This window comes from Notamacropus eugenii, chromosome 2, assembly GCF_028372415.1.
Source record: "Notamacropus eugenii isolate mMacEug1 chromosome 2, mMacEug1.pri_v2, whole genome shotgun sequence".
Classification (NCBI taxonomy): domain Eukaryota; kingdom Metazoa; phylum Chordata; class Mammalia; order Diprotodontia; family Macropodidae; genus Notamacropus; species Notamacropus eugenii.
In genome coordinates this window covers 428,298,134-428,370,222 of record NC_092873.1, presented here as the reverse complement: position 1 = coordinate 428,370,222, position 72,089 = coordinate 428,298,134, and the positions used below count along the sequence as shown (strand labels likewise).

At 40.5% G+C, this 72,089-nt stretch overlaps 2 protein-coding genes across 3 annotated transcripts; one reads left to right on the top strand and one right to left on the bottom strand.

The window, feature by feature from the left end:
- Positions 1 to 25,050: 25,050 nt before the first annotated feature.
- LOC140529339 (uncharacterized) lies at positions 25,051 to 35,503 on the bottom strand. Its single transcript, XM_072647927.1, has 2 exons — positions 31,494 to 35,503; positions 25,051 to 30,903 (listed from the first exon to the last, which is right to left on the bottom strand). Exon 1 carries the CDS (start codon positions 35,073 to 35,075, stop codon positions 34,377 to 34,379), a length of 699 nt encoding a protein of 232 aa, XP_072504028.1. The 5' UTR covers positions 35,076 to 35,503; the 3' UTR covers positions 25,051 to 30,903; positions 31,494 to 34,376.
- Positions 34,513 to 47,193, top strand: SERTAD4 (SERTA domain containing 4). 2 transcript variants are annotated; one of them, XM_072647925.1, is made up of 4 exons: positions 34,513 to 34,639; positions 39,309 to 39,500; positions 40,917 to 41,032; positions 42,574 to 47,193. In XM_072647925.1, the coding sequence occupies exons 2-4, from the start codon at positions 39,326 to 39,328 to the stop codon at positions 43,339 to 43,341; spliced, it is 1,059 nt and encodes a 352-aa protein (XP_072504026.1). In that variant the 5' UTR covers positions 34,513 to 34,639; positions 39,309 to 39,325; the 3' UTR covers positions 43,342 to 47,193. The 2 variants fall into 2 exon arrangements, with proteins under 2 accessions (XP_072504026.1, XP_072504027.1); XM_072647926.1 differs by lacking the exon at positions 34,513 to 34,639 and adding an exon at positions 37,487 to 38,819.
- Positions 47,194 to 72,089: the final 24,896 nt, after the last annotated feature.

Here is a 72,089-nt window from a genome sequence, read left to right as displayed (position 1 = left end):
AGACACTGTGCTGAGAGCTTTACAAATATCTGATTTGATCCTCACAACAGCTGACCATGTAGGGAAACCCAGGAGGCTGAATTTTTGCCAAGTAGAAATCTTTGGTCCTGCTTTAAGGAAGGAGCAGGATGGAATTATGTGCATTATTTGGCTGGTAGGGGTCTCAGTGAATAGAGCACTAGGTCTAGAGTCAGGAAGACCTGAATTCAAATCCATCCTCAGACACTTGGCAACTCACTTAACTCTGTTTGCCTGGGTTTCCTCCTCTGTCAAAAGAGCTGAAGAAGGAAATGGCAAACCATTCCAGTATTCTTTTTTTTTTTTTAAATTAATTAATTTATTTAACTTTTAATATTCATTTTAACAAAATTTTGGGTTCCAAATTTTCTTCCCTTTTGTCCCCTCCCTCCACCCCAAAACACCAAGCATTCTAATTGCCCCTATCACCAGTCTGCTCTCTCTTCTATCATCCCTCTCTGCCCTTGTCTCCATCTTTTCTTTTGTCCTGTAGGGCCAAATAACTTTCTATACCCCTTTACCTGTATTTCTTATTTCCTAGTAGCAAGATCAGTACTCGACAGTTGTTCCTAACACTTTGAGTTCCAACTTCTTTTCCTCCCTCCCTCCCCACCCCTTCCCTTTGGAAGGCAAGCAATTCAGTATAGGCCAAATCTGTGTAGTTTTGCAAATGACTTCCATAATAGTCATGTTGTATAAGACTAACTATATTTCCCTCCATCCTATCCTGCCCCCCATTACATCTATTCTCTCTTTTGATCCTGTCTCTCCCCATGAGTGTCGACCTCAAATTGCTCCCTCCTACCCATGCCCTCCCTTCCATCATCCCCCCCACCCTGCTTATCCCCTTATCCCCCACTTTCCTGTATTGTAAGATAGGTTTTCATACCAAAATGAGTGTGCATTTTATTCCTTCCTTTAGTCGAATGTGATGAGTACACTTCATATTTTTCTCTCACCTTCCCTCTTTTTCCCTCCACTAAAAAGTCTTTTGCTTGCCTCTTTTATGAGAGATAATTTGCCCCATTCCATTTCTCCCTTTCTCCTCCCAATATATTTCTCTCTCACTGCTTGATTTCATTTTTTTAAGATATGATCCCATCTTCTTCAATTCACTCTGTGTACTCTGTCTCTATGTGTGTGTGTGTGTGTGTGCGTGTGCGTGTGCATGTGTGTGTGTGTAATCCCACCCAGTACCCAGATACTGAATAGTTTCAAGAGTTACAAATATTGTCTTTCCATGTAGGAATGTAAACAATTCAACTTTAGTAAGTCCCTTATGACTTCTCTTTGCTGTTTACCTTTTCATGCTTCTCTTCGTTCTTGTGTTTGAAAGTCAAATTTTCTTTTCAGCTCTGGTCTTTTCATCAAGAATGCTTGAAAGTCCTCTATTTCATTGAAAGACCAATTTTTCCCCTGAAGTATTATACTCAGTTTTGCTGGGTAGGTGATTCTTGGTTTTAGTCCTAGTTCCTTTGACTTCTGGAATATCCTATTCCACGCCCTTCAATCCCTTAATGTAGAAGCTGCTAGATCTTGTGTTATCCTGATTGTATTTCCACAATACTTGAATTGTTTCTTTCTAGCTGCTTGCAACATTTTCTCCTTGACCTGGGAACTCTGGAATTTGGCCACAATGTTCCTAGGAGTTTCTCTTTTTGGATCTCTTTCAGGCAGCGATCAGTGGATTCCTTGAATACTTATTTTGCCCTCTGGTTCTAGAATCTCGGGGCAGTTTTCCTTGATAATTTCATGGAAGATGATGTCTAGGCTCTTCTTTTGATCATGGCTTTCAGGTAGCCCCATAATTTTTAAATTGTCTCTCCTGGATCTATTTTCCAGGTCAGTTGTTTTTCCAATGAGATATTTCACATTATCTTCCATTTTTTCATTCTTTTGGTTTTGTTTTGTGATTTCTTGGTTTCTCATAAGGTCATTAGCCTCCATCTGTTCCATTCTAATTTTGAAAGAACTATTTTCTTCAGTGAGCTTTTGACCCTCCTTTTCCATTTGGCTAATTCTGCTTTTGAAAGCATTCTTCTCCTCATTGGCTTTTTGAACCTCTTTTGCCAGTTGAGTTAGCCTATTTTTCAAGGTGTTATTTTCTTCAGCATTTTTTTGGGTCTCCTTTAGCAGGGTGTTTACTTGTTTTTCATGCTTCGCTTGCATGTCTCTCATTTCTCTTCCCAGTTTTTCCTCCACCTCTCTAACTTGATTTTCAAAATCCTTTTTGAGCTCTTCCATGGCCTGAGCCCATTGAGTGGGCTGGGATACAGAAGCCTTGATTTCTGTGTCTTTCCCTGATGGTAAGCATTGTTCTTCCTCATCAGAAAGGAAGGGAAGAAATACCTGTTCACCAAGAAAGTAACCTCTATAGTCTTATTTTTTTTCCCTTTTCTGGGCATTTTCCCAGCCAGTGACTTGACTTCTGAATATTCTCTTCACACCCACTTCTCCTCCAGATTCTCCCAGCCAGCACTTGGGGTCTGAGATTCAAATGCTGCTTCCCAGCCTCAGGGCTTTTGGCGGGGGCAGGGCTGCTATTCAGTGTGAGATTAAGTTCAGGTGCTCAGGTGGGGGCAGGGCTGCCTCCCGGGCTCAGTTCCCTCAGGGGGTTTACAGGGAGACCTTCAACAATGGATCTGGGCTCCTGCCTGCTTGGGGAGCCCTGGTCTGCTGCCGCCTCCGCTGCTGCCTCCTGAGGGGGCCTGAGTTATGGGGGCACCCCACTCCCCTCTCGACCCGACAAAGAGACCGTCTCACCGACCCTTGTCACCTGTGGGTGGAGGGACCTGCTCGGCTGCTGGAGATTCCGTCCCTGAAGCCTGCTGGGATCTACTCCTATCGGTGCCGAACAGCCAAGGCAGGGCTGGGCTCGTCTCTGGGTCCACAGCACGAAGGACCTTTTGTGAGAGGTTTTCTGGGCTCTCTGGAACAGAAATCTCCTCCACTCCGTTGTTCTGTGGCTTCTGCTGCTCCAGAATTTGTTGGGAGTTCTTTTTTACAGATATTTTATGGGCTGTGGGTTCGGAGCTAGTGTATGTGTGTCTTTCTACTCCACCATCTTGGGTCCGCCCAAACCATTCCAGTATTCTTGCCAAGAAAACCTCAAATAGGGTCCTTAAGAGTAGGACAAGTGTGGGATGACCCCCTTAATCAAATTAGAATCCTGACCAAAGGAGTAAAAAGGAAAGGTATTTATTCAGCTTTCTTGAGAAAGGGCATTCTCGCCTGTGCTCAAGATGGTGGTGGCTGAGGAGGGTAAGGGTGTGTCCCGGACAGCAGTTTTTATAGACCCTGATCACAATACCCCCACCCTAACCCCCTTCCTTGTAGCCCATTGGCTGGGCCTTGAGGGTACCATCTATCCACAGAAAATCTACCCCAGTCACAAAGAATAAGTGTACAAGAGTAATTTTTAGAAAAAGAGGGGATATGGGAGTGAGCAACTCCTGCTCAAGGATGTCACATAATGTCTAGGAAAGGAGATAAGGGAGTGAGTAAAGCAGTCTCTGTCAAGGACTATCTCCCAGCACAAAAAGAATTTTAAGAAAAAAAACTACAACAGAATCTCTATTGTTTGGTTTCTCAGTTTCTCAAAGCCTTGTGAAACAAACAGGGCTGACACAAAGGGGCCCCTGAGGGGTCTTCACTAAATATACCTGTTCCACTCAGACACAACTGAACAACAATTTAAATTATTCTGTGGCAGCGGAGACTGGGAAAAGATACCTCTTCCTCCCTCCCCAACCCACCCTCACCCCAACCACTAAGAAGAAGACAGCCATCAGACAAGTGGGGTCAAGGGCAAGCCTCCACTTTCTAGAACAGAAAGTGAATTCATTATGTAGGAGGGTCCTGTAAGAACTGAAAAGAGAAGAAAGAAAGATTTTACTTTTTCTCTTTTTCTCCCTTCCTTTTCAGTCTGAAAGCATTGATATTTAATTTGAAAGGTTTCTGCACTTTTTCAGTAATTTGTTGTTTTCAATAGTACATTAAAGCCAGCTATGTCTCGGTAAGTAAAGATTAAAATATAAATAAAGATTACTCTTAGCAGCTTTGAGTTAGCTATATCTTTAATCGCCTACAGAGAGTGCAAATGGGTGAGGATAGCTTAAAAAATATAAGTAAGTTAGAGGACTAGCCCTGTCCTAATGATCAGACTGCAGTTCTGATCTGAAGGCTCTGAGCTATAATGATTCTTAATAATAGCTCATATTATTAAACTCTGGCAAACAAAGGAATCCACATGGACCTGATCATCATTGCCCTGGGCGAAAATCATGAGCTCAAGCTTTTAGCTTGAGTACCTAGACAAAAACCTTCAGCCTCTGATGTAGAAAGGTACAAGGGTCAAGGGACAAGGTTGGTGATCAAAGGCAAGGTTCATCCCCAAACTGGTCTAGTGGGAGGAAATGGGAGTGTTCTTAGAGGAACTGGCCCAATGCCTTTCATTTTGAGAAAGTACTCCTCTGGCGGGCCAACTTTGCTCCACAGCAACGCCTGCTGGTCATGCTTATTTTCCTAACAAACTAACCCCCTGGCTTTTTAAGATAGTAGGAAACCCAGACATTATTTAAGTGATCATCAATTCCAAATTAGTATAGTTCTAGTTTACGATCTTTTACTATATTCATCATTTTACTCTTATGTTGGTTTAGAAACCAGTTGGCCATAAAGGGAGTTTTGAAGAAAACATATTTCCTACACCAGACAGGAAGGACCTGGTAGAAACTTTGTGTAGGGAGACAAAAAGTTGTGAACTGGTTGATAACCCAGCACAAAAAGACAAAGCCTTTGTGATTGACAAATATACAAAATTAAGGCACGACTCTGGACTTGAAGGAAAAAAGGTAATCAGTTTCCGTTCATTCACCTACTTTTTGTTTTGGCTCAGCTTCATTTGCATATTAACTAAGGAATGGAATGACTTCTTAACCCTAACCTTCACAATGCTTCTGTGGGATGTTTGTTTGTTTGTTTTATGAAGGTCTCTGAAATGAGTTTATGAGGCACAGTATCCCCACCAGCAATTAAAAAGAAGTTATAAGAAATTTCCAACCCAATGTCTAATAGATGTCTGTGAACATGAACTTTGAATTGGGACTAACAACAGCTGAAAAAGAAAACTCAACCTTAGTCTTGGGGTTCTCTTGTTAGGTTTCATTGCTCTTCTTATCTATATGGGGGTAGTGAGGTGGTACAGTGGATAGAGTGCTAGGCCTGGAGTCAGGAAGGCCTAAGTTTAAATAAGGCCTCTGACACAAGCTGAGTGACCCTGGGCAAGTCACTTAACCCTCTTTGCCTCAGTTTCCTCATCTGTAAAATAATCTGGAGAAGGAAATGGAAAACCACTCCAGCAGCTTTACCAAGAACACCCCAAATGGGGTCACAAAATGACTGAACTTTTACTCAGCTTTGGGCTCTTTGGGGAAAGATTAATGTGAATTGGTACTTAGCACCATAGCAGATATCATCTTATGGCCTTAGATTCTAAAAGGAAATTTGACTTAAGATATGTGTAAGGTTTCCAGAAGTAAAATTCTGAGAGTTTAATTACAAATCATCTCAAGGAAAAAAAAAAGAAAAGGAAAAGGTACCTAAAGAGACCAATGTGACCCCCAAGGGTACTTTCAGGCCTAAGAATGACATATTCAGAGAAGGAAAGAGAGACACATAAGGAAGAATATAAAAGTGCCTCTGACCTGGAAGTAGTGTCAGGAAGGTTAGAACCCAAAATGAGCTGAAACTTGGGGGAGGGGGGGAAGATACTAAAGATGATTTTAAAGTATATTTGGTACAAGAAAATAAGGAAAGAGAAGACCTGCTGCTTTGGGTAGATAGCACCATGTTATTGGACAAGAAAGGGAAACAAGTCAATTGCTATTGTACTTCTGTTTTCTCTATCAAGGAATCTTTAGACCAAAAAGGATAGAACCAAGGTTATGAGGAATTCAAAACTAAAATGAGGACACAGTAAAAAATAAGTTTTTTAAAGTAACATCTAGGAGTTTATTCTAAATGAGTTCAAGTCTCCAGACCCAGATAAATTACATCCTTGGGCTCTTAAAAAAGGAGAGAGAGAGAGAGAGAATTTATAAATCTGATTGTTCAAACACTGTTGATAATCTCTGAAAAACTCTGAAGAATGGGAAAAGTACTAGAAAATAGAAGGTTGACAGATGTCCAAATTTGTTATAAAGGGGGAAAAGTCAACTCTTTATAACCAAAGATTATTGTCCCTTCATTTTTCCTCCCCCTAGAATGGATTGTTAAATAGAATTAGAAGGGAAAGAGTGACTATGAAGATGCAGTTCATCTATAACACATTGCACCAAAGAAACCACATTTTCTTTTCTGATAGGGCTGTTAAACGAGTAAATCAGAGGGATGTTATATATGGTACTACATCCTAATTTAATATTTCTTATCTTTGAGGAAAAGATGGAAAACATGTGGTCTAGGTAATAGTATAGTTAGATTTATAAAAGTTTGAATGATTAATGCATCTGTGTATTGGTGTCATTTTGAAGGGAGGTCTCTAGTGTCTAACTGTCCTTGATCCTTTCCAGTATCACTTTAATTGGTGACCTGAGCAGAGATATAGATGGTGTTCATTGATGATGCAAATCTTTGAGGGATTTGCTAACTAATGGATGACAGAATCATGATCCAAAAAGATTTTGACAGGTCAGAATCATGGGCCAAATCCAAAAGATGAAATTTAATATGGGTGAATGTAAGATCTAGTACTTAGGTTTAAAAGACCAACTATACAAGAATAGGATGGAAGAAGTTTGATTAGAAAGCTATTCATATAAAAAAAAAAGATGGTGATTTTTAGTTTACTGTAAACTCAATACAAGCCATCACTTTGATGTGGCTGACAAAAATGCCAATGTGATTTTAGACTTCATTAAACAAAGAATAGGGTTCAGACCAAGTCCCATTCTACTCAGAACTGATCAAACCATGTCTGGAGTATCATATTTAATTCTGGGTGCCACATGTTTAGAGTAATGGGAACAAACTGACATCTGAAACCATATTATATGAGAAACAATTAAAAGAACGGAAGATGTTTATCCTAGAGTATAGACGATTTGGGGAGCCATGATCACTGTCTCTAAACATATAAAGATGCTGTCTTGTTTAAAAGGGATTAGACTCATTATTCTGTGAAGTTTACAGGACAAAACTCTTCAAGGAAAGCTGGGTGAGCATTATTGGGTGTGTTGTATAGAGGGTTTATTTTTCCAGTTTTCATTGGACTTTTCATCCCTGAGATTCTGTGAAGTTACAGGGAGTCAGATTTTAGCCTGATACAGAGCCTTCCAATAAGCTGCTAGAAAATGACATGTATAAATATGACATGCAAAATAAGTAAGCAAAAGATTGTATTAATTCTTCATGGAAAGTGAAGACCAGGTCAAAAAAAAGAAAGGTACCCAGTTCTGAGCTAACTGAAAGGTCAATTGAAAGAACATAAAGGGCTAGGTACGATGGCCCAGGCTTTCAAACCCTGCTATTGGAAGAGCCTGAGGCAAGGGGTTGCCTTGAGTTCAGAAGTTCTGAGCAGTGTTGGACTAAAGCTGATGAGGTGTCCACATAAAGTTCAGCATTGGTAGGTGAGCCCTGGGAAGTTGGGATCACTAGTTTGCCTAAGGGGGAAAGAAGAGATGGAGGGAGGGAAGGAGGAAGGAAGGAAGAAAGGAAGGAAAGAAGGAAGGAAGGAAGAGAAGGAGGGAGAGAAGGAGGGAGGGAAAGAAGGAGGGAGGAAGGAAGGAATGAAAGGAGAAAGGGAAGAATTGAAGGGAATAAGAATTTGTATTGCATCTATTATGTGCTAGGCATGGTGCTGTTTTTTTCCCTTCCTCGTTTGATCCTTCCAATAACCCTGAGAGGCAGGAACCATTATTATTATTATTATCCCCATTTTGCAAATGAAAACACTGAGGCATACATTGGTTAAGTGACATACGCAGGGTCACACAGCTAATAAGTGTCTGAGATCAGATTTGAACTTAGATCTTCCTGACTCCAGGCCTAGCACTCTATCCACCGTACCACCTAGCTATGCCCTTTAGCCACGTAAAACATTACAGAGGAGATCAGCTGCAAAAGGATAGGATATTCTCAAGACTGAAATTCTGATAACACAAAAAGAAATAGTTCTAATTAGTAAGAGAAAAGATGGAGAAGTTGTTTAGAGAGACTAATATAGTTATCCTCACTGTGGCCTCCAATCACTTCTTTCTCTCCCAGTCCATCATCTCCACTTTGCCTTCACTTTCCTTTTTTTCACAGTCTTGGTATTATAGTTAACCAATTCAGGTTTACACTATCATTCTACTCTTGGAATCCTTGCCCTCCTGTGCTATTAGTGTTCATACTTTTTTAAATTTAAATGTGAAATGTACTACCTGTCATATCTGTTCCTCAGGTGTACTGCTAAATAACACTGGAGAAAGTCAAATAAACTTGTTGAATGGCTCCATTACAAATGTCTGTTATCTATGTAGCACCACAACCAGACTGCTCCACCAACTTGTGCCCAGATTTGGAGACTGAGTCACCATAGGATGGCTGCTACCTTTGAGTTCTAGGGATAATCCTGTAGGTGGCTAGTCCTAACTCTGAAACTCATGAGCCCCCACCAATGTGTTTCCCATTAACAATGAGTCAGTAGTCTTTAATTTAGAAAAGGCATTTACCAAAAGAGTATAGCAAGAATAACAACTTTTTTCAAAACACCCGTATAACCTAGGATGCACTCTCCCATAAACATACACTTTGAATATAAGGAAAGTTGACACACTTGTAGGCATACATGTCAGGAACACATGTAGCCAGTGCAACTCATAACTCCTTGTACTGTAAGGCCTTGATTCCCTTCTTTCTCCAGAATCCTCATATTCACTGCTAATCTGATGTCTCTGCTGGATGAATAGCTCAGCTGGGCTTACTCCTCACAGGGCATGTTATCTCTCCTGGATGGGTCTAACCTTCAGGGTTTGTTTCTTAGTGAACAGTATAGTTTCTACCATCTCCAGCTTCAGGTTCAGCTACAATCCTTGCCTGAGGCACTATGATGCTCTTTAAGAAAAAGCAGAAATACTTAACTTAAAATATGCAGGAGTCTTTCCAGTTCTGCTCATTAATGGCCTTGGCTTTGAGGTTCATCACCTCCTAGGGAAAATATGGGAGAATAAAAGTACACCCTCTCCTTTGGACCATACTTCCTTGTTCAAGATTGGGTCCTTCTGGTGAGAGATCTTGCCCTAATTTATGTTGACCATCCAGAACACTTCCCAGAACTTTACCTCTGCAGGGTAGGCCAAAATCAAGTGTTCTAGACTGGGTCTGACTCATGCCAGTTCCCTGATAGTTTGTGTTCAATACTGAAACAAAATATGACTCTCATATTTCATTTAATAGTTAGAAAAATGGGATTTACTGAACCATAGCTGGAGAATATTCAATAAGGTTATTCATTGAGGATCCCTCAAGTTGATTCAGCTGAGAAGACAGAAAAGAGCTGGCACAGAGTTAGAAGACATAGATAGATTGTTGGTTTTTCCACTGAAGGAAATACCCACACCACAAAGGTCACAGATCCAATGAAGTATTGAAGTTTTTACAGGGCAACACTAATAACCCCAATGAACTTCTGTATTCCCTTCCAACTCTAAGATTCTGTGAAATTAAGCTGATATGAAGCCTACATATTATCAGACTTACGTAAGTGGTACAATAGATAGAGTGCTGGAATGGGAAGTCAAGAAGACCTGAGTTCATGTATAGCCTCAGCCTCTTTAGTAGCTATGGGACCTTAGGCAACTCACTTAACCTGTCTGCCTCAGTTTCCTCATCTGGAAAGTGGGACTAATGATAGCACCTACTTCCCAGGATTCTTGTGAGGATGAAATGAGAAACTCTCTGTCAAGTACTTTGCAAACCTTTAAGTTCCCTACGAATGCTAACTATTATTATTATTCAATATAGTAGATATTTTGACATTTGCCTTATTGCTGCTTCCTCTTTGTTGGGGAAGTTAGAGGGACTATCTGATTCCCCTTTGGAATCATAATTCTTAAAACATTACATAAATGTAAGCTACTGTAGCACATCATTCCTGAACCATCAGATTGCAGGTTTGAAGACAGAAGGGACCCCAGAGGTCATCTAATCCATCAAATCTCATTTTACAGAGAAGAAAACTGAAGTCCAGAGAAGTCAAATGACTCTCACAAGGTCACACAGGCAACAAGAGAGTCAGAATTCAAACTCAGTTCCTCTGACTTTAAGTCCATCACTCCACCACACTATATCCCTTACACTCAGGGAAGGTTTACTAGATAACTAAGAAATAAAGCAGAAGATGTCAAATTGTTAACACACACACATACATACAGCCTTATATTTCTCTGAGAAAAAATTTTAAAAGTGAATTTTCTATATTCTGGAGATTTGGGGATGGAATTATCTTTGGGTAAACTCCATGCAGGTACAGATGTTGCCTTTTATTTATACCCCAGTTCTTAACACAATTCTAGGTACCCAGTTAATATTCGGGACTAACTTGTTAGCTCACCGAATGAGGAATTATAAATATTAGCAAGAAAGAAACCAAAGCCACAGTCTCCCCACCTTTATAATCAAATGCCTTATTGATCCCTCTCATTAGTATCTAACTATATGCAATCCCTTGTTACTGGAGAAGACTTGCAATTTATAAGGAGATATGGTACCTGACTGTAAAGCTTTCTTCAGGCAGAGATTTCTAAAAGATTTATTTTTCTCTTGGAGTAAATACCATCATTTTTAATTATTCATAATGTTTCTCCTGTTTCACCATAAGCCTCCGCAGAGGACAGAAGTACATAAGGCTCGTCTGTTACTATAAGAGTGTGAAGTGTGAAAAGAATATATTTTTTTAAATATTTCATTGTCATTCTGGGCAAACAAAATTAAATATGATTTGCAGAGGCTGCAGTCAAAAACAACAAAGGTTTTAAATGATGCAAAAGCATTTACACTGCATGCACCCTGGAGCTCCTGGAAGATAAATGCCTAGAGTTGAAATGGAAAGTGGAAGGATTCCATGTTCCTAACAGCTCTATTAGGTAGGTGAGAATAATGCCAGTTTACCTACCAATGTGACCAGACAACCTTTCACACAAGCATTTGATGCTCAACCACGGTTAGCTTTTACTGTATAAGCTCATTTGGGCAATCTTCCCACCTCTTTTGTTTGGTACTTAATAATTAGCCCAAGAAAGGATAAAATACATTTTCTCCATGACTGTAAAGATGTAAGGAAGAGTGGGGATATTCAGTTAGTCTCATTAATGAAACAACACAGGGTAACTTAAAGGCATGTGTTCAAACATAGCATTTCTACAAAGTATGGATAAGTCACTTAAATTCCTAGGGCTTTCATATCTGTCGTATATTAAACGTGTATAACCAGGATCTGAGAAGAAGCATGATAGCCATGGATAATGAGAAAGCCTTGGAGTCTAAAAGATCTGATTTCAAATCTGGCCTGTGACATTGACTAGCCATGTGCCTATGAGCAAATCTTTTTAAAATCTTTCAGTTCCCCAAGCAACTTCCTAAGACTATAAATTACAGTACTGTTGCTAACTATTGAATGAAATATGAGTGTTGTGTTTTATTTCAGTATCTAACACAAACTATGAGGCAACTGGCATGACTCAGGCCCAGCCCAGAACACTTGGTTTTGGCCTCGCCTGCAGAGGCAAAGTTCTGGGAAATATTCTGGATGGTCAACATAAATTAGGGTAAGATCTCTCACCAAAGGGACCTAATCCTGAACAAGGAAGTACTTATTTGCTTCTGGGAGGGTGGGGGTGGGGGAATCTCCATAGTAGGAGTTCTCAACACAGATAGGTGTGCTTTCTCTCCCCTGCCCTCTCTACCCCCCAAAAGCAAAACAAACCAAAAAAACAAAAACAAAAATCAGAACTAGAAAATTCCAGTCACTCAGTTACATAGTACATATTGCTAATGTAAATGAACCATTCATTCACAGAATGAGCCATTCATAAACAAGTACCTAACCTGGCCCTAGTTCACTGGCACTGCCTTTGTACATTAAATCCAATAAATAAAGAACCGACATTTATATAGCTCTTTACCTATATTATTTCACGTATTGCTCGTAATATTGTGAGGTTAAGTAGTATTACTTTTACATTACAAATGAGGAAAATGAGAGCCTTAAATGACTCATTAGTCACTGGCTTAGTCAATAAGAGTTGGATCTGAGTCTTCAAGGTAGACCTTCTGACTCCAGTTCCTGGGCTTCTCAGTTAGGTCTGCTCTTCTACTTTGCTGGGTCACCAAACCAGTTTTGTTCTGTATGTGCACAGTTGGCCATGGACTTGAGTTTCCTGATTAGGGTAGGCAATATGTTGAGACAAATCAACATGACTGTGGAAGTAACAACAGTGGGAAGGAAGGCATTTGATTAGTGACACTGCTGGGGGAAAGCCTCGATGGAAGGGAGTGTGCCCAGCCTGAGCAAAAATAAAAATACAGTGATAATAGTCACCCTTTTGGGGTGACTAAACATAGTTATAGAGGTCATTGGCTATAACTGCCACTGCCCAAACTCTGTGTGTGTGTGTGTGTGTGTGTGTGTGTGTGTGTGTGTGTATAAGTGAGAATGAAAGAAAGCTGCTTCTTTATCCCTCTTTGCCATAGTATTTAGAACCAGAAGGGACTTTCCGCATCATTTAGTTCAGACCCCTAATTTCACAGAGAAGGAAATCATGGGTCAGAGAGGAAAGGTGATTTTTTTCAAAGTCACACCGGCTGTCAGCGGCAGAAGTGGGACTAGAACCCAGGGGCTCTGAATGGTAGTAGTAGCCAGATAGCTGCCCATATCATGGCAAGTGCCTTGAACACCTCTTGCCAACCACTGCTTTTCTAGTGTGCTGATATTTTCTTTAACCAATAAATTGCATTCAGAAACTTCATGATGAGAGGAAGAAATAACATAAGCAGAATAAGAATATATTATAGAAATCAAATAAGTTTGTAGGCAGATGGAGTAGAGTTAGTATGACAAACCATTAAATACCCACTAAAACCAGATGTCAGATATGCCAGAATACACCTTAAGATGTATACTTGAGAGGCTTGGAGCAGAGGTCAGAAAGGGCAAGGTTTGGGTGAAGGTTAAAGGAGGCAGAGGAGAGGGAATCAATCTTAGGCAACAAAGCAGAGAGGTGGGAGGAGATAAGAAGAAAAGGAAAAGGGAACCTCTGATGGACAGCTCTGAGCTAGGGCAGAGGGAGCTGGAAGTCTTGGAAGAACATGAGTTGGGGCAGACATAGTGATCTCTTCCCAGGATGTCCAAGGCCTCGAGCTCCCAAAGCCTTAACCAGCTTTCCCTGAAGAAGATGTTGGGTGCTGATCAAAGTTGCCCTAAAAGGATGGAATCAGGTTCACTTGTAGGACCTGCTGAGTTGAGTTCACTTGAGTGCTTTTGTATCGGCCGTTTTTTGGCAGTCTGATGAAACCTGTGAACCTCTTCTCTGAGTAATGATCTGCCTATCTTTCAATTAGAAGCTGGAGAAAATAAAGATGTAATACAGTTATCTCTTCCACATAACAACTTTCCCCATCACAGTTTTGATATACTGTGGATCGGTATAAGAAATTTAATGGGAATTTGGGGGGAGTTTTGAGAAAGCCACAGACAACTTGTGAAGGCCAGCAGACACAGGGCTTATGACCAAATACTTAACCCAAATTTTACAATAAGGTACTATAAATGCCGCGTGGAAGAAAAAGAAAAAACTCTTCTCTGATACTAAGGGAAGGTCAAAAATTTTACGTGGATTTTCCAGATCATCTGTGTGTGTGTGTGTGTGTGTGTGTGTGTGTGTGTGTGTGTGTGTGTGTGTGTGTGCCCCTAACTCACCACCCTTACACTCCCCACCTAACAATGTGGAAGGGATAACTGTATTTTTTTCTTTCCAAGTTCCCAGACCTCCTGAAATCTATCCAGGGACTCTAGCTCATTAATGTGAATGTGCTTTTGGTTGATTAGCTTAACAACAATCTATCAGTAAGGGTAAAAATGACTGGTTACCAGGTCCTTCCCTATCCTGACTGGAGAAAGTTGTGAGAAAGCCGGAGGGCATAAGGAGCCTACGCTGTGAGAGTTTGTTTTTTGAGGAGGTTTTTTGTTTGTTTGTTTGTTTTGGATGGGGGAAGGAATAGCTATGGAGTAAGGGTGGAAGGGTGAAGAAGGAAGAAACTGAGGAACGATTTTGAAAATATTACAGCCTTGCTAGGAATTGCCCTGCATTACCTGTAGTCAGGCTAGGAAACGTGAAGCTGTGGGTGGAATTATTTTCATGCACACACCAGCAGCTCTGCTTCACCTGACTTTTGAAGGATTTGTTTGTTTTCTGTTTGTTTTTTATTGACTGATGTTGTATTAAAGGAGCTTCATCTCCAAGGAATTCTTTAACTGAGTTATCGCTGTATGGCACTTGGAGAACAGAAGAACTGCAGTAGTCAAATAGCAGAAAGGAAAGAGCTAATGAAAGAAAAAAACGTCAAAAATTTTGGAGCGATGTCCAGGTGAATTTACTCTCTAGTTTTTTATTCTACCTTCCCCTCTGGCTTATCTACTCAACCCTCCTTTCTCTTCTTTTCTTTGAAAACTAAGTGGCCAATGAAAGAGAGAATTCTCTGTACATGGAAATATTGGAGAAAGAATAAGTAAATGATCTAATTTTCTCTTCTATGAATAATTTAGATCTTGAACTAGTTTAGATTCATCAAGGGCATAACTTCTTCCAAAAACTATCCTTTCAGATGGGGAATATATATATATATATATATATATATATCCACTATCCCTTCCATACCAGGGGACCAAATATTTTGTTTATAATGAGATAATCTGATTTCTGCTAATTTGGGAAAATTTTTCTTTTAAAAACTTTTTAGTTCAGTAAATTTATAATTTATTGTACAAGTCATTGCCTATGGCTTTTAAAGTCTTTCTGCACAGGGGATCTTGATTCCAGCCTCTGTTCTCCCACTAGTAAGTTCTTCATTTGGGAATAGCAGAGTATCAGTCTACATCAACCCCACAGGACTAAGAAGGGAATTTTTCCCTAACTCTTTTCTCTTTGAAAAAAAAATGAAAGTAGTTATATAGGAAAGTTATTTCTTAAATTTGAACATGTATCCAAATCTGGGCTGCAGATTTCTAAAATGTATTATGTCAATAGAATTATATCTGGGTTGCATATATCTAAAATGTATTATATCAGTAAAATGTAGATATAATTATTTAGCCATATCTTGCTATGTTTTGGTGATCTTGTAAGTAAAAGTTCCATGTGTTAGAAGGTCAGTAGGAATCAAAGAATTTCAAAGTTGGATGAGACCTCAAAGGTTGTCTAGTCCAACCCATAACTGAACAGGAACTTCCTCTACAAGATCTCTAATAAGTTCAAGCTTTTGCTTGAAGACCTCTAGGAGGTGAGGTGATAATGTGGTCAGGAATTTAAGACCTTATTTCATACAATAGGAAGCTAGATGGCACGGTGGATAAAGCAATGAACCTAGAGTCAGGAAGACCCGAGTTCAAATCTAGCCTCAGACACTTACTAGCTCTGTGACCTTGGGCAAGTCACTTAACCTATACATGCCTCAATTTCCTCATCTGTAAAATGGGGTTAAAAAATAGCACCTACCTCACAAGGTTGCTGTGAGGATCAAATGAGTTCATACCTATACAGTACTAGCCAACCTTAAAGACCCATATAAATGCTAGCTTTTATTATTATACCTCCATAATAAAATTATTATTGCTTCTGCAGATAGGAAGAGCTATTACTGTATTCACCATTGGATGAGCTGAAAGTGGTCAGACTGAGATATTTCATTTGGGTCTTTTGTTCATATCCTAATTAATTAAAGTCAAGTCAGTGTAATTTTAGGTTTTACGCTTTATTAATAGTTAGAATGAGTGCATTTTGGCATTATTTGGGTACTTATAGCAAGGCAAAAGCAAAAAAGTCAACTGATTTTCATCAAGGGGATGCCATCCCAAGGAAAGCTAAAGGGAGTTTTTAGTAATTAAAGGTCTTGAAAAACTCCAGTACTAGCAAGTCACTAGTTATCCCCCACAGAAATTGTTATGTCTAATTTCATTGGTAATTCAACAAGAAATCATTCAGCAAGAGCTTCTCAAAGAGGCAATAAGAATGATAACAGGTAAATGGCTGAAAAAATGGAGAAGTTAAATAATTTGACATGGATTTGGATATTTAATAGCAAATCAAACCCTACATGTCTTGAAAATTTTTTCAAAAATTTCCACAAGTGTTTTTCCATAACACATTAACATCAAGTTAAGATTTTAGAAGGGGATAGTTGTAATTATCATCATCATTATCAAACGAATGAATGAGTGCCTACTGGATACACGAATGGCACTGTGTGAGACACCATTGGAGGGCAAATGGATTAAACAAAGATGACCACATTTCCTAGACTCGTTGTTTATTTAAGGTACTGCCCTTTTGTTATGCAAACTATCTGGTTACTGATAGGGGCAGATGAAAGAACATTTGGGTAAAAAAATATAATGAAAATCAACTTGTGAAGAAACACTGGCCCAAATAAAATGTTAAGAGACTGAGCCATCTTCTGCCCAAGGTAGGTTCTGCAAAGAGTGTTCTGAGACCCAGATAAAGAATGGAGCCTTTTGTTTTGTTTTATGGTTTCTCCCATTCATTTTAATTCTTCTATGCAACATGCATTTAATAGGAATGTACGTGTAGAACCCACATAAAATTGTACGCCATCTCAGGGAAGGAGTGGGGAGAGAGGAGGGAATGAGGGAGAGGGAGTGGAAAAAAATCTAAGATATATGAAAGTGACTGTCGAACACTGAAAACAAATAAAATAATTCAATTTTAAAAAAAAGAATAGAGTCTCATATGAATGTAGTGAGAGGACTTGTTTGAAGGCAGAGCAGTGGCTAAGGTAACAATGACTTTTAGGCATTGTGGTTCATCATCTGCATGTGACTGTTTTTAGAGTTTTAAGGATTATAACTGACAATTATTTATCAAAGAAATGCCTGGAGACTATGATAAGGACTGCTGGATTCATACTTGGATAAAAAGTAGAGTTTTTGAGTTTTACCTCATAAGGTAAAGACCAGAAAGCTCTGATTTAAGGCATTGGAAGATATGAGAAGCTACCAGGAGAAGGTATTGGAAGAGATAGATAAAAGAAAAAGCAGGAGAGTAAATGAACTCAGGAAGGTCACAAGAAGCCAGGAACAAAAGACATACGCTTCCAGAAGATTTAGTTGATTCTTTAACTGCTTTGTTGCGAATCTGCTATTTGGAAGAGAGTCGTTGACCTTCTGATTGGTTGGAAGAAGCCACTGGAAGCTCTTTGGAAAAGAGCTAAACTCTGCTGCTGTGTGAAGAAATATGAGGATTTATGGATCTCTAGACCTCTCTACAACCTTGGAGAAGGGATATCTCTCAAAGGTACCTGCCTTGTCTTCTTTTATTAAGAAGTAGAAACCGAGGAGGAAAGACCGGCTTTGCTTCTGTTTTTGCTGTGAGCTGTGCTTTGCTGTGGCTTGGTGTAGCAATGTCCTCTACTCTTTGTAGGTCTGAAGAACTTGGAAATTCTCCAACTTTAATAGAGCTATTCGTCACTGCAAGAGCATAAGACTCTCTCAGGATGCTGTCACTACTTCATTGACTCAAGAGCAAAAGAGGAATATTTTTCTTCCTTTGACCAGTAAGAGAACAGTGAGCACCAGAAGCTGAGCAGCTATAATAGAGAAGCAGTTCCGCATGGTACATATTATTTCTGAAAGGACCAAGGATATCAAGGTCTGCAGTCTAAAGTTAGCAATTACCCTGGGCACATGGGTTCCCCACTTATGTGCCTCCCTACTAGATTCCTGTAAGTGTATGCCCCAAGGAAACTCCATGCAGAAAGTTTATGGGCAGATGTGATGTTCTGACTAATTTTTCCTTTTCTCTTCTATTAAGTAAATGTTATGATTAGTCCTGATTTTGCCTTAAGTAAATATATTCTGTTTAAGAAGTCATGGTATCATGATTGATTTTGTATAAATGGGAAGCACAATAAGTAGGAGTAGTCTATTTCCTTCATTAAAGTTACCTCTAGGAGAGAGAGAGAGAGAGAGAGAGAGAGAGAGAGAGAGAGAGAGAGAGAGAGAGAGAGAGAGAGAGAGAGAGAGAGATGAGGAGTGGAGAGAAACATTAAAAGAAAAAGAGAGAGATAACAACCTAACAACCTATATCTGCCAACATAAATGAAGTTTTGGGTGAGCAAAGCCAACCCAGAGATCAAGAGTTGGGATTCTATGCCACACCTAGGCTACTTTATTCTAAGGTGGAGAATACTACCTGGGACATATATCTTATGTAGAATGCTAAAAGGTTTAACAAGATGTGAACACAAATAGAACTGAATAATTTTTATCAAAAGCAAGAGACAATGCATACCATTTCTAGAGAAAGATTTACAAATGCTTTGGCACATAAGACAGAACATGCAGCTCTGGTTTATATTAGATGTCCCAAAGACAGCTCTTAACCTCTGTGACAAAAGCCTGTATGTACTCCATTTTCCAATCTCAAATCTACAGTTTCATTTCAGACCTCTTAGGTTGGATGTCCAAAAGACATTTTAAACTCAATATGTCCAAAACAAAACTCATCACCTTTCCCTCTAAGTCTTCCCCCACCTCCTTCCTTCCTTATTGCTGTCAAAGGGAACATTATCCTGTAGACCCTCAGACTCCCAACCTAGGAGTTGTCCTAGATTCCTTACTCTCTCTCACCCACCATATCTAAGCTGTTGCCAAAGCCTTTGCAATATCTCTTGAATATGCCCCCTTCTCTCCTCCAACACTGCTACCACTCTAGTACTGGCCTTCATCACCTCACACTTGGGTTATTGTAATAGCCTATTCATGGGCCAGCCTGCCTCAAGTCCTTCCCCACTCCAATCCATTCTTCATTCAGTCACTAAAATGATTTTTCTAAAGCACAGGTCAAGTGGTGTCTCACTTCTACTCAATAAACTCCAGTGGCTCCCTGGGGCCTCCAAAATTCTCTGTTTGGCATTCAAAACCCTTAGCTGCCTCCTACCTTCCATTCTTACACTTTACACCCTTCCACATAGTCTTCAATCCAGTGATTCTGACTCCTGGCTGTTCCACAAACACGATATCCTATCTCTTGGTTCTGGGCATTTTCTCTGTTTCCCCATGCCTGGCATGCTCTCCCTCCTATGCTCCAACTACTTAGTTCCCTGGCTTCTTTTAGTTCCCAGTTAAACTCCTGTCTTTTACAAAAAGCTTTCTCCAAACCCCTCATAATTGTAGTGCCTTCCTTTGCTAATTATTTCCCGTTTGTCCTGTATATAACTTGTTTTGTATATATTTGTTTGCATGTTCTCTCCCTCATTAGACTTTAAGTTCCTTGAGAGTGAAGATTATCATTTGCTTCATTTTGTAGCACTAGTATTTATATGCCTGGCATGTAGTAGGTGCTTAATAAATGGTTGTTAATTGAATGAGTGAGTAATTCCCTAGTGACTATTAGTTAAAGTGGAACTGGGAATTGGAACAGTTATCTTGATGTGAGTTCAAGCCAAGAACACTCCCTCAGACCCTTTGCTTGGATTATCTGGATATTTCTGGGAAATATAGGGTTTATTAGTCTGAATTATTATACAGATAATTACTATAATTTTCTACTTTATTTTGCGTGTGTAAGCACTACCTTAGTCATTTAGGGGGAAGAAAAGTTCTCAGCAATGAACTGCACATTTAACCTGAGTAATTTGGTTTAGCTCAACAAATTTTTATTGGGAGTCCAATATTTACAAGACAAAGTTATTTTATAAATGGACAAACAAATCAATAATAAAAATTACATTTGTGTGGTGCTTTATAGTTTGCAGATTGCTTCCAAATAATTATCTCATTTGATCCAAACAACAGGAATCATAGCTCAAATGATATAGTGCTTTAAAGTGTACCATACCTAGTATGTGTTATCTCATCTGACCCTCCCAGCAATCCTTTGGGAGTACATGATGTTATTATTTACAAATGGGGAGAATGAGGCTGAACAAGTGACCTGCCCAGGGTTACACAGTTAGTAAGAGTTTGAGGCAGGATTTGAACTCAGGTCTTCCTGACTCAACTTCAGGCTATATCCACAATGCCACCTAGAAATCTCTTAAATTAGGAGAGCAAAACGTACTTGCCCCTTTACTAATGAGTAAGCTTTGGAGAGAGTAAATGAGTGGTCTAGGGTCTCAAGGCTGGTAAAAATGAGAGACAATATTAGAAACCAATTCTTCTAATCCCTAGCCTCGTTCTCTTTTTATTCATTGTGTTGTTTTTTAATAAAAAAATAAAAAGGAAATTAACACTAGAAAATGATCAATGCATGTTTGTGGTGTCTTGCCGCATAAAGTAAGTTTCATGCCATTTTATACTTATCTTCAGAGTCCAGTGTGATGACCCAGTTCAAATCCTCCCTTCCATACTCATTAGCTGTGATACTGGTTCAGTCAAGCGACTGAGGATAATAACAGCGTTAGGGTTGTTTTGAGTGTCAAGTGAGATAACAAATGTAAAGTGCTTTGTAAACTTTAGAGTTTTATATACGTGCTAGAAATTATTATAGATGTACATGTATATATAATATGTATACATGCATATACATGTATGCGTACATGTATGTGTGTGCACACACACATATACATATATATGTAAATGATATAATTGATAGATTGTTGGATCAGGAGTCAAGAAGACATCTTTACAAGTTCAAATATGGCCTCAGACACTTATTAGCTGTGTGACTCTGGGCAAGTCACTTAAATTTGCTTGCCTCAGTTTCCTCATCTGTAAAATGAGCTGGAGAAGGAAATGGCAAACCACTCCAGTATCTTTGCCAAGAAAACCCCAAATGGGATCACAAAGAGTCAGACACAACTAAAAAATGATTGAACAACATTATTATCAAAAGTAATTAAAAGATAAATACCCAAAGTATTTAGATATGAATTCAGATGTTTGAATTGGTCGTGGGATGATGACTTAAAAGGCTTTGTGATATTCTGGGGAATTGAACTGGATCTGAGAGGGGTCTGCATAGTGACGAGTGGGCCAAGAGGCAAAGGCAAGGGCACGTGCCAGCCAGGTCTGGAGCATGCGTCAGACCATGGTTGAACCAGGTACGTCACCAGTGTTTGTTTATCATAGTGACATCTGCCCAGATCCTAAGCACCGCTAGCTAGTGCCAGGACATTAGATATTCTGCCCACAACAATGTGGTGCTCAGGATAACTACAAAATCACCACAAGCACTGGATTGAGCATTAGCTCTCTCAGCACTTTAAGCAAGCCATTTTGCCTTTCTCTGATTGATCATTTACTTGGATACTTCGAGATTTTGTTGACTATGATTTCATCAGCGTGGATAGTCCTTCCACCAATACAAATCAGAATGCCTTTTCATTTTCTGTTATTCTTCTTTGTGCTTTCCCACAAATCCTCCCAAAAATGTTCTTCCCCCTTCTAGAATCCTTTTTCATCTTTTAATACATGGGTATTATTCTGGCCTTTCATCTTTTGTTTTTTATTCTTGCTCTGTGATAGGCCTACTTCCTTTTCTAGTCATAAATATCCTTAGGAATGTCTTTTATATCCCTCTTTTTTTTTTCTGGCAAGTCAGCATTAATGACATGTGACGGTCTACTTATGCCTACCATTCATCCTCTTAACCTTTAGATTATTTGCCATTGTAATTCTTCCGCAATCATAGTGATCCATTATTTGCAACCCAATAGCATCACTGGGAGAATACTGGTATTCAAAAGATAAACTTGTCTGTAATGAATAGCTTAGGATCATTAAAAGCACTGCAAAATTCCCAAATGCAACCCAGCCGGCTCTTTTTCTCCTCCTCATTTCCTGGCCCAGCCCATGATCGATTCTTCTGCAGTATTTTTCTAAGATATCCTTATTACCTTATATAGATACATACACACAAGATATGTTTTTTCAGCTTCTCTGTTCTTCCATTACAGGTTGTAAGACTAATCAATTAAATATGGAATAATCACAATAACAAATGATAACTTAGTCCTTTATAAAATCATAGTACTAAAAGGGACTCTAAAAAGGAACTAATCACCTTTTATGTGGTGGGCCATCTATTCTTTTGGAAGTGATAGACATATAGGTTAGGTAGTAGTAAAATTAAGTGGATTTGGAAGAAATTAAAAGGTCAGACCCAAAGAGTAGTCATCGATGTTTCATGATCAGTTTCAAAGCAGATTTCCAGGGGAGTGTATTTGGGATTTGTACTTGGTCTTGTGCTGTTTTTAACATTTTTACCAATGACCTGGATAAAAGAATAGATGCAGATTTGTCACTCTCTCTGGTGACACAGTCTTAGAAAGGGTTAATCTACTGGATAAACAGGGTTCAAAGGTACTAACTTTACAGATTCTATCATTCTATATTGTACTTCCCATGTACAAGATAAATAGGCACAACTAGACAAAAATTTGTCTGGAAAAAATCTGGGGGTTTTGATCTAAATATTCTTTTACATAATAGCTCATCAAAAATATGATGACAGTTATCATTTCTTTTCTCCAGGCTAAACATTCCTAGTTCTTTAATCCAGTTTTCATGTGCTATATACTTGGAGTCCTCTATTCTTAATACTTATGTCTGAATACTCTCTCAATTATTAATGTCCTTCCTAAAACGTGATACACATAAATTAACACAACACTCCAAATGTGGTGTGACCAGTGCAGGACTACCACTTGGACTTTAAACTTATTATGAGTAAACAATGTGCTCCGTTCAATCGTATCCAACTCTTTATGACCCCATTTGGGGTTTTCTTGGCAAAAATACTGAAATGTTTTGCCATTTCCTTCTCCTGCTCATTTTCCATATAAGGAAACTGAGGCTTAAATGACTTGCCCAGGATTACACAGTTAGTAAGTATCTGAGGTCAGATTTGAACTCAGGAAGATGAATTTTCCTGAATATGGACTGAGTAGGTTATCCACCGCACCCCATAGTCACTCAAACAGTGTGCTCTAGTGGCTGAGAAAGTGAAGGTAGTCTTGGGCTATGCTGCGAGATGTGATGTCCAAGAATAAGGAAGTCATAGGATGATAGGTTTAAAGTTCAAAAGGGACCTTAGGAATTATGAAGCATATTTTACAGCTGAGGTACAGAGAGATTCAAAGTCTTTGCCTAGGCTCATACAACTAGGAAGTATCATATGTGGGATATGAATCATGGACTTCTTGATACTAAGTAGGCCAGCTCCCTACCCACTCTCCCTCACTGGTTACTCTGTACTGGTCACATCACATTTGGAGCATTGTGTTAATTTATGTGTATTACATTTTAGGAAGGACATTGGTAATTTGGAGAGGGTCCAGAGATAAGTATTAAAGATAGATAAGGACTTCAAATTTATACCATGTGAAAACTGGATTAAAGAACTAGGGATATTTAGCCTGGAGAAAAGATGTATATAATTACATATGATAAAAGTCACTGTATTTTTGATGAGCTGTTATATAGAAGAGTAGTTAGATTTGTGTGGTTTACCCCCAGAGACAGAATGAAGAATAAAAGGCAAAAATAACAGAGGCAAAATTAGGCTTGATATAAAAGTAAACTCCTAATCACGGCTCTTCCGAGAGGAATGAATAGGTTCTATCTTTCTAGAGGTCTTCAGGCAAAAGCTAGGGGTCGGTTATTTTGTAGCAGGGATTCTTATTCCAGGTAGGGGCTGGACTCAGTGGCATCTAAGATGGCTTCAAACTCTGAAATCCTATGGGTAAATCATTCCATATCTCTGGTCCTTGGTTCCCTCATTTTTAAAATAAGGGGGCTGCACTAAAGGACCCATGGTCCCTTTCAGCTTGAGATCTATGGTGATTCCTATGATTGGGTCTAAACCTCCCTAGATACATGGATATTCCATTTGCTAAGGTATAAAAGAAAAAAAGATTCTGCAGTGAAAACAGCAAGAATTCCTTGTGGATTGGAATTCTGTAGATTCATCAGTCAACCAGTGTTTATTCAGAGCCAGATATACACCCGAATCATGGATACAGACATGACTATCAGGCATTTTAAAAATTAAGGTCTGCCTATTTAAAGGGACCCTGCTTTAAGAATCTTGCCCAAGTAAGTGGGGCCCGATTTCAATGGTTGTCCTGTATCGTGACTGAGTTTCAGGGAATAGAGGCTTTAAAATGTACCTCTGTTTGTCTCTTCCCTTCCTCTTTCATCCCCCTCCTTTTCCACCTTCTTCTTCAGAGATCACAATCTCTCCTGCCTCTTCAGTTCAGCCGCCTGTCTCCTGTGACTTTCCTGAGCTGACACATCCCATCCTGTTCCAATGGCATTTCTGAAGCAGAGATACCTACCTCTCAGTGACTAACAGGAACTGCTGCTCCCACAGGTACCAATTCTAGTGCCACACAGCAAGGAGAGAGCAGGACTAGTCTCCCCGTGTCAGCATGGAACTTGGATTGGGATGTGTTTGTTTGCTTTGTTTTTCTCTAAGAGGTTGTTTTGCTGAGCCTATTAGTGTAAAGGGTCATGCTATGTGGAAATAAATAACCATGAATAAGTAATGATAGTAGAAGTGGGAACCACAACTGAGGAACATAAAGCTTGTGTTAAAAATAGTCTGTTGTTTTGAACTCTGCCTACTAAGCCTTTTCCCTCACTGAAAGACACAAATCTCACCTCACAAGTGGGAGAGCTGACGGCCCCCGAGAGACTCTAAAGTCAAAAAGAACCTGCATCCCACAAGAAGGGGAACAGAATACCAAGCCCTTTGGCCCACTCTGAGGTGTGTGAGTCAGGGAAACGTGTTTCAGAAAGCCAAAGAACAGCGGTAATGAATAGAAAAATCGTGATTTTAGTAGAGAAGCTCAGAAAATGGGAACATTTTTGAGTCTAATTTGAACATTTTTGGAGTCCCTGGAAATTTTGATTTTTGTGAGTGGCATGCATTGTTGTGGAGGGCGCTACCCCCAGCAGGCAGACAGCAAACACCCAGATCCAATTAACGCCAAGAATGGAGTAAGGTAGAGAGATAATGAAATATGAGGAGGAAACGCTGCTTCCTCAAGATGGCAATTCACAAGATACCATCGGAAGCAGCATGCATTTTATTAGCAAGAAGTCTGGTCACAGGGAAATGCTGCTCCCTCAGCACAATGAGCACCCAAACCTGGTCCTAGGGAACCAACAGAAAAGAGAGATAAGGTAGTCAAGGGGCCTCTGACCCTCAACACCTAGCTTCCAGCCTAAGCCAAGGTGTTCCAGCTGATGTCAGCAACTGCTCTGGTGCCAATCTTGGCCTCGGAGTTATTGCTTTATTGGCCAGGGTCGTGGGCTAAGGCGCTCTCCAGATATCGTTATTAGAGATACAGTACCCACACCCCCATCAAATCACCAGGAGCCTGTTAGGGAAACACCCATCAAATGCAGTCAGAATGTTAACTTCTCTAGGAAGCCTTTATGTTCCATTACTTTAGAAAGGATTCCTTGTTAGTCCTCCCATTAAACAATTAAATTGTCAGAGCAGTATTCTCTGTGTGTGTGTGTGATGTGTAATTTCCCACTCAGGTGATGTCTGCCTCAGGTCTCTCTCCTTTCCTCTCACCCACAATTGTATGCTTTTCCCTTTACATTGTTGGAAATGAATAAATCTTCCTAATGGCACAAGCCGTTTTTGTTATGTGTCTTGATAGGCCCACACACTTTAAAACTACTGAGAAAGTAAGATTGTGAAGTAAAATTCCTGAAAATTGATTTGTTTTTTTCAGGTGTCTCCTTGCAGAACATGATTCCAGGCTTCTCTTTCTCCAACATCTACTGCTCATAGCATCAGTTCAGCATTTATAGATACTTTATGCATACACACATATATTTTACATATACATATTTACACACATACACAAAATACATACATGCTTTTATATGTTAAAAACAGAAATCCAAATAGTAACCAGTGTCCACAGAAGGCTGGTACAGCTAGCAAATTCGCAACCAGGGTACTCTGTATCGTTTGACTGAAAAGGATCTGTTATCTGTATTAAGAGCCTATGCCTTGAATGCTAAAGAATTAACTTAGATGGGGTCCCTCCTAAGAGGTGAAGACCTAGGAAATTCAAATATGCTTATAAAAATCAAGTATAATCATTTACTCATGGGAATTAATAATTTCAAACACAATAACAAAACAAGACAATTTCTGTAAAATGTAGAAATGATTACACTTGACAACAGAAATATAAATATTAACCTAGTTATTACTGTTGCTACAGATACATATATGTTTTATGCCACCCAGCATTTTATTTCTGCTAGAAATATTGTCCCTGGAAGGCCACTAAAACTTCTTTTTGATATTTCTATCATTAAAAAGCATACTAAAGGTAAAAATAAAATAAGCATACAGATAGGTACAGAGAAATCCCTGGGAAGAATATTTGCATGAATATGAGATTGATTCTAAACAGTACCTAATACATCAAATAATTTATTCTTTTTGTGGTCAAAAATCAGGAACCAGTGATCAATAAGAACTTACAATGATATGGTGCTTGGAGTTTGCAAATGGTTCTCCTGACAACAATCCTATGAGTTTGTTGGTACAAGTATTATTATTACATTTTACAAATAAGGAAAAAATGACTCCAAGAGGTTATGTGACAGCTATGATCAAACAGCTAGTAAGTATCTGAAATTAGTTTTCTGATTTGATTTTCACTAGACTAGTGGTTTTTAAATTTTTTAGTCACAGGACCCCACAAAACACTTATAATTATTGAGGACCCCAAAGAGCTTTTGTTTATGTGAGTTACATTTGTCAATATTTGCCATATTAGATATTGAAAGATAAATTTTAAAATGTCATTTAAAGATAATAATAAACTCATTACATGTTATATACATAAAATATTTTATGAAAAAAATTGTATTTTACAAATGAAAAAACTAATGCAGAAAGTGGCTTTATTTTACATATTTTTGCTTAATAGAAGACAACAAGATTCTCCTGCTTCTGCATTCAGTTTATTTCCATGTTGTTTCAATTGAAGTATATGAAAAAAAATCCAGCCTCACACAGATGTGGAGTTAGAAAAGGAAGGAGTATTTAAATAGTTAAATTAGACCTTAGTATTATTATGATTGTTTTGACCTCACAGATTCCCCAAAAAGGTCTTGAGGACCCTCAAGGGTTCTAATGTTCTCCAGTGTTTTCAATAGGAATGGGTACTGTATTTTGTCAAAAACTTTTTCTGCATCTATTGAGATAATCATGTGGTTTCTGTTAGTTTTGTTGTCGATATGATCAAGGAAGGTCCATGAACCACACTCTGGGGACAGTTGCAAAAGCCCATGCAGCAAAACCTACACGTCCCCTGAAGTGTCCATTTAAATGATGACCGAACTTTTACTGCAGGTTCTCATCACAACTTGGCTGGACTACTGCAATAGCTGCCTGCTTGGTCTCCCTGTTGCTGAGCTGTCAACTGATCTTCCTAAATCACAGATCTGATTATGTCAACCCTCCACCTCCATACCACCCCGCAATTCAGTACATTCCAATGGTTCCCTGTCAAATACCAGATCCTCTCTTTGGAACCCAAAGTCCTTCTCAAAAGTAGTGTCCCTCCTACCTTTCCTGTCTTATACCTTACACCCCTTTATACACATAATATGTGATCCCAGTGATACCGGTCTCCTTAGTGTTCCTTGAACAAGATATTTCATCTCCAGATTTCAGGCATTTTTACTGGCTGTTTCCCACTACTTTTCCCTCTTCATCTCTGCCTCTTGGCTAAAAAAAGATCCCATCTTCTGTGAAAATCCTTTCCTGACCCCACTTGACACTAGTTCCTTCCCTCTACTGACTATCTCCAGTTTATCATATCTTTGTACATAGCTGTTTACATGTGGTCTTCCCCATTAGACTGGGACTTCTTTGAAAGCAGGGACTGCCTAAGGCCTTTCTTTGTTTCCTCAGGGCTTAGCAGTGCCTGGTACATATTAGGTTATCAATAATAATTATTATTATTGATAATAATTAATAAATACTTGTTGACTGAACTGAATTATTAACTATGGAAAGAGTATCAGGAAAAAGAATTGTGAAAACAAATTAGTGGTAAAGACACTATCCCCACAAAGATGGTCTTTCCTTGTATCTCTTCCTTCCCTTATCTTGTATCTTTTGAAAGACTTTAGGTATTTGATTAGATTTATATGTGGACTCAATATTGGCAGGAGGAGTATTTGGATGTTTGCAATAAAAAACAATGGAATGGCTATCTGAGTCTCCTTACAGGCCTGGGCAATCCCTCTCCAGCAGGCCATTTCTAACTGAAACATGGCACTTGGGTATTCAGTAGTGCGCAGTCCTTAAACAATGCAGTTTGTACATAGGCTGTTGGTATAAATGTTTGGCTCTTTGGTTTGATAGATCAAGGAAAGGAATGAAAGGGTTTGGTTTTTTTGTTTGTTTGTTTGCTTTCACTAGACTTTTGTTTTTCCCTTGGGAGAAAGGTGGACAAGGAAAAAAAAAAAGCAAAGTGGGAATGTTCCCAAAGATATTTGGGTTATTTGGTTCAATTCAACAGGTATAAAAATGGAACTATTCCCTCACCACCATTTTCCCACTTCCCACCCCTATGCCAGGCTTCCAGCCTCATTTCCCTGTTTCTGTCAATGGATCCAGCATTTTCACAGTCAACCAGGCATGAAAGATGACTATCTTTGATTCACTCAGCTCCTTCCTTCTCTGAGTAACCACACCAATGTGGTGTTGTTCATGGAGTTCCTTCACTGACCACACTTTATCTTGAATACCTTCTCTGAGCTTCTCTACCTATCCAGATCCCTCACAATTTTTTCTTCACAATTTACTTGCATGGTGCCTTCAGACAAGAGATGGATTAGTCCTCAGCTTTGTAATATTTTAAGGAAAAAAATGGAATACTGAGAACAAATTTAAATCACTTTAGTAGCAGCTATTTTGCATACAATTGATATGTTAACTAAAAATCCTCCTTATCTATTCCTAAAGAAGATCCCCTAATAATAGGGCTACTATTATGTATAGGTGGCAGCTGCCTTTCCTTGTGTGTATGATTTGAGGAAAACAGTCTACTACCAAATAACTCACCAGTCTATCATAATGCCCCAAATTCCACCGTTAGAGATTAATTCTCTTGGGTTAAAGTACTATGTTATTATTCAAAAGTGCTTTAAAATGCAAATACTCCTGGGAAGAAGTAATTGGTTAATTATCAGCTGAAAGCTTGAAAGCTTACAGGAAACAATGAATAAAGAGCTGGTCTTAGAGCCAGCAACACACCCCTGTTCAGGTCCTGATGGACATATAACAGCTGTGTGACCCTGGGCAAGTCGCATAACCTCTAGTGTTCTGCCTAGCAAAATAGCTACTGGAATTCCTTCCCTCTCCAGAGGGATCAGTTTATCAGGTCACTTAATTTACTTATTTGAACAAAGTTTACATTATATGAGTAGGTTAAACATAACTTAAACATACACTTATTTCTTGTGATTTCAGAGGTTCTAGGGGGCATTCCCTGCCTCTAAGGTCCTTCACTTACCCTCCAAAATGTCTGCATCTCTGCAATTAAAGGTTCAATTGCTCCAGCCGTGCAAGGGTTTATACTATGTCAAAATGTGGATGCCCCTATTAGAGATAACACACTCATATTAAATGAATTTAACAGAGGTTTTCCTGAGTGGCTTTTAAAGGGAGAACAGTTGGGTGGTAACAGAGCTTACACTTCAGAAAAGGGAGGCTGGCAATGCTCAAAAGGAATTTCATCACTGTGCCTATGGGTGGCGCTAACGCTGAAGGTTGACTAACAGGACAGCCGTTGGTTATTTTGCTGGATTACCCAGGGGAGGATGGGTCTGGACAACCCAGCACTGGGGGCAGGTCTGGATGCACTGTTTGCATCGTAGGTCCTTGGGAAGGTGACTGACAGAGCACAGGATATTGTGAAGAACGGGCTTTGGCTCCTGGAAAGGTAGAAGGACTAAGGAGAGAATGGGCAGCAGGCGATAGGTAGAAATTGGGAGTGCTGTCCCCTTCACAGTTCCGCCAAGGAGGGACAGATGTGGTAGCATCAGAGAAACACTGGATGTGGACCCCATGAGGTCTGAGATACATGCCCAAGACAAGTCCATTTAGCTTCTATGAGCCTTCATTGCCTCATCTATAAAATTGGAGTGATAATTCTTGCCCTCTCCCTCTCACATTGGTGGTGAGAAGTATTTGGTTTTTGTTTTTTTTTTAATAAACCTTAAAGCTCTAAAAAAAAATTTTTTTTTTGCAGCTCTACCTACCCTAACAACCTGCACTTTGCCAACCTAATTTCTGTATGCATTAGAAAGCATAAAAATCATATGCTTTTAAAATATTCTGGAATTGAGAGTTTTATTCCCAAGATTCTCTCTTTCAGAGAGCCTACAGGAGAACTGGGGAAGAAGGTATAAGGAGGGATTGAAACAGGGGGAAAGGAAGGGGAAAATCTCAATTCAGTGCCAGGAAGCAATCCCCCTAAAGAACACTCCCATCAGGGAAGAGAGATATCCTGTAACGGGAGATGGGGACCTTACCATGGGTATGATCTGCATTAAAGAATGTAAGCACGTCTGCCACAGATTGCTGAGTCTCCACCGACGTCTCCACCGACGGAAGCCTGCCTCAGGAGGAGAGGAATCAGAGAATTCAGAAGAGTGGGAGGGTATGGACCCAGAGAGGAGATTGCATGGCTAGTGAAACAAGAACAATAATCATGGGGATGTTGTGATGAACTACCCAACCAGGGACACAGGAAAAATTCCTAACATGGCGCAATATTTATATCCTCTCTCTCCTGTATATATCTGATGCACAAAAGAAAAAAAAGGGGGGGAGGGACAAGACAATAACATAGAAACTGTTTAGAAGAGGGAACTTAAAATAGGTACCTTAGAAGCTTTAATTACATGAGGAATACAGAGACTAAAGAAGGAATTAATAAGTACCAGGGCCATGAATCAAAGAATAAAAGTCTAGAATAGGCAGAAAGGGAAGAGAAATAACAAAGAGAATGAGAGAAAGATTCTCTCATTCAAAGGATGGTCAAGTTTTCAGTGAAATGATTTTCAGCATTTTAGGCCTACCATTCTCATTGCTAATTGAAGAAAAAGAATCCCTCTCTTCTGTGAGAGTGTTTTCTATTTTATTAATAGCAGAGTGGGGAGAACAGGATGCTCAGGTCCTAGTTCTGTAGCTAGATCTACATACCTTGGGCAAGATTCTCCTCTCTGGCTTTCAGTTTCCTCATCTGTACATATTCGTGGATTGGAGTGGATATTTTCCAAATTTCCTTTAAGCTCTGAATAGAAACCTTGTCAAGGAAGATAAATGACATTATGATTTTAAATTGGATATCAAGTGATCAACCAAAATGAATTTATTAAGCAGTCACTAGGAGCCAGGCAGTGTGCTAAACTCTGGAGATACAAAGAAACTTTAAAAACAGTCCATGTCCTCAGGGAGATCACATTCTAATAAAGGAGTCTGCCAAATGTACACTGAGAAAATGGGAGAAAATCTCAGAGTGAACAGCAGGAGAAAGACCTCTTGCAGGAGGTGGGATTTGAGTGGAAGATTGAAGAAAGTTAGGAAAAAGTAAGAGGTGGAAGTGAGGAAGGGCCAGCATGCCAGACAGAGGACATGTAGTGCAAAGCCACAGCGAATGGAAGACAGAGCTAGCTCTATGTACGTTTTCTGAGAGAACCTTGTTAACTTTACAAATGGCATTCACTTCATTACCAGTGTTTTCTTACTAATTTTCGGTCTTTTCCCCCCATGGACCAACCTTACAATTAAGAATGATGATTCTCATTCAATGGCCATTTTATTGCCTTTTTGTACATGCAGACACATGCTTGGGTTGTCAACGTTTGGGCATCACGTTTCAGAAAGAACGTTAAGCCTAAGATTAAGAGTGGGCAGGGAGAGCTGTCAGCAAAGCATGCAAACGTATCTGAACAGGACAGGACAGGGTCAAGTTCAAGCTCAAGACACATGAAAGAGCGATGGCATACAATGCGGTGCTGCTTGTCTTGTGATGTCATTCCATTGCAACGTTTCAGCAGCACAGTCCTGCAGCCTTGCAGAGCCCCCAGCTCCCATCCCAGGGCATGCCAATTTCCCGAAAGGCTCCTCCCTCTAAGCCAAAGCTCCAGAGGTGTGAATGTAACCCATGCTGATACTTATTTTTATGTTATTCCTCAATTTTATGCTTAATTTGCTCCTTTTCGTTTTATGTATTTCAACACAGCCAAGTGTGTGTAGGGTTTTCCCCATGGTCCTTTAAATGCTATAAAACTTTAATACTGGGAGATAAAAACAATAATATGCCTTCAAGCCCTCACATTTAGTTCTTTATTTGAGTTAGGCACTCACTAGTTTTAGATACTGATTTAGATATGCAAGTACTTACGCTGCTTTAAATGTCCTTTCTTCCCACTCCTCACCCACCCCCACCCCCATTGAAAATTATATCCTCCTCTTAATCTGGGCATGGAACTCCCATGGATAGCACAATATGGCATCATTGCGATTCTCAAATTACCATCATAATGGCCTGAATCGTGCATGTGCCAATGCAATTTAATATGGCCTTGAGTGTATGCAAGTTGGGTGCCCAATTCCAGGTTTGAGACATGCAACCCTGGAACCTCATTTGGAAAAATTAAGTCTGGCTCCTGAAATAGTTTGTTGGGTTGTTCTCTTTTCAGCATAATTTCCCTCCTCTCAGCTTTCTAATGCACTTAAACCACCGAGATTCTTTAAAGTACGAACTTCAACAAAAGTCTTCAAAACAAATTAGTTTTAATTATGTTTAACATTTATAATGTTTGCAGTCTTATTGAATAAACTATGTGTGCATTAAAAAATAAATTCACTTAACAACATGCCAGTCACCCAAATTTTAAGTCTATAAATGAAATGGAAAACATTTATTACACAAATTTAATTACAATTCTAAGAAATAAACATGCAAATTAGATAGAGTTCAATTTGCAAATGCTAATCCCCATCCGTGATCTAGTTCCTTCACTCCCTGATTTTCAGAGGATGTGTCTCCCTGATTCCTAGGGCGCAGGCAGTAAGAGGTTTGGTTTCACAGGCTGAGGATCACTGCTTTAAAGAAGTGTTACATTTAGCACATCTGGCACAGCAGCAGTAAACAAACATTAGACACTTTGTAACACTTTTGTGCAGGTGCAGTTTCGCTGCGTTGTCTCTACCTGCAAAGGCTCTATGCCTCCATACACCTGAAATGACCCATCTCGAGTAGGGAGGGAGTCCCTTGGCAGGAGGCATGGATTTAATGTTTCAAAAACAAAGCCCACTTAGGCCCATTTTAAGAGTAAAATAACTTTGCAAAATACGGTGATTCTGGAACTTGGGCGACGTTTTTCCTTCTCTTTTTTGCCTACTAGCCACCCTTACGCGAGAAGATGCCCATTCAAGCTGTAGCAGGACCACGAAGGCTATTTTATGCATATGCAGCTGGGGGTGGAGGGAAGAGGGAAAAGAGGGGGAAAGAGAGCTGCCTACCCCGGCAAGACATCTGTTTCTCATCTCCCTTTGCCGTGGCAAAAGAGAGGAAAGTCTTGCAAAGGGTGGGAAAGGCACAGATTACAAAAAAAAAAAAAAAAAAAGCCGCAGCAGAACTCCAGCAAAAAGGGGTTGGGGGGGCTCTCGGAAGGATGCCGAGGGATTGCACGGTCCCAGCCCGAGCCGAGCCCCCGGGGCTAGGGCGGGAGCCTGGGAGCGCGCGGGGTCGGCGGCCGCGGCGGCGCTGCGGACTGGAGCCGGGCCCGCGCGTCCCCGGGCCCCGGCGGCGGCGGGAGCCGGAGCGGGAGGCGGAGGGGGGAGTGGGAGGCGGCGGGGAGCGAGGGAAGGAGGCAGGGGGCGGGCAAGGGTTGGGGGAGGGGGAAGGGAAGGCGCCCCGTGTGCAGCCTGAGGAGCGGCGGCGGCAGGAGGAGGAGGGAGGGGAGGAAGGCGCGCTTGTCATGCTCGCTCTCTAACCCTGGGGGCATCCTGGAAAGCTCTCCGCGGAAACCCACGGGGAAATGGGAAACAGGCTTGACGGGTTTCACACGCTCCTCGCTAGGCTGAGCCGCTCGTTACCATAACCGTCTGGAGGAGCGGCGGCGGCGGCTCGGACGCGGCCAGCAGGACTGCAGGGCAGCCCCAGCCGCCCACCTCCCAACGCCGGGCCTCCGGGACCCCTGCGGGGGGCGCGCGCGGCGGGGCCGGGGCATCTCGGGGCGTGGGGGCAGCGCCCGCCCGCCGCTGCCGCTGAGGTGGAGGAGAGGAGGAGGAGAAGCAGCAGCGCCCACGGCCGCCGCTACCTCCCGGCTGACCCCGCGGTAAGCGCCCGCGCGGGCTTCGTGGGCCGGCTGCCGTGACCGTTGGCCCGGGGTGGGGGGCGGCGGAGGGGTCGCCCCGGGGAGGCGTGGGGGGGTGCCCTCCACGGGCACAGGCGCGCGCGCGCACCCACACAATGCCAGCCGGCCTTTCCCGCGGCCGCGGGGCTGGGCGCGCGCGGGCGGGCGGCCCGGGAGGGAGGGAGGGAGCGAAGAGGCGCGGGTTCTTCCTCTGCCCGGGGCTGGCGCGCGCCGCTGCCCGCCCGATTCGGCGGGAGCTCCCTCCAGGCGCCGCTTCCTCCTGCGGCCCCCACGGCCGGCTGCGGACGGGGCCCCCGGCTGGCCCCCTTCCCATCCCCCCGCGCCGCGCGGCCGAGGGGGAGGAGGGAAGGCGTGTAGGCGGCAGGAGCGCGCCCGGGCCAGAGAAAAGGAAAGGCATGAAACGGCCCCTCGGGTCGGGTCCCCGCCACCTCCGCCCCCGCGCTCCCCGCCCCTAGCCGCCGAGCCGGGCTGCGGGCTTGGCGGGAGGCGGCGGCGGCTCTGTCCTCAGCTCACCTCCGCGGCGGGGCTCAGCTGCCTCCCGCCCTTCCTCCCTCCTCCTCCTCCTCCTCCCGGGCCTTAGCAACTTTCCCGAGCGCCCGGCCCTCCGGGGTGCCGCTGCGGGAGGCGGTCGCCGGGGGAGACTCCCCGCATCCATCCCCGGGGCTCCGGAGAGGCTTGGCGCGGAGCGCGGGGAGAGCTCGGGCCGGAGCCATGAGTCACCCCCTCGGAATCCTACCTTCGGCGTTTGTTTCCCCTAGAAGGAAACTTGTTTTAAAAGAGAGCGTGTGAGTGAGTGTGTGTGTGTGTGTGTGTGTGTGTGTGTCTGTCTGTCCGTCTGTGTGTCTGTAGCTCCCGAGGACTGCACGAAACACAACTTGTCTTTGTTCCCAGACACTTGGGGTTTTGTTTACTTTCTCGGGGGGACAGACGAGGACCAGACGCTGCTCCTCAACCTCGGACATCTGCGGATTCACTATGACCTTGACCCCGTGCCGAGGCGGCCCCCGACGGGTCTGGGGCGGGGGGAGGCGAGCCCCGGGGAGCCGTCGGTGCCCGGCCGCCGTCGTGGCCGCAGGGCCCGCTGGCCGGGTGTCTGGCTCCTTCCCTTAGAGCTTTGCTCCTGTCCGCACACCTATGTATCACCCCCCTGAACCAGACCGGACTGCAGAGCTCCGGGTGAATTAAAAGCCGCATTCGAGGAAAGGCATCGGACTTAAAACGTTTTTCACAGAAGCCCCTTCGCAGTTTCCTCGGTATCCCCTAAAATGCTCTTTTACCGCGAGGTGGTCCGTACACCCCAGGTAGCCTTGTAATGGCTTCAGGGACAGGAGCCCGAGTCACCTGGGGAAGCAGAAGAGGAGGCCGTGGGTGGAAAGCGGCTGCTGTGCACGAGGGCTGCCGACGCTCGACACCCTGACCCTAAGCTCTCTGGCCTTGCCCTTTTAAACCTCAAGCTCCAAATGCCAGCCTTTATGGTTGTGTTGTGTAATGGCCTCTGCGTAAGACTTAGCCCTCGGAATCCAGCCGAAGGGTTAAAATGTAAGTCCCATTGGAGGTGTTATCTTAGTTAAAGATACTTTGAATGGCATCGTGTAAACCATTGGTACTTATTGCTAGGAGCGACTTATACTGGCCCTTCATCACAAGTTAGTAAGGTTGCCTCCCCTTCCCTTATTAATTCAGTAGTAAAAGTGAAATATTGACCATGAAGACTTAGTAACTGCAGAGCCTTCCCTACAGAACCATCCTCCCACTCCTTCTTCCCCTACCACATTCCCCCTCCCCAAACCCCTCCAAATCCTTGTTCTTTTCTGTTTTCTCAGAGCTGTGAAAAACCACTTGTAGTACTTAGTTTCCCCAGTGTATACTTGGTTGTGTGCATGTTTCTAATTCAAAATGGAAAGCTTGTTAGGGTTTTTAAAAAATGTCAAAAATACTTATGCCAACAAGCTCCAGTCAAATGAAAATTCAGAGTGATAGAAATGTGGTTCTATCAAATAGAAGTACCGAGAGACCCTTGACTACCTTTTTGTGTACAAGGATAAGGTCATTTAATAAACTGCTGTAACAAATTGAAAATTAGAACTCAGGCTTGTTGACCTTTGTCTATAGTTTTATGCATATATACGTATATATGTATATATATATATATATATATATATATATATATATATATATATATATATATATATAAAATGTAAGCAAGTAAATGTGAACCTAATTCTCTGAATCAAACAGAAAGATCAGTATCATGGAAAACATTACTAGTCAGTGAGGGAGGAAAATCTGCTGACTGAAGAAAAACGATGATCTAGTTGTCCTAGCAGGCCTCATCTAGTTATCTAGTAGAACAGATTAATAAGAAAGTAGACCAGGTATATGACTGTCTCCCAGGGACATTGTCATTTGAGACTTGACACACACGGGGTACTGAGTTAGAAGGGAAGACAGGATGACTTGCTTTGTTCAATTTCTCCAGGCCAGATTTTTTTGGTGACAACTGTCAAGTAGTAAAAGAAATGGCATGTGCCACCAACTCTTTCTTTTAAAGCATTACTTCAACTTGTTAAGTGTAAACATTCCAGGATTTGTCAGTGAGCTCCCCTGATCACTCTTTATGTCTTCCTTAGAAACATGGAGGATCTCAGAGCCAAACCCAGGGCTGAAATCACCTGAGGAAACCACCTGACTTCTTAGCTTTGCTTTATCTCCAGAATATATTGAGTCTGAGAAGTGACAGGATGTGGAGTCAACAGGAATGTGGGTCAAGTGCTTTGAGGTTGAAAAGCCAATATCATTTTAATTGATCTGCTTCTTTAATTCTGTTTTCTTTATCTTAAAGAGCACCTCCAGATAACATTCTTATATAGGAGAACGTGGACTGAGGCAGTCATCCTCCTGTAGATCTGTCTCTCTCCTTAGAACATTCCAGATTGTACCTTTGAAGAAAGAAGGATAAATTGGATCTCAGACTTGTATTTGAAAGTTGTAAAAGACAGTCAGCGTTAGAAAGAATGTAGCGCTGTCACCATTCTCTTCGACAATCCTTTAAACTAGGTACCAAAATGGGACAAGACAAAGCTTGTCTCCTTTGAAATCAAGCAGCTGACATACTGCTGAGACAAGATGCTAAGGAGGTCCCGATTAGTGCAAATAATACATTCTTATAAAGTGGCTAACTGTATCTCACAATTCACACAATGCAAAGTTATAATGTTACATGAAATGGGGAAACTGGTTCCAGCCCAATGGAAATATACAGTGTAAATTTGAGTGCAACCACTTTAGGACATTCATGATTTGCCCTAATTGGGACTTAGCTATACCGTATTTTGGTGTACCAAGTTCTAGTTGTAAGGCTAGTAATAATCACAGTTTCACTGTGGAAACTATTTTTTAAAAATTTTTTGATATACATCCCTCTCACTTTTTTGGGTAACAACCTTCCTCTCCCACCCCCAAACCTATTTAAGAATTAAGTAGAGAAATTTATCCTTGGGGAAATTATTGTTGTTGTTCAGTCATGTCTGGCTCTTGGTGACCCTGTACCCTGGCAGTACTGTCCATGGGGTTTTCTTGGCAAAGATACTGGAATGGTTTGCCATTTCCTTCTCCTTAGGGAAATAGTGGGAACTTTTTGGATTTTGGAGGAGAGAGTTGGGGATGAGATAGAAAACTACAGGGATATTTAGGAACCCAGACTCCCTGCAGTGACTGCATTTATTTCTGTGCTTAAGGAATGAGCTAGAGAAAAGGCCACTGAGGATGAAGAAGTCTCCTCGGAAAGTTTTCTTCTGGTGTCTAGGTTTTGCAATGTGAGAAGTTGTAAGCTGCCTCTGGCCCTGAAGCCCTGGCTCCTGTTTAATATTCTGCCTGCTCAGTTGATGTTGTGCTTGGCTCCTATGGGATTGCAACTCACGGCTTGAAACTGGAGCCAATTTTCTGTCTTAATCTCACAGTGTTTTGACTGGAGGCAGATCCAGTTCAGTCCGATCAGGGCTAGTGGAAACAACTACCAAGTGTCTCTGTCTGCTTCATTTTTGGATACTAAAAGGGAGGGGGACACCCCACAATGTTATAGAGGAAGCAAGATTTCTGGAAATTTGAGGAGTGGAAAACAACTGAACTGATTTGTAGACCTGTGAGCATCAGTTGGTATTGTACTAGGGGCTTTCCCTTTTTTTTTTTTGATTGATTAATGGATTTCATCAAAGGAAAACCTCTAGGGACTATCTAGAAAATTGATTTTCCAATATTAATAGAAAGAAAAATGCAGGGATTTTGGCTTCTTAGTGGTGAGTTTTCTGTGGGAAGGAAGGTCTTGAGGAAAACATGTTAAGGGAGGCCAGGCAGCTCTCTTGAGAGAGGGCTGAGGGGAATCTAGAGAACAATAAGAAGTGGGGTTTTAAAGATCCGCCCATGAAATGCTGATTTTTGAACGAAAGGCTGAACTAAAGGAGAGCCGCCGGAGACTTTAGCCCTGGGCTCTTGGCCTTTTCTTTTTGGAATGGAAAATATTTAAGAGGCCGAAGGAAAACCTCAAAGTTAAAGTCTCGCTGCTGCAAAGGAATGAAGATGCCACAACGAGCCTTTAGTTTGATTTTGATTAAGGTTATTTTTCTTTTTCCAGATTTAAGGTTGTCAGAGATGACTCTGGTTCTGTCCATGAATAGATTCTGTGATCCTATTGTTTCGGAAGGAGCTGCCGAAATTGCTGAGTACCAGACACTATGGGAATCCGACTGCTACAGCCATTCCAGCCCTTCAGGTCCTCTCCAGACTCCCCCCCAGGGGGAAAGAGGGGCTTGCCACTCTCTGGCAGGTACTGTCCCTCCCTTTCACCTGCTCCAGACTGGGGGCTCGGGCCGGGGTAGGGGGAACAGCTCCAATCCAGTGCCTCTGGGGCTTCCTTTTGAATGGCTAGAATGGATGCTACTGAGACTCTCCTGAAGGGCATATATATATATATATATTGACTGTAATAAGAAAGCCAGAGCTGTAGTGGGAAAGAACTGAATGTAGGGTTTAATTACATCCAAAACTGTATCTGCATGGACTAGTGGGCTTGTGTAAGTCTTGCAGCTGGTTCTGTTGTTGTTTTTTAAAATTAACATTAAAAAACCTAACCTGGAAAAAACCCGGGGCAACATTTTGGTTTTAATTTCACCCTCTGTGGAAGCATATGGTTTTCTTAGAGCTACATTAGCCCTTGGTGGACTTGACAATGAAATCTTTATCCTGGGGAATAAAAAGAAATGGTACTTTTGGCCAGCAGTTCTTAGCTATTTCTTTTATGCCGAGCTCGCAATTGGCCTTACAAAGAATGTTAGAGCATTTTTTTAAGCCAACAAAATAACGTTTTTGTTTCTCCTGCTCATGGCCCTCTCTTTTGCTCTTCTTATACTATAAGATAAATTCTTTTGAATTACAATGAAATATAAATTATTATATAAAACATGAAGTGTAAGACAGTCTTCATAAAATTTTGAACTATTAAAAGGGTACAAAATGGATATTCTCTTCTCATGAAATTGTGGTTTTAAAATCTTTTCATAATATATTTTGTGACTAAAATGCATACTGTGCTAATTGAACCTTTTATGTAAGGAAACTGAAATTTTAGCTTTTGAAATACAAAGTTGTATTAACACAGACAGATATTTTCATGCTTGGGGCCACTAATAATTTAGGAAGGGTAACCATTACAAATAAATCATAGTTACATTACTGTCTTAGTGTAGGCTCTGTAGCCTTGTTCAGGCAAGGTGACTGGCTGTAGAGTATGTGAGTGTGTGTCTGTGTGTACATATACACACAGATACAATGAGGTATACTTGGGTATAGTGCTGTGTTACCATTTTAATTGGTACATGGGTTTTATTAAGTGTTTTGAAAATAAAACTGCTATAACTCAGAGCTTTTGGATTCTATCCACCAATTAATTCTGCTGTTTGCCTGTAAATAGTGAAAATTTTCCAATTGAAAATATTAAGGCAAGTGTTCTAGCAATGCTTAAGCAAACTATTTTCCCTGAAATTGACTTAAGAAAAGACTTGGGGCCTAGGATTCCATGAGATAGTTACTATTATGACAAATGTTTACTTTTAATCACCACATGTACAGACAAATATGTAGCAGAGTTACCCTGTAGTAGGAAAGGAAAGGAAAGGAAAGTGTTTTGTTTGGAGAACCTCTGGCAAACCGCATGTCATTTGTCATATCTGATTTATTACCACAGGATCACATTACAGGGGAATTTCAAATCCTATCACAACATCCAAGATCACATACTTTAAGAGGAAGTATGTGGAAGAAGAGGATTTTCACCCACCACTCAGCAGCTGTAACCATAAAGTATGCTTTTTTTTAAATAGTCATTTTTATGAAGAGTTTGATATTTAGGAAGAGTTGTTTGATGCAGTTCCAGAAGTTAAATTGTTCCACTCAAGCAATGAAAATGAACCATTTCTAGGCCACATTAATTGTTACTTTGCAGGGAGATGTTTAATTTTCAGAAGGAGTTTAAGAAATAAAGAGGTGGAGATTCCTGTCACTAGAAACAACAAAATGAAATAATCTTAAGGAATGACCATTTTTCTTATGGTTTCATTATTTTGGAATTAAACTGTAGGTTGAGATTACTCTTCAGACTTTCACACAGTATACATTTTGTTATAACCAAACACATTTGAATCTTGATCTTCCTGTAGCTGCCATTATGATCAGTGCTAATTACACATGTATCCAGACATACAGGACAGGTGCTCTTGAATGTGTGCCCAAGCCGCCTATGGACATAAAAGCATGGCTGCGTCTGTGTGTGTGTGTGTGTGTGTGTGTGAATTTATTTTGTGGTAGGATAGAAAACAAGGGATTAGCAAAGGACTTACAATTATGAAACTGCCAATTTAATCATTTCAGATTCCATTCTTACCTTCTTTTAAAATGTCTACTAAGTTCTTCAGAGGTAGTGATTTGTAGAGTTTATAAATTTAATTTCTCTCCAGATCATCTTGATGTTTTTTGTCATTCATGAAGGATGTCTCATTCACACACACACACACACACACACACACACACACACACACACACATTCATAACTCTTAGGTAGCATAGACTGACTTATTAATTCATGGTTTACCATGTTAACCTACAAGTTTGCCTTTCTTGTATGAGAATAGGTTAATCCATTTTCTTTTCTGCTTTAGGATGGTAACATTTTCAGAGTTTTTTAATAGATTTACATTGATTCTGAAACAGTGGAATCAGCATAAATATTGCACTGTACATATGAAGCACATAGCCAGTGATGGATCACTCAGTACAATGATAGGGCCTCTCATTTCTCCTTAGCTGCTGCCCAGTCCCTAGGGGACCTTCAAGTAGATCCTGTCAGGACTTGGGCCTCTTAGATTATTGTGGTCCACCTGCAAGCCTGAGGCAGGAAGGGTTAAAAAGAAGAACAGAGTTTAAAGCCAGAATCTCTTAGTCCCAGCTGACTGACAGGTTCAAAGGCCTCCTGGAAATTTGGTTTTGAAATACTCTTGAAGTGTGCCTGGTTAGCTGCATCTTGGCATCTTAATGATTTTCCCCAGTGATAAAACCCCGGGGCAGTAAGAAGCCTGTATTTCTCTCACTTCTGAGGATTGTTTGGGGAAAGAGAGGTTAACTCCTAATCTGCTTGGTCATCTTGAGGAGTCACTATGGAGCAAGATGATCTCTGTGGTGAAGGGCAAACAGGCTTCTTCTGGGGAGGAGGGTTGTGGAAATAAGTCCACAAAATTCCCAAGTGAAAATGATGTACCTGTAGATAGAGAAGGCATTGTGTGTTGTGGTGATTGTTCAATTTTGTCCTGGTTAACTTCTAAACCTTCTCCCCTTTCTCTTGATTTTAGACCATCTCCATTTTTGAGGAACGAGCTCATATCCTTTACATGTCCTTAGAAAAGCTAAAGTTTATTGATGACCCTGAAGTGTATCTCCGAAGATCTGTGCTTATAAATAACTTAATGAAGAGGATCCATGGAGAAATTATCATGCAGAATAACTGGTGCTTTTCTGCCTGTTCATTTAGCGGAGCCTCTGCCCAGGAGTGGTTCATGGCTCAAGACTGTCCTTACCGAAAACGCATCCGGATGACAAAAGAGGACTGTGAGAAGTTCCATGCCTGTTGCTTCTACCAAGAATGTGGTGGTCACTACCTAAATTTACCCTTCTCTGTTAGTGCTCATGGGGGAAATTCTTCTGCCTCACCCTCTTCTTCCTCTTCCTCTTCCTCTTCCTCTTCTTCTGCCCCTATGTCTTTGCCAAGTTGTTCCCACCAGGTGGATTATGGCGTAAGCAGTGCACCTCTTTACAGAAGTGACGACCAGATACCTGCCAATGAAATCTTCATTACTCATGCCAGGTCTTGTGGCATTCAGGAAAAGGCCAAATTAAGTGATGAGAAAGCAAGTGATGAAGATGAGAGAGATGGCCTAACCCTGACTCAGGAACCTGTGAGAGGCGACCATGCTCTTGAATGTAAAGGCAGATTGTATGATTATTTTGAGACTGAGTGTAATGAAAAAAGCAATGTAAGTGAGTCTTGGAGAAAATCCTTAAGGAAAAAGGAATCTTTACCAAGTAATAAACTGTGCTGCAGCAAAGGAAGTAAAATATGAGCCATCTTTCTGCTGTAACTTTGAAGCATGCACAGCATGATCAATTAGCTATCATAAATTTTATTTTGAATGAATTTTATAGTTTTGTACAACTGATACAATTATGCCATGAACATGTCGTGTAGTTTTAATGCCTGGAGAGCAGATTGCATAAAACATCTGTACAATCTGCATCAGTGAACTACTTATAAATATGGAGATTTCACAGAGAAAACAGTTGAATTACTGCTTACAAGTATATCTTAGTTTTGTAACAGAAAAGACCAGTAGATCAAATTGAGGATGAGGAGCCCTTTTATATATCCCTTGCCTTGCAAGGAGTCTGTGACTAACTAAGAAAGGTCATCAAGTTTGCCAATTAATTAGCTAGTTATTTGGTAAGCACATCAATATTTCCAGCTAAGGTTATCTGCTTCATATATACAGTACAGTATTTATTCTGAGTAAAAGACTGGATATAGTGAACCCAGGTGAACTGGCTTCACACTCTGGTGTAGACACTGTTAAATATTGGTATTTAACAGTCTTGGGTGACTGAAGAAATTGGTATGTAATCTAATGAAACACACCTGTTTATGGAACCATAATAAAAACAAACTCCATGGAGTGGAGTCACTCGCAAGTCTCTAGCTTGCCTGTGATGAGTAAAGAGGTTTTTGGAGGTCTGTTGTCATACAGGGCGTTTTTTGGTGCCTTACTTTATCTTAATTTTTACCGTTGTGAAAATTAAGGATAAAATCAGAGTTACAGCAGGGATTTAACAAACAGAAAATAACACACAGGGTGGATCAATATTGTTCGAAAACTGTTACATTTGAAATATTGAGTTCAACTTTTTATCCAGCATCTCTATTCTTCCTTTTTTAATGCCCAATTGCTTTTGGATTTGGCATTTTTAGAAAGGGATTGAGGAAACAATAGAGAGATCTGTTATAAACCAGCACTAGCTGCTTGTGCATTTCTATGGCAACAGTCTGTTGCTGGGGTTTGTTGTTTTTTTGTTTTTGTTTTTTTGTATAATGAAGTTCATGAACCAGTGGCATGCTTTATACTTTAATCTGTTTTGCATAATTTCACTCCTTTAGATTACAAAAGCATGTGGTTTTTTTATATATGACTTTTGCTGTTAATTAAGAAGCACAATCTTAATAAATGATGTGGCGATCAATAAGGTTCTATCTTGAATGTAAAGATTTTAGTTTCTGAAAAGTTATTTTGGAGAAATGGGACTGGAATCTACAATGGTTAAAATAGATTTGGTCAAAATTCTTCATTTTCATCACTTAAGCATATACATTTTCAAAAGTGTCCAAAACATCCCTCCCGCCCTTCTCTGTCTCCTAACCTGTCTTCTAGCTAAAGTATATTCCTATTTACAAGGTTATGAATTGACTTGGACATTCTTAAAACAGTGCTTCACAGGAATTAAATATCAAATGATGGAAATCATAATCTTCTGGCCCTTACCCCCAATTTCTCCAAGATAAAAGCTTTTAAAAAAATTTATTGCTATTAATATTAAATATAGGTCTCATTCATACAGTGTATGAGTAGGATCATCATTTGGACAATTGTCCACAAGGACCAATTTTTTAAACATGTTTTTGTGTTATAGCTGAATAGTCTAGTAATGTCTTTTTTATTTTCAATATTTGATAAACATTTGATGTTAGATATTAGATGCTTGTATACCAATGTGTTGTTGTAGTAAAGTGAGGTTTTACTTGGTATATATTTATTAAAATTACCAAAATTCATTAAGATTTTATATCTTTAATGGGTAACTGATATATATCTCTCTCCCTCTTCTTTCTCACCACCACAATACTGACAATGCCTAGAAGTTAAAGTGGATAGTGACCAAAGAAGTTTATCTTATATAAGGTGTAGTACAAAGTTATAAATAACTTATATGGTAGACTTGTAGCATTTTTAAGTAATTTTTGTTGGTTTGAAAAATCTTTTCTGTTAAAAAAATGTATGAAAGCTTAAGTTCCTCATACTCTGTTTCCATTATAACGTGGACTTTAGAAAAATGTTAAATACCTAACATTTTAAATAATTTATAATTTTTTTCCAATTTTTTAAAACAAAATTCTGATATAAATTAAAGCCTCATTATATATTCATTTGTGAAGGAGAGGGAAAGTTAGTTGAAACTTGATCTGTCAAATGTAACATGTTTATGAATTTTAACAATAACATACTAAATATGAAAAAGGGGAAGGCTAATCAAAAGGGTTTTTTTTCCCTTTCCAGCCAAAGATTTAAAAAAAAAAAAAAAGACCTGGATATTGGTTTTTCCAGAACCACATTCTTAACAATAAGCTTTATGTAAAGATAATCATATCTTTTCAAACTGGGCACCAGTATGTTTGCATTCTAGAACCAGCTACAGCTGCTTACTTGAAAAGTGAGTGTGTTCTTGTGACTCCATGCTTTTAGACTGTAGGAACACAAAGCATTCTCGTTTTAAATGTCCATGTTAACTGTTCATAGATTAGTTATACCTGAGCCACTAAAAGTCAATTCATCTCTAATCCAGAATTCCACAATTTGTTTTTTAAAAAACCTATTGTAAAGAAATCATAAATTATTTTCCCAAACCCTTTCCCAAGGGTTCCTTTAATTGATGAAAGTAAATCAGCTGCCTTCTCTGGGCCTTCTCATCTCTAAAATGAGGAGGTTAGACTAAACATTCTCTATAAAGATCTTTTCAGTTCTAAATCTGTGTTCCCTGTGATCCTATTTGACTCTGAAGGAAGGATAGGAAAAAGGGCAGAAAAACTTTGAGATTTCACCTGCTTATTGATGATCAATCAAAAAATGAATAAAAGGCATTTTCAAAGTAATTTTTTAGGCCTGGAAAATTAGGGTCTAATTTGCATGCAACTTTTGAGGAGCATATCAATTATGTAAAGTAAGATCAACATTCAAGTTTATTGTTAGAATATAGCATTTTGTTTGTATCAGGGAGTATTTTTTTAATTCTGTTAAGGCCTCCAGCAAAATCCCCTATGATGCTTGCTTGCCATCATCATGGCATTGTAGTTAGTTCTCAGAGGTAGTTAGTCCATTGAATGCAAGTATTGATGGATTGTACCAAGCTGGAAAACCTTTGAGTATAAGCCATGCAGTGGATTCAGAGAGAATTGTCATTTGAAAGTATGCCACTGAAAAATGTGGTAAATTGGAGTGGGTGTGGGTAACATGAGCTGATGAAGAACATCTACAGATGTGGGTGGTTATCATTGTTTATGTCAGTGGACTTACTGATGAAATTGGACATCTTTTGAAATGTTGACATTTGGATAGCAAGAGCAGAGCACAGAACAACCTGTAGTCCAGTGGCACCCTTAGAATAAATTTAAGTCATGGTGTGATTTCTATATGGTAAAACCAGACTCTTAATCCCCTCCTTACAAAATGTTAGCATGAGAACATGTTGGAGGTAGACTGAAAATACACACAGTTTTCACTGCCTTTTCCCCTCCTAGTGTGTTGATTACTTTTCGTCATATCTCTTCCCATGTTACTGTTAAACACCATTCACATTCCTGTCCCCTTGTTTTTAAAATTAACTCGTATTGAAAATTGGTATTGTCCTATATTTTCTAGCTTTAACAGACCTTGAGAAAAAGCAGAGATTCAGGACAACAGTAACCATAATGTCAAAAAATACAAAACTATCTAAAAAGGGAAAGTAGAAGTATTGATTTGATGAAAGATACATAGTTTAAAATGGAAAATAAGGTGGAAAGACAATTCCTAAGTGCAGTTAACTGGTATTCATTTTAAGATTGCTATGTTTTGACTTTGGGTACAGAATAAAGGCATTCAGGAACTTTAAAATCTCTGTGAGGCATTTCTGTTGCTTTCCTAGGATTATACAGTGCATGAGAGACTTCTAGCAAGGTGTATTCCCTTCAGTATAGCTATAAATTATTCTCTTTATGTAAAATAGCTACATGACCTGGGGTGAAATAGTAACCACAGTAGAGATTTTTCCATCCCAGTGAACATGCCATATATTAGGCAGGAGAATGCACTTCAAAAAAGCACTTGCAAAGATGTGGGTTATGAACACTTGAAACCTAGCATCCTGCCATAGAATGCATCAGCAATTGAGTTTAATAAAACATGCTGTTTAAAACAGTCTGTAATTTCCTGTTTCTGCATATCACTTCAGTGTCTGTGACAGACTGAGAGATGACTAAACCAGGAGAATTGCACAAGCCAGTCTAGCATCTTTGCACACCATTTCCATGAAGTCCATCTTCTCAAAGATAAACAGCCCTCTGTCACACTGTCCATAACCTTTTTTGTAGTTAATCCAGTTTAGGTAGTTTGTCTGAAAAACAATTCACATGAAAAAGATTTTTGTGGACTTCAAGGTCAACATGTCAGAACAATGTGATATGATAACCAAAAAAGGCTAATATGATCTTAGTCTCAGTGGGAAGCGTTAATCTCACCGTACACTGTACTGGTCAGATCACATCTGTATTACCATCTTCTGTTTACGTTCCACATTCTAGGGAGGATATTGGCAAATTGCAGAGCAGGCATAGGAGAGCAACCAGTTTAATCAGTTGAGTAAGGGCCCTCAAGAGTATGCCATATGTGGATTATTTGAAGGCAGTCAGGCCTGTTTATCATGGAGAGAGCAATTTAGGAGGGAAATGATGGCTGCTTTAAATATTTGAAGAGCTGTCATGGGAAAGAGAAAACTTTTTGGTCCTATGGAGGCAGAGCTAGGAGTAAGGGAAGTTATTACGTAATGTAATTAATAGAATATTTAGGCTGGACATATGGATAAACTTCCTAAACAAAGCAGTCCAAAATTGATATGAGTTGTCTTGGAAAACAGTGTGTTAACTCTTAGTAGATGACCACTCCTTGGAGTGCTGTGAGAGGAGTTCTGATTTAGATAAGGAATAGACTTGATGGCCTCTGAAGTCTGTTCTAACTCTGAGGTTGTCTAATTCTAAGTCTGAAAAAAGGGTCATTCATAGCATTCGAGTCATCTGCCTGTGACCATGAAATGGGTTGATAACTCTTTGAATATAGAAAGGCCATATTTCAGTCAAGATTCCTAAGAAGGGGACAAACGATGATCTCGGTGTATGAGAATTGGGAGCAGCCTAGGGTTGTGAGTAGCCCAGAAAGTTGATGGCACAACCATTTCAGCAGGCTTCTGTCTCTATCCAAGTTATTACAGACAAGCAGAGAATCCAAGCACCAGAATGTTGTGGTCTTCAGCTGCTTCCTCTCTGCCGGATATCAGTTCAGTCCTGAAGACTGTGAGACATGTTGTCATCTGCAGACACCTAATGAGAGGAAGAGAAAGACTGGGGAAACTTCACTGACTGTAGCTCAAGGTGTACCCACCGCCAGCTATGAAAGAATCCACTTGTGTAGTCTTAACCAAAAGGTCAGGAGACTCATGGACTCTCCTGCTGAAGGGCCACCTTGAGCTGTACTAACATGGTTTCATTTTCTACAAAACACAACGTCCACATAGAAGTTCATAAAGAGGAAGGAAGAATGGTGAAGAACCACTCATTGTCATAAAATTCAGGAAAAAAACCAGAGGTTGGAAGACTGGCTGTCTTTGCAGTCAGAAAACAATAACATTTCTTTTATGCTGTGGTTAGAGAGAAGCAAATTAAGAAGATGTTTCATTTCACTTTTCCTCTTTTTTTCATTTTGAAGCCCTCCTTTTGATTTTCTTGGGGAGGTGGTGGTGGCAATAAGGGTATTGAATTAAGTCTAACAGCAAAAACAAAAGTAGGTTGTTCAGTGATATGTTAGTCTTTGCATCAGGATGCAACATTGCTACAGGTTTTCTTAGATTTTCGTGGCCGGAGTAATCCTGGAGTTTTGGGGTACATAGGGAGACTAATTGGCACTGACTCAAACTTAAGTGTTTGAGTCCCTCCCCCTTTCTTCTGCTCCTCCCACTGCCCCCATCCCAGGTAGAAGCACAGGTCCAAGGTAGCTTTTTTCAAGGTCAGTTTTGGGATGGACACTGACTTCTTTCCATTGAGATAGCTTCTATGATGAGCTAAGGCTCCTTTGCTCTTAAGTGCTCTACAGATGGAAGATTTGCCAATTGTATTCATCAGTCTGTACAGCAAATACATGATTACTTAGGGACTTGATTCAGATTTGGAGCTGAATGTCTTTACAAGTTCAGGTTCCTATACATCAAGGTTTGAACAATAATGTCAAAATACCCTCCCCAATAGAAAATTGGTCAAAATATCCTCCCCAGTTTTGGCTCAACTACTAAATAAGATAGGCCAAATCAATATTCCCAGGACAGTTGTGACTTTGTAAATATAGCCCATCTATAATGATGAGAAAACAGATGCATCCTATTCTTAAGAAAATCTGTTATACAACAACCCAAATGTATGGAACAAATTAGGAATTATATACATTACAAAAAACGATTTACTGCAAGGTTCCTTTAAGTTCTGAATATTTGTGCTTTTAAAATAGAATTCTCTTTACAAAAATTAAATTTGCATGTAAAATTTCAGGAGTAAATCCTGGCGTCACTTGAAAAACAGTGAGCTAACATCCTATCCTATTTGGAGCACTGGATTTCATCCATTTTTTTTCTCCAATCCAAACTAGACTTTGAAATAGTAAAATATTCGATTTTTTTCTACCATTAATTGAGAATTACCCTGCCCTCCAAAGTTTTAGGAACCCAATTTCAGGACGCAGGAATTGGAAATCAGGAAGAAGAGGGGAACTGGAAGTCAGTTTTTAAAAGTTACATTTTTAAGAAAGAACTTTGTTAGTCTTGCAGACCAGCAAAAATTTACCTATTCCCACAGACTGGAAATTAGCCTTTCTCTTGGTGCTAAAAAGCACATTGAAAGTTAAGTGAGGGAAGGTATTGAGAAACTATACCTCTTAAATGCATAAAATAAAATACATACAATTGCAAAGGAAACCAATTATATTGAAATACATACACACACATTTTTTCCCCATCCAAATTCATGGACTCATCTGAAATCTATCCATTGACTCCTAGAAAGAGTTTGTGGACTCTAGGTTCTTAACCTCTGTTAAGAACCTCAAACTAATGTGACCCAATCATCCTCCAGATTCTTTTCTGTAATGCTGACACCTAATGTAGTTACTTCTTTCCAGAAAGTGGGATTCTAATTAGTTATAAGGTGAATGAGATTTATTTTTTATCATTTTTACAAAATGAGATTTTGCCAATATGGTAATACTCAGCATTTTTATTTTTAATCTTTAGGAGACAGTACAGTGCATATGCACCCGTATATACATATATTATAAATGTTATATATATTCAATATAATTGGTTTCTTTGTAATGCTATGTTTTTTATTTAAAAACATTCTGATGAGAAGGGGCACATAGATTCACCAGACTACCAAAAAGGTTCATAACATGCAAAAATGTGTTAAGAACTGGAAGAAACTCTGGGCTAAGAGTTGTGAGACCTTGATTCTAGTAATAGTTCTACAACTTTTTGGCACTAACTGTGGGCAAATTAGTTAAGATCTTGTAATCTGAGTCTAAAATGAGAATAAAGGCTACATACAGTTTGTTCCACAGATCAGGCATCTAATGAGTGTTTATTGATCTAATGAATGAATCCTTAAGGCACCTACCCACCTCATAGGACCAGTGTGTGTTTTATTGAGCCACTTTGGGTGGTAAAGGAAAGAAGGCAGGTTGGTAGGCCAGAAGGAAAGCTCATTGATAATGTGCCAATTACCGTGTTAAGTACTGGGAACACAAATGCAAAAGGCAGCCTCTGCCACCTGCCTTCCAAGAGCATAGATTCTACTGGGAGACAAAACGTTTGGGGGAGTGACGGCCAGAGAAGGGTGTTTTGCTTCAGTAATTCACAGGGATGGTGAGTGGAACATTAGATAAATTAATTGACATACCCTTTCCAGAGGCAATTATATTGATTAAATTAAGAGGTAAAAAATGGGGTAAATTGGAAAGAAGTCATGTGGTTCCCAAGAGTACAGAAGTAAGGGTTTGTCACCTTCCGGGAATCATATTCTCTGAAGGTCTGTCTGGGAGGGTAGACAGCAGGAAGGACAGCAGCACAAGTGGAAAAGGAAATTCTCAATAAAAGATCATAGATAATGAAAAGAGGCATTGAAAAATTAGAAGAATAAATGATTTTCCAGTTTTCAAAAAAAAAAAAGGAAGTAGTACCTACAAATTATAGACCACTGAGCAGGATTTCGGTTCCTGGCAAAATTCTAGAATGTATTATTAATAGGATGGTTAGCGAACGTCCAGGAAAGTGTCAAGATAGCTTCATCAAGAAGCCACTGACTTCATTAATCTCATTTCCCTTTTGTGGTCATTGCTAGACTCAAAATCAAAAGAATCTTATAAATATAGTTTGTTTAGATTTTAACAAAGCTGTTTACAGCCTCTCATGATATTCTTGTGAAAAAGACAAAGAGGGGTAAGATAGATAATAGTGAGATGAATTTGGAACTAGTTGAATGGCCAAATCTAGAGTAATCATTAATGGTTTGGTGCCATCTTTGAGGAAGACCTCAAGTGCATTGCTCTAGGAATCTGGGCTTGGCTTTATGCTGCTTGAGGGTTTTTTGGTTTGTTTGTTTGCGTGTTTCTTTCTCAAATCAAGTACTTGGATAAACCTGGAACCAGTCTGTTGTAATAACTTTTGGTGGGGGAGTTGGGACCTTTAGAAGCAGGCAAGCCCATAATTCCAAAAGCAAAAGACTTTTATTATTTTTCACTTATCCAAGGGAAGGCTTGAGGCAAAAGGGGACATCAGAGTATAGGAGCACAAATTGGAGGGAGGGGAGGCATTTCGGGGTAAATTTACAACTGGATCAGTCACTGAATCCTCACACAGTGGCAGGAAGAGAATGGTACTAAGGGGCAATTCTAGCCTGGAGAGAAGCTACTCATTTGGGTTATTCCCAGTTTCTACTCTCAGATCACTTCCCCTAATTAGTTTGGGAAATATTTTCTCCTCCATCAGGACAACATACCAGTCCTCCACTTTGGGGATAGGAGCCAACGCTACAAAACTATCCTGTCCCTAAGCTAGGGCTCCTCCATGGGCTAGCATTGCCTAGGGGACCAAATGAAGCAGTTTGAAGATGGAGGGATGCACTGTAGGTTTATAAGAACGTTGGATTGTCATTCAAGTACAGGCTGAGTGACTACTTTTCAGGGATGTTGTGGAGAAAAATATCCATTTCAGAAAGTATGGCTTTGGACCACAACAGGGTTCCTTGGGGTTAATCAACTTTTTAAAAATATTTTTATAACTATTTCAATTGAATTGGTTTCCTTTGTAACCCTGTGTGTTTTGTTTTCTGTATTTAAAAATATTATTATGAGAAGGGAGCCATAGATTTCACCAGACTGCCAGAGGGACCACGTCTCTAAAATGATGAAGAACCCATGGACTAGAGGGACTTTGGGGCCCCCTCTGAATTCTGTGGTCTTGTGGTGACATGAGGATAAAAATTTATACACACACACACACCCATATACATACACACACACATATATATATATATATAAGCTCATAGCTTAGGTAAATTTGGCATAATTTCAATATTCTCATTTTCTATTATTTTTTTCCTGCAAAATTCTTTGGATGAAAGGACCATGTCTTAAATTACTTTTATAACATCCACACTGCCTCACAATGTTTTACACATACTAGGAGCTTAATAAACGGTTGTCGAACTCAAATGAGATCAAGAATGATTTGTTCACTGCATAAGACCTACCCAAATTGCTCTTATTTAATCATGAAAATATAACCAAATAAGAGGAAAGTGCTAGACTACCAGTCAGGAAACGGCTTCTAGTCCTATCTTTTGCATAAATTAACTGTGTGACTTTGGACAAGTCACCTCACTGTGTGGCTCTCAATTTCCTTATCTATAAAATGAAAACATCAGAATAAATGATCTCCAAGGCCTCTTCCACTTCTCTAAAATTCCATTATTCTAATGACAAATCTGATGCATTTTGAAGAAATATTTCTTCAATTTTTTTTGTCTATACTGTTCAGTTTTTTATCTTCCTTTCACCAGAAATTCTCTTTTCCAATTAAATTACAGGAACTGCCTCCAAATTTCTCTCCCCAAACCAGCCACTAGATTTTCCTGTCTGAAATTACTCTTTTTTTCCACATATGGCTGTTATTGTCATGTTTGTAATCCATTCCTCCAGATAGGCTGTCCTCCCCCATGGTGTCTTAATATCATTAAAAAAAAAACACCCATAGCCAACCAGGCATAAAGCAGCTCATACTGTCACAAGACCATTTCCCAGTTCAAGCAATCAGTCTGTACCATGGAGATGATCAGCGGACCCCCTTGTCTCTTGTGTTTATGAGTAATAAAATAGCGAGCTCTCCCCCTCCTTTCTTTTTATGAAGATAATCCTCTAACTTGCAGCTGTGACTCTGACTTTTTTTTTTTGGAATGAACTGAGATTATGGTCCCATAACCCAATTAGTGTCATTTGGTGGTGGTCCAAACACTTCCACTGCATGAGTTTTAATTTGGGGATCCCCGGAGGCTGCATACCACATCTGTAGTCAGCCTGTTCTTCTCCCCTTATTTGCTCTAGGTTTATGGAAGGATTAGCTGTGTGGTCTGGGAGGAGGCTGTTTCACTTTCATGGGCCTGGTGTTAAAGCTATGGAAGAAGCTTTTCCTTTTTATCTAACCCTGGCACCTAAAGTTTGGGCAACTGGGCAATTGTAATGAATCAATCAGTACCCTGCAGGCACCTGATGGGCACTCTGCCTTCCTAATGTTCTTGGTGGCATTTATTGAGCTGTTCTTGGTTGGGTCAGGCCTGAGGATTTGGGCTCTGGAAGGTAGCTGGCCAAGGGATCAAAGGTACTGGGCAAGGTTGCCCCCCTCATTTCCCTGTGTTGGCTTGGACTGACTCTGACTCCAGGCGTTCATTGTGCAAGCAGCTGGCACCAGCTGAGAAGGGATAATTAGCATAACAAAGAGACACAGTACAGCATCGCCCTGTACAGTTTGAAGCTCAGCATAAGGGCCCTGGGGCTCTGGATATCCTGGCTCTGTCATGCACCAAAACAGACTTCCAAATCTGCACTCCAGGTACAGCTTCCCAAGCCTGAAGTTCTCTCCACCTGGGAAGTGCCAATCACTTCTCCCCATTCCTGGGAGGATGCCCTGGGCAGGATGTAGTATGTTATAGGGCACTGAGGAAGAAGTTGGGGTAGGGACTGGGCCTCCCTTTCTGAGGACAGCTGTTGCCCCTGTCTAGCACAGGGGACAATGGATGGTTCTTTTCATGAGAAGTTGGTGGTGACAATGCTGGCAGAAAAGACTATCTGCAGAAAGTGTGAAAAGGGATTTTATTTTACTTCTCATCCCACTAGCCTAAGTCCCTCTGGCTTCTTCAGTTAAAGGCTCTTAAAAACATTTTAAGAAAATAGCCAGTTAAACCATGACTTGAAGATTAAAGGTACAGACAAAAGAAGGGGGAAAATTGTTAGTTTAAAGGCTTTTAAAACACATGTAGAGAGCACTGGCTGCCCCCCATTGGATCACTTCATGTCACTGGGATGAGACTAAGTACAGCAACTGGAATCTGTATTTTCAGTCCTTAGTGTCTCTCCTGTATTCCAATCCTGCATCATCACCTGCCTTCTAGACATTTCCTACTGGATGTCCCATACATATGGGACAAACTTAGTATGTCCCACAATGAATTTATCTTTCCCCCAAAACCAGCTTCTCTTCTGATCTTCTGTATTTACATTAAGGGTTGTTGTTATTGTTTTCCTTTGTCTCAAAGAGGACCATGATATCGGGGAGGTGATGCCATGATATGCAAGTGAATTGGATTTAAGTGAAACAGGATTGTGCAAGATCACCAGCCTCATTTTCTCCTCCAGAGCTATCTGGATCCAGTGACCAGATGTAGATCAGAACTATTAGAGATGGCACAGGATGCAGTGTGGGACGTTGGCTATTTCAAGTTAAGGTCTTTCCCAGGTCTCAATTTAAGTGAGGCAACACCCATTCAATGATTAAGACTAAATAAGATTGGTTGGTTGATTGCTGTCCTTCGTTCTCAGAGAGGACCAAAATGACATCACCACGATAAAGTCAAGTTTCAGTGTGTCCAACTGTGTCCAATATGAGCTCAGAAGGCCCTACCACAGATAGGTCACAGATAGTCTATGTGAAGATTTGGGATGGATACTCCAAATTTGTACATCCTATGTTTCCTTTGTTCTGTTTCAATTCTGCTTTGCTCATAGAGCACAGCACCTTTTCTGATGTGGGCATGCCATGCTGAGCAGTTCTGTGCCAGTGTCTCCCATATCACATAATCAAATCCAAAGTTCTTCAGCGAGACCTTGAGAGTCTTTGTATCACTTCTTCTGACTACCATATGATCACCTGCCTCATGCAAGTTCTCCATGAAATAGTCTTTTTGGCAAGGGTTCATTTTGCATTCGAATAACATGGCTAGCCCTTCGGAGTTGCGCTCTCTGAAGCATAGTATGAATGCTTGGCAGTTCAGCTCAAGCAAGGTCTTCAGTGTCTGGTACCTTACCTACCAGGTGATCCTCAGAATCTTCCTAAGACAGTTCAAATGGAAATGGTTCAGTTTCTTGGCATGGTGCTGGTAGACTGTCCATGTTTCACAGGCATACAACAATGAGGTCAGCACAAGGGCTCTGTAGACCTTCAATTTGATAGTTAGCTTAATACCTCTTCTCTCCCATACTTTTCTTTGGAGCCTCGCAAACACTGATCTAGCTCTGGCAATGCGTGTGTCAACCTCATTGTCATTGTGTACATCCCTGGAAAGTACACTACCGAGGCAAGTGAACTTATCTGCAGCATTCAAAACTTCTCCATTTGTTGTAGCTGATGGTTCCACGTATGGATGGTATGGTGGTGACTGATAGAGCACCTGTGTTTTCTTGGTGTTAATGATTAGGCCAAAATGAGCACAGGCATACTTTGTTGCATCTCAGCTTCAGAGGCTGCATTGAGTGTGCAGTCATCTGCAAACAGAAAATCATGCACCAATACTCCCTCCACTTTGGTCTTGGCTTGTGGCCTTTTCAAATGGAAGAATTTGAATCAGTATGGTAGCTGACCTTGATGCCATGTTCATCCTCATTGAAAGCACTTAACAACATGGCTGAAAATATCATGTTAAAAAACAGGGGAGCAAGCACACAGTCCTGTTTCATTGAAAACCCTTTACAACCTCACCACAAGGTTTCCTTCCACACATACTGCTGTCCAATCAAACACCCCCTTACTGTTCCTCATACATGACACTCCTTCTGCTTCCTCTGTCTTTTTACTGGCTGTCTCCTGTTTCTATAATCTATTCCCTTCTCACCTCCATCTCTCAGAATCCCTAGTTTCCTTTAAACTCAACTCAAGTACCATCTTCCACAGGAGACCTTTCCTGATCCCTGCCCCACCCTCCATTATTAATGCCCTCCCCTCAAATTTACTTTTCATCTACACAATAAATCTAGGGGCAGCTAGGTGGTACAGTGGATAGAACACCAGTGCAGGAGTCAGGAGGACCTGAGTTCAAATCTCACCTCAGACACTTGACATTCACTAGCTGTGTGACCTTGGGCAAGTCACTTAACCCCAATTGCCTCATCCTGGGTCATCTCCAGTCATCCTGATGAATATCTGGTCACTGGATTCAGATGGCTCTGGAGGAGAAATGAGGCTGGTGACCTGCACAGCCCTTCCTCACTCAAAACAAAGTCAAGTGCAAGTCATGTCATCACTTCTCTGATGGCATGGTCTTCTTTGGCAATGCAGGACAAACACACTTTTCATCTATATTTGTACTTGTTTCTGCCAGTTAGACTATAAGCAACTTGAGAGCAGGGACTATTTTCACTTTTATCTTTGCATCTTTTCACCCCAAGTAGAGTACTTGGCACTTTGTAGGTGCTTAATAAACATTTATTGATTGGGATCAGGTAGCCTAAGTGATTCAGTGCTGAGACTGTGAAAATCAATAGTAGAGTCAGTCTTCTTGGAGGCTCAGAAACACCTAATAATGGCATGGAAAGTCAGCGTCTAAACTTCCCCCTTCACATTCAGTTTCATGTCAGTATTATTTTGGCCTGTTGACCATAAAGCATCCTCACCTGCTCCTTCTGCCTCAAATTTCAGTCTCGGGCTTCAAGATAGTCAGCTGTGAATCCAGCCCTCTCTGAAATCCCCCAAAATGACAGCAAGAAGTCTCTTCCACTGAGCCAGAGAATGCTGAAAGAGATATATAATCTAAGGTAGGAGGCAAGGCAAGTGACAAGAAATTAGGAATCTGTGGAGCAGCTATTTAAAGTTGGTCCTCTCCTGAGTCCTATATCTGATAGTAATGTTGGTAGTGGGTTGATGAGTAGATTTCTCAGAGCTCCTTCTCACTCAACCTCCCTTCCACCTTGAAGTAAGAGCTCTATCTGCATAGATTCCCCACCCCAACCCTCCTTGCAAAGCCAGAGTTTCTGGCAGTGAAAGAAAACCAATCTCATATTAATGACCTAGACAGTCAATTTTCTCTTGCTCTCCTGCCATTTGGGAGACACAATGGAAACCATAAACCAATTTGTGGTAATAAAATCCAAGGGTACTGGATTAGATAGAACTGGAAAGGACTTTAGTGATCATCTAGCCCAAACTCTTTGTTTTACAGATGAGGAAACTGAGTCCCAAAGAGATGAAATTATTTGCCCAAGGACATATAAGGAGTAAGTATCAGTGCCATGATTTGAACCCTTGTTCTTTGACTCTAAATACAGTACTTTCTACAAGTTGGAACACAATGAGAAGTTTAGAAACAGCACTGGATTTGGAGAAAGAGAATATGGGCGCAAATCCAAGCTCCGAACACCTATTTGATTTTGGGCAAAATGTACTCCTCCAGGACTCAGTTTCCTCACTTGATCTCTCAGGTACCTTCTAGCTCTAAATCTATGATGGTCTTTAGTCTTTACTTCCATCAAACATGAATATTCACTCTTAAACATCTTGTGCTATGAGAACCAATTCTAGCTGGGAGATCCAGGAAGAGGAAGTAGGCAATTTTATCCCTCCCTCATTGTGTCCTGAGCAGAAAAGGAGCTAGGGTTTGAGGATCTTGCTGCTCAGTCACTGGTAAGTCTTGAACTCTAGTTGATATTTCTTGGGAAACAGGAAGCTATTTGTAGCTGAGTCTTCCACTTGGTTAAGTCTCAACCTAGGAGCGGGTCATCTGAATAGGTTTAGTGTTGATGGTGGTGGGTGTTTTTAAAGTACAGACTTTCAAGTTCAAAGAACTCTGTTCATTCTCAATAAATGTGGTTTTAAAAAAGTAATTGTTTTAATGAGTAAAAAGGTAGTCTTATTAAAGCTAATTAAGAGGAATGTGGGAATCTTATTTTCTCAAAATTACAAAAAAAAGGACTGGAGAAATGAATGAGTGATGGCTGAGACTTTTGTTCAGAGTAGAAGAGGGGCCTATAAGGTGAAGGGTGCCTAGGGCAGCTAAGTGGCACAGTGGATGGAGTGCCAGGCCTGGAGTCAGAAAGACCTGAGTTCAAATCTGGCCTTAGATACTTACTAGCTGTGTGACCTTGGGCAAGTCACTTCACCCTGTTTGCTTCAGTTCCTCATCTGTAAAATGAGCTGGAGAAGGAAATAGTAAACCATTCCAGTATCTCTGCCAAGAAAAGCCCAAATGGGGTCATGAGGAGTTAGACAAGACTGAAATGACTACCTAACAGCAAAAGCTCGAGGGTAGGTTTAATACGGACATAGAGGTTCATGGTGGAGAACTAATGGAAGGTTTTTTATTTCAATGACAGCATCATTCTACCATTTTCTTTGCCTTTAAACCTTTTTACTCTACCCTCATCTTTGTTACTACCCAAGGCTGTCTCTCTCCACAGTCACAGGTACCTATACCGGTAATCATTAGCTATGCCCTGCCTCCTTCCTTCAGTAGAGCTCTATCTAGAAGAACTGATCTGGGTAATTTGTATAACTTGCTAAAGCTGCTGAAGATGAGTGGGAATGGGAAGATAAGTGGGTAGAGAGAGTGGAGGGGATCCTCCAAACCCCAAGATTCAATGGAAAATGCTAACTAAGCTAAGGGATGGAGGACTTGTCAGATGGATTCACCATGATCTTACCTCAGTCTAAAATACAGATATCTCAGAGGGAAAAATACTTTGTTCCCATAGCCAATTAAGGAGATTCTGTGTATGAGTTGGGTGTGGGAGGGGATGCATTTAGGAGCAAAGCTATTAGATCCAGGTAAAGGAACATCAAGTTTTAAATAACCTGGAAACATTCTGACCCTGAGTCTAAAAGAGCTAGAAAGTTTCAAATAACCCAGGGGTATTCAGATCCTACATATGAAAAACAGCTATATCACTGGAAAACCAGTGCTATCTCCCAGGGAGGAACAAAAATTGTAAGGAAACACCTGTGAGAAACAAGCCACAGCAGTGAGCAAATGGAAAATGGAAGTACACTAGAGAACTTATGTAGAAAGCAGCAAGACTGGCCTTGGTGTCTGCTGAAAACAAATAACCACCATCTTGGAGTGACAGAAGACCAAAAGGAAAGAGGCCAGCAATAGAGCCACAAGCAGCGAGATATAGCAAAGAGATAACCAGCAAAAGATTATCTTCTGGAGAACAGCAAACGAAGACAGGCTGGTCAAGAAGCACTGAAGCACACAGAACCCTAACAGAAAGAAGGGAACCTTGAGTCCTACTCTCCAGGTACAGTTCCATGAGGGGAGGCTGAGGCCCAGGGGAAAGAGAAGGAAGTTTTTTGACTCTCTCTGGGCTCAGGAGTATGTCCTTTCTATGTTCACTACTATGTAAATAAAACTTGTGGTATGTATGATGCCTTGTGAACCTGATTTATTTTAAGGGGGAACCGATGGTCATTTTGGGAGGGAGTTGTGCCATAGATTGACATTCCATGGGTGGTGCCAGAGTGGAGATAAATGAGCCATAGAAAAATGATATGCTGAAAATAACTTAGGCTCTTTGTGTTGGGAAGGAGCCTCTTAACTAAGGGTTACATTTTGGGGGCTTGTCCAGTCTAGATCATTTTTTTCTTAGTTTAAAATTCCTGCAATAAAAGTGTTCATGTTGTGGCAGCGCTCTTGAACTTACCAAGGCAGAAGGCGTGAGCCTAAAGGAGTGATATAATTGCAAATTATCATGTGTCTTTTGGTGAGTGACAACCTTGGGGCTGCCCAGTTATCGGAGGAAGATTGATACAGAGGAATGAAGATAGATGCTCCCAAAGGACTCTTGATTATGAATTGTGACCAGGAGGTCACAGCCTGAGTATATGTTATGTCTCAGGACAATATCCTGATTTAGTGGAGGATTATAAATAGATAATGGAGTTTATGTAAGGTCTGCCATCTAATTTTACTATGTGTAAATGAATGAAAAAGTTAAGTACTTACTACATGCCACATGCTGTGCTAATTGATGGAGATATAAATACAAGCAAGCAAGACAGTCCATCTCCTTAAAAAGCTTATGTTCTAATAGAGGAAGACGACATATGTAGAGGAGTGGAGGCCAGGAAGGAAAGTTTTGGCCAGGGAAGTCAGAGAGAATTGTGATTGGAATAACGGAGTGAATGAATGCATACACAAATGGATGGATGAGATGCGTGTGTGTGTGTGTGTGTGTGTGTGTGTGTGTGTGTGTGTGTATCTGGATTAACTTGCAGGGACTGCAAAATTTTGATAGGAGAGAGCACAGCTGGAAGTGCCTATGAGTGGCACCCGTCCTATGCTTTTGTGACTCAGTGAGGAGAGGGGAAAGTTTGTCAAAATGGTGAAGATTTATGTATGCAATTTACCAAATTTTATCAATTCTTTCTTCTCAAAGGTCCTCCTCTTCAGTCCTTTCTATTGCCATAAACCTGATCCAGGTCCTCCCTCATCTCAGTTCACACTACTCATCACACTCTCTGCTCCTCTCAGATTTGCAGTCTCCTTCACATGTGTGAATTCCTACCTCTTTGTCTGGGCCCATATTGCCCTCTTTTCTTATCTAAATTCTAGCCATCCTTCAAGTTCTAGCTCAAATTGTACATCTCCTATGAGGACTTTTACAACTGCTCTTACTCTGCTAGGTGGTACAGTGGGTAAAAGCACTGGACTTGGAGTCAGGAATACCTGAGTTCAAATCCTACCTCACATACTAACTAGCTGTGTGGACCCTGGAAAAGTTTCTCATTTCTCAGCCTCATTTTCCCTATCTGTAAACTGGAGATAATTATAACACCTACCTTGTAGGGTTGTTGTGAAGATCAAAAGAGATAATAAAGCAGAGCACTTTGCAAAACTTAAAGTGCTCTCTGACTGGTAGCCATTATTACTTGGAGCTGAAAGTCAATTAACAAACATTCACTAAGCAGTAAGTACGGGGATACAGAGAAAGGCAAAAAGGAGTCTCTGCTTGAAAAGCACAGTCTGATGGGGGAGACACCATGAAAACACCTTGTACAAGCAAGACAAAACCGAACAAACTGGAGATAAGCTCAGAAAGAAGGCACTGATGCATTAAGAAGAATTGGAAAGGCTTCTTGTAGAAGGTGGGATTTTAGCCAAGACTTGAAGAAAAAGGGAAGCCAGGAGACCAAGTTGAGGAGGGAGGGAATTCCAGAAATGGAGGATAGTCAGAGAAAATGCCTGGACTCAGGAGATAGAATGCAACACAACAGCAAGTAGACCAATGTCACTGGATTACAGAGTTCATGAAAGGCAAATTAGAATCAATCAGGAGCAACTCCCAAGTTTTTATAGATGAGGAAACTGAGGCCCAAAGAAGTTAAGGGATTTACTCAAGGTCACACAGGTAGTAACTAAAAAGTCTAGGACTGATCCTTTGATCCTCTGCCTCAAAACCCAATGTTCTTTGCATCATACCTTGCTACTTTCTCATTAATATCCCTCTTCTTTATTGTATACAATTAATTATCTATTTATATACTCTTTTGTATTGTTTGCTGTCATTTCTTTTTTTAATTTTAAATTTTTAATTGAATTTTATTTTATTTTCAATTCTGAATTATCTCCTTTCTACCTTCCCTGCTCCCACCATTGCTCTGTTGTATTTCTACAAATAGATCATTGTCCCCTTAAAGAAAGGACTTGTTTTTATTTTTATCATTATCTACACTTTAACTATTATTAGATATGTCTGTGAGGGAAGAAGAAAACAGTTGGATCCAGGTCCTGGAATTAAGATTCCAAGGTCTCACTATACCTGAATAAGGAAAAGGAAGTATTTAATCTAGGTCTGTATGACATTCAATGCTGGAACAGAATTGCCAAATTAGCCTGTGTTGCAGTGTGTGGGATCCTACATTCTAATAAAAAAGGCTGAAAAGGAGAAAGGGAAAAGTCCCTATTTTAAGCCACCAAGTTAGATGCCAAGGAGAGTAGCTATAGTAGTGGAAGGAAAAGGTCGCCAGCTTCACTTTCTCCTCTGGAGCCATCTGGGATCAATGGCAAGATACAGATCAGATCAGGATGACTGGAGATGGCAATTACCATAGGGTTCCTCCTAATACCCAAGGTAGCCTACCAGGACAAGTGTGAATTGGAGGTGTGAGCCCAGGTGAGCTGCTATATTAGTATGTGGAATTAGAATTATAGAATATAGAATTAGTATATAGAACAGGAAAAAGTCAGATATTATCTAGCAAAAACCCTAGATTTTAGGGGTTTTTTAGGTCAGATTTCAAAAGCTGTAGAGGAAGGACAGGTAAGGTTCGTGAATTAAAATTCTGTTTTAAAAAGTCATCTCTGAAGAGAGAGGAATCTTGTAAGATCAGGTCAGTGGACTTGGGTTTGAGTGCCAAGTCTGCCACTTACTCTCTGTAGGTAGCTAGGTGGTGTAGTGGATAGAGTGCATAGAGTGCCAGGTCTAGAGTCAGGAGGACCTGAGTTCAAATCTGGCTTCAAAGCTGTGTGATCTTGGGCAACCCCTGTTTGCCTCAATTTCCTCAGCTGTAAAATGAACTGGAAAAGGAAATGACAAACCAGATGACCTTTAGATCATCTATTCCAGCTGTAAGATGAAGGAATTGGACTCAGTGTCCTCAATTTACCAGTTCTAAATCTATGATTCTATAAATTTTGAAATCATAATAAAAATAATTCTAATGAGGAAGAAAATAAGGGTTCCAAAGAGATCAGTGTGGCTGCATGAGGAGTTCATCACCCAAATTAAAATTTGAATAGACATATATAAAAGATGGAAGCAAAGGTAAGCAACAGAAAATAGAAATAAAAGCATGCCATGGTCATCGAAGTATTATATTGGGAGTGCTAAAGCTCAGAATTGAATTTCCTGGTAAGGAAAGCTAATGACAACAAAAAGAAGGTTGCCTTTCTTTTCTGAAGCAAATTGGGGTGAAAAATCAGGATTAAAGAAGAGTCTGGGTCACTCTTCATGATGAATGGAATGAACATAATAGGCTGAGTACCCTTTAACCTTAATGGATCTAGAAGGTCATCTACTCCAACCCCTCATTTTACAAATGAGGAAATTGAGGGCCAGAGAGTTTGTGACTTATCTAAGGTCACATGGGTGATAAATGGACCAATTGGTATTCAAGCCCAGGTTCTCCAATTCCATTCTTCTTTCCTAAATTGTCTACATTTTATTGTGTTATTGTTTTCCCAGGCAAGGAAAATCTCTTTGGACTGGAAACGATAGAACAAAAATGGTTATCAAGTAGGGGTCAAGACTGCCTAAAGGTAGGGGTCTAGTGAAAAACACCTTTGACATGTTCAAGTCACCTGGCCCAAATGAGCTGCATCGGAGGGCACTAAATGTACTAACAGATGTGATTACTGAAGCACTGCCAGTGATGTTTGATTGATCAATTGTTGAGAATGAAAAAGTTGCTGCTGTATTAGAGAAGGACAAATAGCTCTTTTTTTTTTTAAAGTGGGAGGAGGAACGCTAGAAACTGTTAACAGAAGACCAATTGGACTCTGATTCCTGGCAATATTCTAGAATGTTTTATTAAAAGGATAGTTAACGAACCACTAGAAAATGAAGTGTCCAACACACAAAGCCAGCATGACTTCGCCACACACAGGTTAGACCAGACTAACAGCATCTCTTTTTCTCTTTTTTCTTTCTTTTTTATGTGCCCAGCATCGCTAGTTTTGTGGCTCAGAAGAATGCTATTAAATGTAGCTTATCTTGATTTTAGCAAAGCATTTGCCAAAGTCTTTTGTTACTCCCATGGAGAAAAAATGAGGAGGAGGAATTAGCCAAATGATAGTACTAAGTGAATTCAAAACTGGTTCAAACAGCAGACCCAAAGAGTAGTCATTGATGATTTCCATGTCAACTTGCAATTGAGTGTTTCAGGAATTTGTGCTGTAGAACAGTTTTATTTTCTGATGACTTGGATAAAATTATAGATCAATCAGTTAGCAAGCATTTATTAATCACCAACTGTATATCAGGCATTGTGCTGGAAGCTGGGGCTACAAAAGCAAAAATGAAACAGATCCCAGACCCTTCCTTTAAGGAGCTAATATTCTGAAAAGCTTATCAAATTTGCAGGTAATAGAAATCTAGGAAAGATCATTATTAACCCATTGGTTGAGAAAGTCAGGAACTGAAAAGATTTTGGCAACTGAAACATTGAGTCAAATCTTATTAGATGATGTATAACGGGGATCAGGATAGCTAGGTGGCACAGTGGATAGAGTGCATGCTTGGAGTCAGGAAGACTCCTCTTTCTGAGCTCAAGTCTGTTCTGACACTTACTGGCTATGTGACCCTGGGCAAGTCCTTTCACCCTGTTGGTCTTGGTTTCCTCACCTGTAAAATGAGCTGGAGAAGGACATGACAAACCACTCTAGGATGTGTGCCCAGAAAACCCTCAATGGGGTCATGAAGAGTCAGACACAGCTAAATGACTGAATGACCACAGCAAAAAGGGATCAAAATAAAGTCTTACTCTTGGATTCAAAATTCAGCTTAATAAGCATAAGAAGGGGAGAGTGGCTAGGCAGCAGCTCATCTAAAACGAAACATGAGAGTTTTAGTAGACAGAACTCAGTGAGTCAAATGTATAATACAGCAGCCAGAAAAACCTACATGAATTTGGGTTTTGCTAAATAAAATGCTGTTGGTATTCGTGAATTTAGGACCTTGGGATCATCAGTTGGAAGGGACCTTAGAGTTCATTATTCATTTTATAAGTGAATTAAATAGGCACAGAGCCTAAGCAACTTGCCCACATTCATACAATGTCTGTAAATGTCTAAGGCAGGATTTAAACCCAGTTTCTCCTGAATTCATGCTGCCTTCTAGTCTTGGCTTTTCAATAGCTGTCTGTGAACCAACAAGGTGATACAGTGCTGTACTCGGGGTCAGGAAGACCCGAGTTCAAACTCTACCTCAGATATTTACCAGCTGAGTGATGCTGGCCATCAAATTTCAGCCTCAATTTTCTCATCTGTAAAATGGAGGATCATAACACCACTGGGCTATTGTGAGATCACATTGAGCTTTGGAGACCTAAAAGTGTTTATCCTTTCTATCCCATCCTCAGGTGAGTCACTTCAATCCTCCAATTCTCAGTCACCTCATCTAGGAGTATGTGTTGAAGTGATTTTTAAAGTCCTTTCTAGGTCTAGAAATAAAAATAAATTTATCATTTGTGAACCTTTCCTACTAAAGGATCCTCAGAAGCTCCCCATTGCTTATCCTACCTGACCCAAATTCCTTGTACACCTTCCTTCAACTAACCCCAAAAGTATCCTTAGCATTAACTGTGCCATAATTCATGGAGTTAACCTACCCAACATGACTGCCTGGAAATTAGTGTCACAACCAAGCTCCCTGTGAACTTGGACAAACAGGGGAAGCAGGAAGGTGAGCAGCCACCTGCACGCCAACCTCTCTGGCCAAACGAGCCCAGTCCTGTAGGGCAGGGCAACATGACATGTCAGTAATGAAGGACTGTTTTGGGTGGAGAAAAGAAAGCATTTTCCCAGCAGATCTGTCTTCAAAGGGTTCAGTGAAAGCCTGTGGGTATGAGTCATAGGGAATGAGATGGGACAGGACCCTGGGGCAAGTAGTGTGACTGGATTGGCCTAGGAGATGGGTCTGGGGAAGGGAAATCAAGATGCTGTGGTAGGCTCTTGTCCTTAAGCAATAGAGGTGGGAATCTGAGAGGGAATAGGATTGCCCTGGATCTGATCCAGGAAAGGTTACCTTCAGGGTTAGGTAACAGCTAAATTATGGAGCTTTTCTGCATGTCAAAATGAGTCAAAATTTGGATTTTGTTCAAGTCTATCACTCAGGTACTATCATGTGTACAGGCCTCAAGGAACTAGAGAAAGACCTAAAGGAACCAGGACAAAAAACTCCCTTGTTCTTTGGGAACTCTTAGTCCCACATGTTTCTCTAAGGTGGTTTTCATCACATTCCTTAGTGAACAGAGCACTGGCATTAGACTCAAGAGACCTATATTCAAATCCTTCCCCAGATATTTAACAGTTGTGTGACTTCCGGACAAGTTACCTAACTTTTCTTCCTTGGGCTACCTCATCTATAAAATGGGGATCATGTTAGCCCTTGAGAGATACAGTGAGTAAGAGCAAGCCTCAGAATTGGGAAGATCCAAGTTCAAGTCTCACTTGTGATAATCCTAGCAAAAAGAAACTTAACCTTCCAGTGCCCTCAGGCAACTCTCTCAATATAAATTACTGTTATCCCTTCCACATCACAGGGTGAGGGGAGTGCCCCTATCTCAATCTGAGTTTAAAAATCACTTCACATACTCCTAGAGCAATCTGAAAAATCTGAGTAAAAATTTTGGGTCATCCCATTACACCTGAGAAGAAGTCTGAATGATTATGATATTAAAAGATAAAATATGTTGATATTATGCAAAACTATACATATGGCTTATGCATTTCTGAGTTTTTAAACTTTTTCTGTATCATCAGTGACTTCTGCAGAACTCTCCCCTAAATTCTCATTTTATTTCTTATGCCGACCTATGACATATTGAAATTGAGAAGGGGAAAGTGGCTATGGGAAAGGGACAACTATATAAAGGAGCTTGAATTCCTCAGCTTCCCATATCAATGAAATGACCTCACTAATTAACCATCTACCTAACTACATGAATAAATATGATAGATAGATAGATGGCAGATAGAAAGACGATAGGTAAATAAATGAATGAATGAAAAAAAATCACCCCCATATCACAGAGTGTCAATGATGACCAAGTGAGATAATATGTATAAAACACTGGGCAAATATTGAAGTTCTAATTACATTTCTGCTATTATTTTTATTATTACACCTCCCTTATTTTGAGTTTTCTCACTTCCATAGGACACGCATGTCCTCCTCTCTGTACCTTTGTCCTCCTATATCTTCCTTGCCAAGCTATGTTTATCATCTCCTTCAGGATCCAGCTCAAGACTCGTGTCCTCCAGAAAGCTCCCTTCCATTCATTTATTAACCATGCCCTCACTCTGGCTGTCCTACACTTAAATATCCCAACTGAAGTACTTCATGCTTGTTCCTCTAAGTGTTGGCATAGAGATGAGCGTTCGTGAGTATTCTTTCCAACTAAATTGATGGTTAGCCATTTCAGGAGAGGACCCATATTTTCTGTTACTTTGGTGTGATCTCTTTCCTTGCTCCATATAGGGTCCATTATGAGATTCAGTATGCAGTAGGCACTTCGTAAGTGTATGCAGACACATCACAAAGGACCAAGCTGTGAGCAAAAACATGTAGAATATCATAGTTCTAAGTACTAAGGAGGAATTGTGGAATGAAGGAATGTTGGAACCCAAAGTCAAGATTGTATTTCTAATGGATTATTCCCTTCTTCCAGAGTACAAATTAAAAGATGTGTGGTTTGCAGGTATACCTCAATTCATGCTGTAGCTGCTATCCTGAACTACTTGCCCTTTAAAATTTTTGTAAATGAAATTCTTATTATTTCCCTTCATTGACATGTTGTGATGCCAAAGATGATTTCTCTTCATTTCTGATTAGAAACGGTGGTTCCTAATATGGAGACAATGTTCCCTAATTTAAGCTACTAAAGCTTAAAACTGCACTAAGACTTTTGGGACAGCTTGCATTTTGCCTGTAAGTTTCATGTGCTGTCCCCACCCCCACCCTGTCAAGTAACTGAAGACCCTAAAGAAACACTTTTTTCACTTGAGCCGCTTGAATATTTAAAGCAGATTTTAGAAAGTAAGACTTTTTTAATAATCTGAATAATCTATAATTGATTTATTTTGAAAATGTAGATATTTGTCTGGAGATTTCAGGATGGGGAAAAGCTGGGTCTAGATGTGGCGTTCCGTTTTAGTTGGCAATTATCTATAGGCCCTTGTTAACAGGTATGTGATACCTTGAGCTTTGACTTTATCAGCTATGATACTGTTTTTCTTCAGAGCCTGAAAGCCACTAAACATCCCTGTTAAGGAAGAACAATTAGCAAATCCATGAGTACTTCTTTACAATTTTTTATCCCTAAGGATCATTGCTTAAGAGTTTCTGCCTTGATTACAGCTATTAACACATTAAATTATTTGCCAGTCCTGCTATAGAATATGAAGTAGAAACCTGCCATGTTCAAGTGAATGCTGAATTGCTAATATCCAATTTCTTACTAAGATAGAGGCTCTCACATAATTAAACAGGTAACTTTCTTTAGGTGGGCCACATGTAAGGGCCTGTAAAATATATTTATTTATTTATTTTTTCACCTTCTCAAGGAAAGTATACTGTTTAATATCTGTAAGATTTTCTACAAGGCTGTTGCTACCTGGACATGCTCTTAATAAAGCTCAATTTTATACGGCAAGATAGAAAAAACCTCCCAGGACCCCTGGGGCAGGAAACCAACACTGCTCCTCATCAAGTCTCTTTATTTTTTGTCATTGAGCTCAATTATCCAACCAAGAGGTCAGAGTCGACCACCCTTCTTAGGGTTAATAATCAAATAAAAATTCTTAGCATTCACACACATTTGCATTGTGTTTTTAATTTTCTGAGTGTCTTGCCTCAGCCTGCACATGATCACAACTTACCTCACTGGGAGTTAAGACAGGGATTATGCTCCTCATGTTACTAGAAGCCAACCTGAACAGGCTATGACAGCTCCCCCCCAGACAGATGTCTCACTGCTCTCTGAGGTAGCCGCTGACCAGGTCAGTGTTGAAATTTGCCATTCATGACACCAGAAATAGACAGACAGTGGGTTTCACTGCAAAGGACTTTGGTTTCTAATCCCAGCTCTGCCCTGATTTACTGGAGATCTGTGAGCAATACTCTTTCTCCCATCTGTAAAATATGAGTTGTTGGCAATGTAGAGCCATAGATGCAAGATTTATTCTAGAGATACATTCTGTACCTCTAGACCCCCCCCCCACATGGTTGCCATGAGGTTTAGAAATAATATATATAAAGTGCTTCACAAACTTTAAAGCTCTTTAAAATCAGGGTACTATGGGAAGAGAGATGACACACTCTCTCCCTTCCTATCCAACCCAAATACAGAAGAACAGTGAAGAACAACCATTGAACACAATGGGATTTGTGCTCAAGAATTACTGGATAGTCCAGTGGGCAGTAGGGTCCTGAGCTCCTGGATACCATGTCCAAGGACCTAGCAATGAGGATCAGCCTGGAGATATATAGAAGAAAATGCAACCACAGATCATATTCTGGATGATTTCTGCTGTTGGGAGATTTAGGATAATATATATTTGAGAGGCAAAATAATATAGCAGGAAGAGCCCTGTGCTTAGATTTGGAAGGCTTGAATTCAAGCCTTGGCTGTACAACTGTGAGCAAGTTCTGTCTGAGGCTCAGTGTTCTCATCTGTAAAATGAAAATGAGGATAATATCACTTGCACTATGTAGCCAGCCCATAAAATCATTGAGAGAGAGTGATTTGCAAACTGTAAAGAACCAAATAGATGAAAGTTATTGTATACATTTCCTTACATCTTCAACTTCTTTACCCTGTGGATCCCAAGTATTAGCTTTGCCAATGGTAACATCTTTGACAGAACACAGGTTCTCTATTCATATAGTGCCAGCACTGAAGTGAGTTCTAGATTTATTTTAATGGATGTTTAGTTTTGATACTTTCCCCTTAAGAAGAAATTCATGGAAAAACACCAATCAGTTCTTCTGGGAGTAACTTTGCTGTCTCTGAGCCCTGCCAGTCCCATCTCTTCCTGCTCTGTAAGGAAAGAGGTGGTAGGAAGCAGAGAGGGCTAGGATGTGCAGAGCTGGACTGGGGATTTGGGAGGCCAGGAGGGAGGGAGCCTGGAGCTGGAGCTGTCAAGGACTCCTGGGGTGAAGAAGGACTTTGTTGGGAGCAGAGCAGGGCCCTTTCATTGTCTTGGTTACTCAGAGAGGGAGAATGTGGAAGGCAAGTGAGGTCTTGCCACAGGAAAATAACTGACAGGGAGGGGAGCCACAGGCCTGGAATAGTCTTTGACTCCATCACTCTCCCTCCTTTGATGTAGCACATGAAGACAGGGAAGGCCGATTCGAGCCAACTATTAAGAGACAGAGGCATTTTCCTATGGATAGCTAAGCTCCCCCCACTCTGTTTAACTAGGTGGCAAGTTGGTGTAATTCCCATCAGACTTGGAGCACTCTCAGGCCTGCCTGGTTTTAGGCTTTGTAAACAGTGAGTGTTTATTAAAGAAATGTGTATAGTAACCCTAGTGAACTGAAGAGAGGTTGGGGCCTTGGGGAAAGCTCAGAAGCAGGGGAGGATGATTGAAAGAAGTGGATATTCAGTACCTGGCTCACTGTAAGCACTCTAGAGGTGTTTGTTGAATTGAATTGGCTATGGTGCAGGTGACCCCACGGGCCCACTCATGACAGGAAGATCCAGTTCTGGACTTGTCCAGCTCTAAATTGTCTTGGGTCATGCCTGGTCCCAAATATGGGGGTGGGGGGAGCAAGTCTCTCTTTATTTCCTTTGGTTCATTGCTCCAATACTGGAGTAACTATAAGAGAATAGTAAAATAAGGCTTAGATATGGCTCATGTCTAGAGTTTCCCCAAACTGTGTACTAAAGGCATAAAAGACCCCCAGATGTGTATTATGATGCAGAAGATAACATGAAACATCTCAAGTAGCCCATCATACTTACTATGCCCTTCTTAGAAGGCAAAGATACTTTGTGGGACTGTAGAACAGATGTTTTGCTTTCACCTCAAATCTGTACTATCTAACTCACTTACAAGGTCTAGGTCTCTATGGTGGTCATCGCCAAGAAGTATTGTACTCTTAAGGAAATTTCCCTATAGTTGACTGATGCTCCAGTTTGGAACCCAGCAAAGTTGCTATAGGAAATGTCCATTTTCCAAGATCGCTGATAGGTGGCCTATACTCAGAGAAGAAAACAGAAAGTAGAAGAAGGTGGCTAGAGCCTTTACCTTGCTTAGACAAGCACACATTTCTACCACCATATATTTACAGCCACCACTGCTACTGGGATGGCAGGGACAGAGAAATCTCTTTTTCTACCTTTCAAGAAATCTGAAAATGCTGAGAGTCCCAAATGAGAAGGTCAAAAAGCATAAAAAAGAGTTATTTCCATAGCTTTTAGAGATATTCAACTGTCT

Excerpts from the sequence above, each read along its gene's own strand:
- LOC140529339 (XM_072647927.1), bottom strand. The coding sequence starts at position 35,075 with ATGCCTTTCCTTTTCTCTGGCCCGGGCGCGCTCCTGCCGCCTACACGC.
- SERTAD4 (XM_072647925.1), top strand. The coding sequence starts at position 39,326 with ATGACTCTGGTTCTGTCCATGAATAGATTCTGTGATCCTATTGTTTCG. Across the intron at positions 39,501-40,916 it reads GGCTTGCCACTCTCTGGCAG|GATCACATTACAGGGGAATT; the intron begins GTACTGTCCCTC and ends TTATTACCACAG. Across the intron at positions 41,033-42,573 it reads TCAGCAGCTGTAACCATAAA|ACCATCTCCATTTTTGAGGA; the intron begins GTATGCTTTTTT and ends TCTTGATTTTAG.